Here is a 72,089-nt window from a genome sequence, read left to right as displayed (position 1 = left end):
TTGTTCTTGCCTTTGCCCCCCCCGATTGTGCCATTTTCTTGCCTCTGCTCCCCTGATTGCACTCGCTTTTCTTGCCTTCTGCTCCCTGATTGTGCCATTGTTCTTGCCTTTGCCCCCCCGATTGTGCCATTTTCTTGCCTCTGCTCTCCTGATTGTGCCATTTTTCTTGCCTCTGCCCCCCGGATGTGCCATTTTTCTTGCCACTGCCCCCCGGATGTGCCATTTTTCTTGCCTCTGCCCCCCGGATGTGCCATTTTTCTTGCCTCTGCCCCCCGGATGGGCCATTTTTCTTGCCTCTGCCCCCAGGATGTGCCATTTTTCTTGCCTCTGCCCCCCGGATTGTGCCATTGTTCTTGCCTTTTCCCCCTGATTGTGCCATTTTCTTGCCTTCTGCCCCCTGATTGCGCTCGTTTTCTTGCCTTCTGCCCCCTGATTGCACTCGCTTTTCTTGCCTTCTGCCCCCTGATTGTGCCATTTTTCTTGCCTTTGCCCCCCCGATTGTGCTCGTTTTCTTGCCTTCTGCCCCCTGATTGCGCCCGTTTTCTTGCCTACTGCCCCCTGATTGCACTCGCTTTTCTTGCCTTCTGCTCCCCTGATTGTGCCATTTTTCTGGCCTCTGCCCCCCGGATTGTGCCATTTTTCTGGCCTCTGCCCCCCTGATTGTGCCATTTTTCTGACCTCTGCCCCCCTGATTGTGCCATTTTTCTTGCCTCTGCCCCCCGGATGGGCCATTTTACTTGCCTCTGCCCCCCGGATGTGCCATTTTTCTTGCCTCTGCTCCCCTGATTGTGCCATTTTTCATGCCTCTGCCCCCCTGATTGTGCCATTTTTCTTGCCTCTGCCCCCCGGATGTGCCATTTTTCTTGCCTCTGCCCCCCTGATTGTGCCATTTTCTTGCCTCTGCTCCCCTGATTGCACTCGCTTTTCTTGCCTTCTGCCCCCGGATTGTGCCATTTTTCTTGCCTCTGCCCCCCGGATGGGCCATTTTTCTGGCCTCAGCTCCCCTGATTGTGCCATTGTTCTTGCCTTTGCCCCCCCGATTGTGCCATTTTCTTGCCTCTGCTCCCCTGATTGCACTCGCTTTTCTGGCCTCTGCTCTCCTGATTGTGCCATTTTTCTTGCCTCTGCCCCCCTGATTGTGCCATTTTCTTGCCTCTGCTCCCCTGATTGCACTCGCTTTTCTGGCCTCTGCTCCCCTGGTTATGCCATTTTTCTTGCCTTTGCCCCCCGGATTGTGCCATTTTTCTTGCCTCTGCCCCCCTGATTGTGCCATTTTCTTGCCTCTGCTCCCCTGATTGCACTCGCTTTTCTGGCCTCTGCTCTCCTGATTGTGCCATTTTTCTTGCCTCTGCCCCCCTGATTGTGCCATTTTCTTGCCTCTGCTCCCCTGATTGCACTCGCTTTTCTGGCCTCTGCTCCCCTGGTTATGCCATTTTTCTTGCCTTTGCCCCCCTGATTGTGCCATTTTTCTTGCCTCTGCTCCCCTGATTGTGCCATTTTTCTTGCCTCTGCCCCCGAATTGTGCCATTTTTCTTGCCTCTGCCCCCATTATTGTGCCATTTTTCTTGCCTCTGCCCCCCTGATTGTGCCATTTTTCTTGCCTCTGCCCCCCGGATTGTGCCATTTTTCTTGCCTCTGCCCTCTGATTGTGCCATTTTTCTTGCCTCTGCCCCCGAATTGTGCCATTTTTCTTGCCTCTGCCCCCATTATTGTGCCATTTTTCTTGCCTCTGCCCCCCTGATTGTGCCATTTTTCTTGCCTCTGCCCCCCGGATTGTGTCATTTTTCTTGCCTCTGCCCCCGAATTGTGCCATTTTTCTTGCCTCTGCCCTCTGATTGTGCCATTTTTCTTGCCTCTGCCCCCCGGATTGTGCCATTTTTCTTGCCTTCTGCTCCCCTGATTGTGCCATTTTTCTTGCCTCTGCCCCCGAATTGTGCCATTTTTCTTGCCTCTGCCCCCATTATTGTGCCATTTTTCTTGCCTCTGCCCCCCTGATTGTGCCATTTTTCTTGCCTCTGCCCCCCGGATTGTGCCATTTTTCCTGCCTCTACCCCCCTGATTGTGCCATTTTTCTTGCCTCTGCCCCCTGGATTGTGCCATTTTTCTTGCCTCTGCCCCCCTGATTGTGCCATACCTGCCCCGTGTCATGCAAGTATTGAATAGTTAAGTGTGTTGGGGGCCCTCTTGACATGTCACCCCAATGTTAGTTCAATGCTGATATTATAGTGTGGTGTATGAGGACTGCCCTGGCTGAAGTCCATTACTCTCTGCTAGGGAGGCAAACAACATGAGACTGCCTTCATGGTATAAATCACCTGTGTCATGAATCTCAGGCTCCTTCAAGTGTCTCAGTTCATGGTTCGTGATAGTCGTGGGTCCTCTGGATATACCCAGCAATGGTAGTGTAGGGGCATATGGTTTTGTATCTCGTGTAATCTGCACGCTTCTGCTATAGCATCTGTATGCTACATTAAGCAGTAATTGCGCTGGAGATCTCTGCCTGGTACATGGGTGGTATAGTGTGAGAAGAGCTTGATGAGATGAAGGTTGTGAGTATGTTGCTTTGTCCAATAGGTAGCGCTCGGAGAACCACAGAGCCACCCATTGCAGTTGTGCTGTGTGGGTGGCTTTGTGTGTGGCTCTGTGTGGGTGTAAATGCAATACGTCATGCATTTGCAAGCGATTAAGCTGTTGGCAATGTAAATGACAATGCCATTTATTTAACGATTAAGCTATTGGCAATGTAAATGACAATGTCCTTTATTTACGATTTAAAAAAAAATGTCATGAGCAATGCCAATAGCTCTACCTTTAATAATGCAGAGACCATTGCATTGTAAATGCTTGTTTAACATGTCAGCGAACCGAAGATCCTCACTAAATCATACCCCTAAGTTCTTTGCTGGGGCTCCCACAGAGTTAGGAGACGGGAAATCAGGGGGCCACAGAGATTGTCTAAAGGCCAGAGGAAACTGGCCGTACAAGAGGACCTCAGATTGGTCCTCATTGCACTTCACAGAGACATGGCCAAGCCAGCGAAATACGGACGCTAGGCACATCTGGGCGATGCTGGTGTCCAGATCCGAGCCCCTCCAGGTAAATAACAATTGGGTGTCATCTGCAAACACTATGATTTTTGCCCCAACCTCCTCTGCCAGATAAATCAAAGGGGTCAGATAAACATTGAAAAGCAGAGGGCTCAGAGTAGAGCCCTGTGGCACCCCCATAGCGAGTTTCCTGACAGAGGATAGACAGGGAGCCATTCAGACCTGCTGCGTGCGAGCATCCAAAAAAGATTTAATCCACTCCCAAGCCAGGCCCGTAATGCCAATGGAAGAGAGCCGGGCAAGAAGCATCTGGTGAGGCACCGTATCGAAGGCGGCAGAGATGTCAAGTAAAATCGGGGCCTAGCCAGACATGGATCAGTGGATGAGCCAGACTTCAGAGATCTAAGGATGGCCAAAATGTCAGACTCGGCGGCAGGCAAGAATGATGTGAACCGAGGGTTAGGGAAACAAAGTGCCTCAGGACGACACCAAACTGGTTCTGGCTGGGTTCAGTGATATGTGACTTTTTGAGAACAAAGACTTTTGGGGTATAAAGATCTGTGCAAAAACCCCTATACAGTGTGCTACTTCTGGATGTCAAGACAAACCCCTGTCCAAGTAACTAGAGGGAATAGGGGAGAGGAGTTGGCCTAACGGCTAGGGCGCTCGACCTCGGACCTGGAGGAACTGGGTTCGAGTATCGGTAACGGCGCCAAACTTCCTGTGATTCTGGGCAAATCACTTAATCTCCCCGTGCCTAATAAAAATGAATGTGTGTCCTAAATGTAACATAACTGGTGCTATGTAAAGCGCTCTGATACCCAATTCGGTTTGGGTCTAATTCGCGCTATATAAAACTCTGCCAAAAAAAATTGACTTTGACACTTTCAATCATCTTGCTGAAGCAACTACCCAAAGGCCTGATCTGAGCTTGCCTCCTGCCGAAGTCTCAAGGACATTAGACTTCACACATCAGCAGTCCGGATTCCTATTTGAGAGGGATTCTACTCGCATGTGAGGCCTCTGTTGGGAATTCCGGAGCCTCTGGTTCTACTGCGGGGAATGCGGGCTGAAAGTCATTGCATCGCTTTTGTGGGCCTCCACAGCTGAGGAGCTGTTGCCGCTGAGAACCCGCATTTGCCTGTGTTACCAAAGTCATTGTGATCGCTATTGTGGGCCGCCGCAGCTGAGGAGCTGTTGCCGCTGAGAGCCCGCATTTGCCTGTGTTACCAAAGTCATTGTGATCGCTATTTTGGGCCGCTGCAGCTGAGGAGCTGTTGCCGCTGAGAGTCCGCATTTGACTGTGTTAACAAAATCATCGCTATCGCTATTGTGGGCAGTTGCAGCTGAGGAGCTGTGCCGCTGAGTGCCCGCATTTGCCGACCTAAGAGAATCATCGAAATCGCTAATGCGGCAAGCTGCAACTGAGGAGCTGTGCTGCCGAGTGCCCGCACTAGTCCCCACTTCTTGGGTCTTGTTACCACCTGCGCGTGCCGCTGGGTGCCCGCCTTTAAGCCCCGTCCCGCGGACCGCTACAGCTGGGAGCTGTGGCCGCTGCGAGTCCGCCTGTCATCACCGCAACTTCCTTGTGAGATTGCGTGCTGTGCCCCTTTAAATCTCAGGGACAATGTGCACCACCGGGTCGCGTGGACCCCGGCCTCGCACTAAGTTCGTTCCACATGCTTTTTGAATGCCTTTATTGCATTTGAATTGAATCTGTAATTATGTGCATTGTGGCTCCTTGAGCTCTTTTACGCCTAGTGTTCAATCTATATAAAGATAACTATTTTTCTATAACTGCTTGTGGTGTCGTTTGTAGTGTGTTCCCTGCGTTATTGTGTATGGTCATCAATGCTTCACACACTGCCTCTGAGATAGGCCTGTCTGCTTGTGCTATGTTACCACAGGGTTGAGCAGGGGTTATCAAAGGGTGTAGCCCCTTACTCTGGCTTAGGAAGAGGGTTCCGATTTGGACCTCTGCGGCGGCCGCTGCCAACTAGAGATCCCCATTTTTAACCGTCACTCTCTAGATCGTAAGGAGGAGCACCCACCATGTGTCGCAGGCTATGCATAGGCTGTCGGAACTGTCAGTGATGCGATTGTGGCATCCCATAATCACGCATGAGAGTAGTAAAGGGGGCCAACGCACCGTCCTCTACTATATCGTCCACAGAGCGTATCCCTCTGGCCCTCCACTGTGTATTCAGAGTTAAGATCATACTTGGCCCCAAGCAGCTCCTTGAGAAGAGCAGGGATCAGCAATGCGTTATACGTCTGAGTCAGATGAGGCGTGAGGTCAGTCAACCAACACTGTTATGCCTCACAGCGGCACTTATAGGCAGCCAAATCATTCATCAAATTGCCTCTCAGAGGCAATCCTGCCCTCTCACAGCACCTGTGCAAAGGAGATGGAGCCAATGTTCTCCTCCAAGTACTGGCTCAGATATTGGCACCGTCTGTGCTTGTCTTCAGGGGCTTTATACCCTGCTGTATACATACGCCAACGGACCTGAGGGGTTTGCAACAATCGAACATTATGGTCGGTTTGGCAGGATCAAGGCATAAACGTTTGCAATGGGTGCAGGAGGTGAAAGTATAGTCCACGTCCCTCAGGTGCGTCAACCACCTTGGATCCATCAAGGCTTGATCATCAATAATGTCAGAGAGAATGATCTGATTTGGGGGGATGCCTGGTCGTATGGTTTCTGGACTATCAAGGTGCCATATTCCAGCACCCCCCTCATGAATACCCTGGCTGTCCAAAGGAGAGCAGGAGTTTGGTCAGCCGCCGGGGCATAGATAGAGCCCACACACAAAGACTCATTGAGTATCTGAACCTTGGCAAAAATATATCTGCTCAGGGGGTCCCGCCATGTCCAATGTGTGCAAACCTCCAGGAAGTTGTAAAATAAGATGTCCAACCCACTCTCCCTATGTTCCAAAAGAGTAGATGGGTGTGTAAGGGTAGTCTGGATCCAGCTGGCATGTAGTACCGTACTCATCCAATCCCTTCTGAGTTTATCATGTTCACTAGGTGACAGGTGTGTATCCTGGAGCAATGCTACATCAAGGTGGTGCATCCTCTGAAATGAGAGGATTTTCTGTCTCTTGATAAAATAGGTCAGGCTGTTGACATTAAGGGGCATATTTACAAGGAAGTGGTGGAGCACGGTGTTGGCCTCCTTGGCTTAACGCCACGCTCTCCACTTCTGAAATGCAGGGCTACACCGTATTTACAAGAATACGGTGCAGCCTTACATTTCATCCTATGCTGGTGCTGAATTTAGCTGTCTAGCGTAAATGCAGGCAGCCTTGTACCATAGTGCAAGGTTGCCTGAGTTGATGGGAACAGGCCTGCCAAGTACCACGCAAAACACACAAGATGATGGATGGAATGTTGCACACGGAGAAGTGTGGCTCACTGGTTAGAGGAGGCAGACCCGGACGCTGAGATCAGACCCGGGACCAGGGTTCAATTTCCGACGTGGCAGGGTCTTGAGCCCAAAATGTCCACGGACTCGGTAATTCTCGCTACGGTGCCTACTCGAATCACAGGTTCACACTCTGCAACTCTGGGCAATAGCTTGCTTAATCTCCCCTACAGCCCCCGCAGTGGGATGCCTGGCTTTCACCTTGGGGATACCCAGTAGGGGCTATCTCACAGGGAAAAACCAGGACGGGATCCCAATGCAAAGCGCTTTGAGACCTGGCGGTGATATTGCGTTATATAAAAACCTATCCATCCATCCATCCATCCACAATGGCAAAACATTCACCCCCAGTCCCAGATCTGGGTTTAATCCATCGTTATTTTGCTCACCAAGCCACCCCAGTTCAGACATGGCCAATTTTGAGGCATATGTAGTGTCAGGGGAGAGTGCCTTAAGGTGAACGACATGACAGTAGCGTCAGGAGGTGTGAAGAGATACCCGGTTGTAGAGGCTTATCACAGAGAGCGGGGGGTTAAGATAGCCAGTGCCGCTCGTAGGTCTTGGCGCGATAGTCAGATCTTTGAGGTGAGCTGGCCTAGCGTGATTGAGGTGAATCAGGGCGGTTTGTGAAAGCTAAGATATGAGTCGAGAGTGTCCCACATGTGTCTGGTAGAAGATTTCCATGGCGAGTTCTGGAGGGATATATTGTCGGCGCTTCTTAGATTGATGACCCAGTTTAACCAGCAATTAAAGGAGTGCTTTTCGTGTGTCTTTCCAATTGTTGAGGATAATCTTAATCGCCGCAGTTAGAAGTAAGTCTAGGAGTGTCCTGTCCTTTTCAGTCAGTGCTTTTGCTCTAAGGAAACCAAAAACTAGTGACGAGATATCTCTACTAGGGGAGTAAGAGAAAAGGTTAGATATGAAGTCGAAGATCTTATCCCAGAATGGTGTCACACAAACGCACTGGAGTGTGAGATGATCAAGGTCACCAACTTTGGCCTTGTCTCTCAGCATTGAGGCCCAAGTTTTGGACCAATCGAGCTCTGAGATCGGGGAGCAGGACTGCGATTCCCAAAAGGTTACCAACTTCTTATTAAGGGAAGTATGTTGAGGGTGAATTAGCTTATACATCCAGGAGACCTGATGACCTAGTCTATTTACCTTCAAGAGATAGTGCAGGAGTGAAGGAGAGGTAACTTCGCTTTATTTAATGCTGATTTTATTTTTAGGAAGTTATAGAACTCGATTGATTCCGGGTTATAAGTAGCTTGTATTTCTTTGAATGAGAGGGGGTAAGCGCTGTTGAGGAGTTGGTGTGGAAAAAAGATGGCTTTGTTAACCCAGGAGTCATTGTATAGAGGGCTTCCCTTGTAGAGTATTTAATGATTGTTCCAAAGTGATTCAAGGTTGGAGCGCTTAATACTGTAGTCCAGAAATGTATTGATCTTCAGTAGGGCCCATTTTGTGTTCTTAAACAAGGACTTTCAGAATGTAACCGCCTTGAGATTCGTGGTCAGCAGGGACGCAGGGGAGAGATTCATGAGGATTGATTTCTCAATGTCCAGACAAACTGGGGTGTAGTCCTCTGATTTAAGGAGCCAATAGGAGCCTTGTTTTGCTAAAAAAGCTGTCTGGAGAGTTTGAAACCTGCAAGATTGATCCCACCCAGTGAATGATCTAATCTAAGTTTCTTCAAGCTAATTCTTGCTTTCTTCCCTTTCCACAGGAATTTGGAGAGCAGGGTGTCTAATTTATGGTGGAAGTCCTCAGTTAAAAGGAGGGGGAGCATAGTGATTATATAGTTATCTAGGGGCGAGATCATCATTTTGATGGTCTCAATCCTATCCCACCATGTTATGAATCTTGGGGACCATGCATCAAGGAGACATTTAATTTTCTCTAGGGTGTTAGCCTTGTTGCGATGGAGTGTCTCGAGGATCATACTGCCAAATTCAAGCCCTAGATATTTTATGTAACCAAGTTGCCAAGCAAGCCCAGAGTCCCCTAACATATCTCGCGTACCAAGGATGTTCAGGGGTTTGACTTCGACTTGTCGCGGTTTAATTTGTATCCAGAGTGTCTAGAGTATCTTTCTATGGTGGACATAAGTGCTTTGATGGAATCACTCAGATTCTCTGTAACCACTAGGATATTATCCGCGTAAGCGGCCTGCTTCACTATGGTATCTCCGAATGACACACCCTTTATATCGCTATTACGTTTGATATCCGTGATCAGTGGTTCCAAGGCCAAAATAAATAATGCCGGAGAGAGGGGACAGCCCTGTATGGTTCGATGTTCTAAGCGGAAGGGTTCTGCCAGGGTGCCATTAATAGCTATTTGGGCAGTAGGGCAAGTGTACAGGGCCAGGACCATATTGATATAAGCCTCACCTAGATTGAAAGATGACATGCATTTTTTAAAAAAAGACCATGATACTCTATTGAATGCTTTTTCTTCGGCTAAACTACAGCAGGGTCCAGCCCTGTGAGTGCCACTCCAAAACAAGAAACAAAAATGCCCAATTTTAAATTGTTTGTCCTGTTGGAAAATAAAGGGCTCATTCCTTACTATTAGGCCCCTTGGTGCCGTGTTTGACCTCAAATATTGTGCCATCATTACACCCTATGTATATTGTCTGGGAAATCTTTCCCAGACAATATACATAGGGATTCAGACGGCTTTAATCAAGTCTGGGATGAACTAACTGAACTTAAGAGGAATCAAGTAAAAACTCTGATACACGGTGTAATGATGGCACAATATTTGAGGTCAAACACGATTGATTGGTCACTAATCTCCTGGCACTGCACCAGAGACTGGCTGGTCCTAATAATAAAAACCGCAGCAAGATTAGGAGAGGAGATGAAAGTGGAAGCCATAAAAATTGAAGTACAATTAAAAACCTTCCAGGATGTTACCGACCTAAAAAAACGATTGGATGAACTAAATAAACAAATGGCTGACTTTGAGATAAGTCTGAAAGATACAAAAACCATTAAATTCAAAAAAGATTTGAAGAATTTCTCACGGGAGAAAATGTATCCTTATACAAAAGATGACTATATCCCTCCGAATAGAAATCCAGGATACAACACGGATTCAGACAATTCTGATACAGGATCAGATAACTCCAACAATAGTGAAAATTATGGTCGTAACAAAACTAGACGCTCAAGAGGAGGATACTTTAGAAACAGAGGCGGATACAATCCGAACTGGCAAGGGTATTTTGGCCCGCCTCCTTATGGCCCACCACCACCTCACCAATTCTTTTATGGACCACCAAATTTCCCCCCTCAATATCCTCATCAAGCTCAGAATTTTTGGGGCAATCCACAAAGACAAGACCAACAACAACAGCAGCCTTTTTTAGCGAGAGGCAGGGGCCAACAAAGAGGAAAGACAAGAAGAACCCAACAGGTCCAATGGGCCCAACCAATAGAAACGTCCAGAAGCCATACCAGGAGCATGGGACCAGTAGACCAACCGACAACGAGCAAACCACCAGCTTAGTAGTCAATCTATCAGATATCGAGATTACAGATATTGAGAAAAAGGTTTTGGAAAAGGGGCTAGGTTTTGTCCCCACCCCTACTATGGATAAGTTCCTCTTAGCCCAAGAGATGAATGAATTCATAAGAAAGATCAAACTACAAGTTTTCTTTGACAACAAACTCTCAACCAATCTGCCCAGCACTGACACTGGTCTACATAAAAAGTCTACGTTTACCCCTCCAAGTGCCAACCTCCCAGTGGAAGTCTTAACATTCGAAAAGGCTGTGATGAAGGAAATTTCAGAAATTGACCCCAAAACCATCAAAGCTTTCCATAACTTGAGCAAAGTAGAACACGAAGCTCTGAAGAAACTGTCATCCCAAAAGGAAATTACAATAAAGCCTGCTGATAAGGGTGGAGCGATAGTGCTGCAGAATACATCCACCTATCGGCAAGTCTGTCTTGACCTACTAGCGGATCAAAGGAACTATGTAAAAATTACAGAAGACCCTACCAATCGTCTCAGAAGGGAGATAGCCTATCTAACAGAAGAAGCTACCACCAATAACTGGCTAACGAAAAAAGAGGCAGATTTTTTGGAAACCAAAAACCCAATAACCCCTTATTTTTACACGACACCTAAAATCCATAAATCCATAACACATCCACCTGGCAGACCGATAGTATCGGGCATAGGATCAATATTAGAACCCCTATCCAAGTATGCCGATGCTTTCTTAAGACCACTGATTCTGGAAAGGGGCGACCACTCGGTCCCCCCGAACGTATGGCGGAGTGCCTCGATCCCCCCGGGAAGCCATTTTGTGGCGGGAGGCGCGTCTCGGCTGGTATGCCCGAAGCGGCGTAGCCGGGGCGCGCTTTTTCCCGCCCTAGAGTGGGCTGGCCTAGACACCGACGTAGCCAGCCCCGCCTCCGGGACGGGCAGGGGCGGGTTTACGCCCGCCCTGAAGACGGATAAAAGGAGACGCAAGACCAGAAGACGTCCTCTTGTTCTTGTGCTCCGAAGCTGCACCTCCTCGCTACACGTGAGCTCGGGACAGAACGAAGAGCCAATTTTGAGCGTTTTGATCTTTTTCTTTGTCTTCTAGATACTTCGTCGGAGAGATGCCCAGGAAAGGCGAAAAAAGAATGACGACTGAGCAGATGGTTCGGGCACTCTTTAAAGATATGTCCGACATAAAGAAACGGTTGGCGGAGCGAGATGGGGAGGAGGGTTCGGGCCCTTCGCCGGCTGGAGGGAGACCTAAGAGGCCGAGAAAGGTTCCAGCCGGTGGGGACGTCCCGGTTCCCTCTGCCCCTCTCGAGGCGCCGACCCCAGTACCGATAGAGGGGAATCCAATCCCCGTGGTCGTCACCCCGACATCCAAGGAAGACATGCCCCCCGAGCTGGCAGCACAGCTAGCAGCATGGTTGGGGGATAGTGGTGATGGCGCCACGGCTGCCGAGGCACAGGCGCTGATAAAAGGGCTTCGTGAGAAGAAAGAGGCAGCTAGAGTGGCGGGGATAGACAAGCCGCAAGCGGCAGAAGCTGCGTCCGGTTCAGGTAAGCGGCCATTGCGGATTGCAAGGGACGAGTCAGCACCCTCTCGTAGAGAGAGATTGGGACAACATGTGCCGTTAGCTATAAAAGAAAAGATCTGGGCGGGAGAGTACGTGAATATTTTTTCCCTGCTTGTTGATCATTATGATGTGGAGCATGTGAAAAGTCAGAAGGACTTAATGCATCCGAGTGTTTGGCGCGCTAAAATGGCCGCCTTTAAGGTAAATGAGAACATTGGCAACTGGGGCAATGCATGGGGTATTTTCACATCGATTTTGGGGGAACGTAGGCCCGAGTTGCTCCCTGAGTTTCCCGTTTACCAATCACGAATTATGGGTTACTCGACAACGTATCAAGGTAACCATTGGTTTTGTTATGACAATCTGTTCAGGAAAGAAAAGGAACATAACAAGAGTTTGACTTGGGATTGTTACGATTCGTTAACTTGGGACAAAATGAAAGAATCGGGAATGTTAAGAATGCCATTGGTCGGGAGCAATGTTGTTGATTACTCCCGCCAAAATGTGGGGACGCCCTTTCGACCGAGTACGAGCACCGACGACCAGTCGAGGCCCGCAGGCAATACAGGGAGAAAGGGTTTCTGTTTTAATTTCAACAAGGGGAAATGTACCAGGCCTCCGGGATCGTGTAAGTTCAAACATGAGTGTAGTACGTGTGGGTCGTCCCATCCTGAGTCATCGTGCAGAGCCAGAACGGGTGAGAATGGGGGTAAGGGAGGCGCCAAACAGGTCTAAGCTAGGCCGAGGGGCGCCTTTACCAACCCCGATTGATACCTTGGCAATGATTCCCTGGCTCAGCGAATACCCGGATCGTACTTCTGCCGGGGTGCTACGGAACGGTTTTACACATGGTTTCCGCATCCCGGTAGGGGACTTTCAGGGTGTAGGGACGTGCAAAAATCAACTTTCCGTTTTACAACATACATCGGTAGTGCAAGAGAAAATTCAGAAAGAGGTTAGCCGGGGACGGGTCGCCGGCCCGTTTAGCGAACCCCCGGTACCAGGTTTCGTTTGTTCTCCGTTAGGGGTGGTCCCCAAGAAGGACCCGGGTGAGTTCCGTTTGATCCATAATCTGTCTGCTCCACAAGGTCTTTCGGTGAACGACGCAATTGATCCAGAAGTTTGTTCGGTGCGATACGCATCTTTTGATGAGGCGATAGCCATCTTGAATCGCCTGGGGCACGGGACGTTGATGGCGAAATCTGATATCGAGTCAGCGTTCCGGTTGCTCCCGGTACACCCAGACGATCAGCGTCTTTTGGGATTCGGGTTCCAGGGGTCATTTTACATGGATAGGTGTATGCCAATGGGTTGCTCTATATCATGTGCTTACTTTGAGCAATTCAGTACTTTCCTGCAATGGGTGTTCACTAAGACAACGGGTTTCCGAAATGTAATGCATTACCTTGACGACTTTCTGTTCCTTGGCCCCGCCGGTAGTCCCGAATGTGCCCAGGCCTTAGACGAATTCTGTGTGTTAATGGGTCATCTCGGCGTGCCGTTGGCACCGGGTAAAACTATGGGTCCCACGACTTGCCTCGAGTTTCTGGGGATCGAGTTGGACTCAAGGGAGGGGTGCTTCCGTTTACCAGCTAGCAAGGTGTCGAAATTCAGGGCAGCCCTCCAAGTATGTTTAAATGCATCCAAGGTTACACTGCATCAGTTGCAACAGTTAGTGGGAAAGTTGAACTTTGCCTTGAGAGTGATACCAATGGCTCGCCCCTTTTCCCGCTCAATTGCCCAAGCGATGGTTGGCCTGAAGGAGGGTCATCATCGCACAAGGTTATCGACTGAGGTCCGCCAGGACATGCGGATTTGGTTAGCATTCTTGGCGGACTTCAATGGCCGAGTCGTCTGGAACAAGCCAGCCATGTCCTCCGATGAGCTTGGGCTATGGACAGATTCAGCAGGAAGCGTAGGTTTTGGCGCCATCTTCGGCACAAAATGGTCGGCACAGAAGTGGCCCCTATGGTGGCACGAGAAGGGGCTGACAAGTAACATCGCTTTCCTCGAATTATTTCCCATTCTGGTGGCCCTGAGAACCTGGCCAGAAGGGTTCAGAGATCATTCTGTTGTGTTCTGGTCCGACAATATGACCGTGGTAGAATGCATCAATAGTCAGGCAGCCCGTTGTAAATTGATTTTGAGGCTGCTCAAAGAAATTGTCTTACTGTGTATGCAACTGAACGTGGTATTCAGAGCAAAACATGTCCCGGGGGTGATGAATCAGGCCGCTGATGCACTGTCTCGTTTTCACATGCAGGCTTTCTCGGGTTTCCTTCCTTCAGCGGACCCGGAGCCGGCACCCTTCCCCGAAGCTCTCTGGTCTCTCGGTGCCCCGAACTTCGTCACCTCGTGGGAGAGAGTCTAGCACCCAGGACAAGGAAGGCATATGAAGGGGCGTTCCAGGCCTATTTAGCCTTTTTGGGGGCGGAGAGAGGGGGACTTTGGGGGCAGGAGGAGTTGGTAGTACTTTTCCTGATGTCCTTACGTAGGGCTGGGAAATCGGTGGCTACGGCCCAAAGGCATCGTGCCGCCATTTCCTTTGTTGCCAGGGCCCATGGCATCCTGGACCCAACAGCGTCTTTTACGGTACAGAAAGCGCTGCGTGGGTGGCAACGTCTAGAGGGTCGCAGAGTAGACGTAAGACGACCGATAGGTCTAGACAGGTTGTCCCAGTTGCTGACCACGCTCCCTAACACATGCTCGTCCCCGTTCGAGACCTGTTTGTTCCGGACTGCATTTTTGCTGGCATTTCACGGGGCTATGAGAGTTAGTGAGCTAGTTGCAAGGAACAAACAGGATGTGACGGGGGGCTTGTGCAGGGAGCATGTTCAGATCAGGGGTGATGCGATGATTGTCTCCTTTCTCAGGTCCAAGACTGACCAAGATGGGAGGGGGGACTGCACGATCATTCGCAGGATCCCCGAGTCATCCATGTGTCCGGTTCAGTGCTTAGAAGATTACCTAGCACGAAGGGTGGCATCATGGGGGGGGACATTGTTGAGGCATGTAGACGCCACCCCGCTGACGAGGTTTCAGTTTCAGCGGGTGCTTGCAATGGCCATTGCCGCAGCGGGCTTGGACCCGGGTGAATTTGGGACCCATTCCTTTCGTATAGGGGCTGCCACAGAAGCTACAGCCAGGGGTCTTAATGTAGAACAAGTGAAACGTGTGGGGCGTTGGTCCTCCAATTGTTATAAGAGGTACGTGCGATTGCACATGTTGTGAAGCTGTAATCATGTACTCACGCTTCTTGTCTTTTGTTTGTTTTCAGTTGCGCAAGCCTACGCGGCAGGGCGGACTGTGCAGTTGACCCAACACCAGGCCAGCGGTCACACATCACCGGCTGAGAGAAAGGAGGTGTGGGTCGTAGGCCACTCATACGTGAGACGGGCCGCAGACGTATTCAAAGCAGGTGATATGATTCACGTACCTGGGGAATACGGGTACAGAGTGTCCTTCTACGGAAGGGGCGGTCTCTGTATTGACCAGTTTCAGGCATTCTTTGAGGGTTTGTTAGAGCGGATGAGGTCACCGCCGTCCATAGTCATAGTACATTTGGGGGACAATGACTTAGTTACCACCGGTAGACGACTTCTCCTGGAGGCTATGCTTTCCACGGTAAGTTGGTTAGCAAGGAGAGTTCCGGGGTGTATAATTGCGTGGTCTCATATGATCCCACGAAAAGTGTGGCGGGGGGCTATCTCGATCCCTGCTTTGAATCATTCCGTTAAAAAGTTGAATAACAAAGTGAGTAGGTTGTTCCGTTCCAAGACATTGCATTCGATCTCGCATAGTTGTATTAATGATGACAGTATGTATTTGGGGGATGGTGTGCATTTGTCGAGGGTGGGCAATGAGTTACTCATAGGTGACTTCCTAGCTTGGTTAAAATCGTTAAAACATGACCTTTAGGTAGGAGTTTGGTGGGGGGTCCGGTTAGCCGGTCAACTATCCGGACCTGTGGCGGTAAGGTCATGATCGGTGAGCACTAATTGGTAGATCCCTATGAGTGGGCGTCACCCAACACGGATGGGAGCGCTCGGGGGAGGTGGCCATTGGCCCCTCAATGGGGAGGCGGTCCCGTCTAAGGGCGGGTCGCCGGAAGTTAAGGAAAGGCGGTCAAGGCCCCTTCCTGTGTAGGAGGGGTTACAGCCCCCTCCTGAGGAATTTCCCGGGGCCAGGGTCATCTGCGACGGCAGATGCGGTAAGTTGTGTGGGGTGGGGGGAGGTCCACGATACCTTCTAGATACCACACACAAGTATTCGAACGACCTTTAAATGGCGTCGAGTCTTAAGTGCCCCCGACAAGTCAAGGGAAATTGTTAGTAGTTGCACTTGAGGTAAGCCTCTGTGCTGTCGCCCTTCCCAAGTGGGAGGGGTAAGTCTGGTTAGGGATCTTGACACCGGTTATGACCTTGCCGTTGGCCCTTAAACGTTAGGATGTACAATTTCAGTGTTTATAGAGAATGTTTTTTGTAGGATGCTAGTTCGGCTAGGAGAACCTCTGTATTAGAGAATATGTTAAGATTAGCCAAACATCGCAATGTGATAATGAAGTTGTACATAACATGAAACGTTTAATGTTTAATTTTTTGTTTTAATAAATACGGCCGCGGGAGGGTCACTCCCTCCCACATCCAAAAACTTAAAGAACTGTTTCCGGTTTCCCTCCTTTTGGGATTGTGTTGAGAGGGGGTGGCGGGTATCTCAGCCATATGGAAAGGGGCGACCACTCGGTCCCCCCGAACGTATGGCGGAGTGCCTCGATCCCCCCGGGAAGCCATTTTGTGGCGGGAGGCGCGTCTCGGCTGGTATGCCCGAAGCGGCGTAGCCGGGGCGCGCTTTTTCCCGCCCTAGAGTGGGCTGGCCTAGACACCGACGTAGCCAGCCCCGCCTCCGGGACGGGCAGGGGCGGGTTTACGCCCGCCCTGAAGACGGATAAAAGGAGACGCAAGACCAGAAGACGTCCTCTTGTTCTTGTGCTCCGAAGCTGCACCTCCTCGCTACACGTGAGCTCGGGACAGAACGAAGAGCCAATTTTGACCCACCCACCAGCCCCTGAGGACAGCAAGTTGTTGTGCAATAAAGTGAATTTTCTAAGTATGTTCTTTCTTTTTCGTTTACAGGTTGTGAAAGTATCAGTTTTGTTGTTTATCATAATAAAGTATGGTGAATATCGTTTAGGTTGTTACGATTAAAATGACTAACGGAGAACAAACGAAATCTGGTACCGGGGGTACACTAAACGGGCCGGCGACCCGACCCCGGCTAACCTCTTTCTGGATTTTTTCTTGCACTACAGATGTATGTTGTAAAACGGAAAGTTGATTTTTGCACATCCCTACACCCTGAAAGTCCCCTACCGGGATGCGGAAACCATGTGTAAAACCGTTCCGCAGCACCCCGGCAGAAGTCCGATCCGGGTAGTTGCTGAGCCAGGGAATCATTGCCAGGGTATCAATCGGGGTTGGTAAAGGCGCCCCTCGGCCTAGCTTAGACCTGTTTGGCGCCTCCCTTACCCCCATTCTCACTCGTTCTGGCTCTGCACGATGACTCAGGATGGGATGATCCACACGTACTACATTCGTGTTTGAATTTACACGACCCCGGTGGCCTGGTACACTTCCCCTTGTTGAAATTAAAACAGAAACCCTTTCTCCCTGTATTGCCCGCGGGCCTCGACTGGTCGTCGGTGCCCGTACTTGGTCGAAAGGGCGTCCCCCCATTTTGGCGGGAGTAATCAACAACATTGCTCCCGACCAATGGCATCCTTAACATTCCCGATTCCTTCATTTTATCCCATGTTAGAGAATCGTAACAATCCCAAGTCAAACTCTTGTTATGTTCCTTTTCTTTCCTGAACAGATTGTCGTAACAAAACCAATGGTTACCTTGATACGTTGTCGAGTAACCCATAATCCGTGATTGATAAACGGGAAACTCAGGGAGCAACTCGGGCCTACGTTCCCCCAAAATCGATGTAAAAATACCCCATGCATTGCCCCAATTGCCAATGTTCTCATTTACCTTAAAGGCGGCCATTTTTGCGCGCCAAACACTCGGATGCATTAAGTCCTTCTGACTTTTCACATGCTCCACATCATAATGATCAACAAGCAAGGAAAAAATATTCACGTATTCCCCTGCCCAGATCTTTTCCTTTATGGCTAAAGGCACATGTTGTCCCAATCTCTCTCTACGAGAGGGTGCTGACTCGTCCCTTGCAATCGGCAATGGCCGCTTACCTGAACTGGACGCAGCTTCTGCCGCTTGTGGCTTGTCTATCCCCGCCAATGGCGCAGCCACTCTAGCTGCCTCTCTCTTCTCACGAAGCCCTTTTATCAGCGCCTGTGCCTCGGCAGCCGTGGCGCCATCACTACTATCCCCCAACCAAGCTGCTAGCTGTGCTGCCAGCTCGGGGGGCATGTCTTCCTTGGACATCGGGGTGACGACAACGGGGATTGGATCCCCCTCTACTGGAACTGGGGTCGGCGCCTCGAGCGGTGCAGGGGGAACCGGGATGTCTCCACCGGCTGGGACCTTTCTCGGCCTCTTCGGTCTCCCTCCAGCCGGCGCAGGGCCCGAACCCTCCTCCCCGTCTCGCTCTGCCAACCGTTTCTTTATGTCTGCCATATCTTTGAAAAGGGCCCGCACCATCTGGTCGGTCGACATTTTCTTTGCGACTTTCTTTGGCATCTCTCCGACGAAGTATCTAGAAGACAAAGAAAAAAGATCAAAACGCTCAAAATTGGCTCTTCGTTCTGTCCCGAGCTCACGTGTAGCGAGGAGGTGCAGCTTCGGAGCACAAGAACAAGAGGACGTCTTCTGGTCTTGCGTCTCTTTTTATCCGTCTTCAGGGCGGGCGTAAACCCGCCCCTGCCCGTCCCGGGGGCGGGGCTGGTTATGTCGGTGTCTAGGCCAGCCCACTCTAGAGCGGGAAAAGCGCGCCCCGGCTACGCCGCTTCGGGCATACCAGCCGAGACGCGCCTCCCGCCAAAAAATGGCTTCCCGGGGGGATCGAGGCACTCCGCCATACGTTCGGGGGGACCGAGTGGTCGCCCCTTTCCATGATACTCTATTGAATGCTTTTTCTTCGGCTAAACTAATGGCAATGGAAGGGACGGGCGTTATCTTAGCTTTTTCCAGGATGTGGCACAGTAAACTCGTATTATCATTAGACAAGCGATGCTTGAGAAACACCACCTGTGAATTTCTAATCAGCTTTGGCAGAATCGCCTTTAGTCTATTGGCTAGGGTTTTTGCATAGAGCTTGCAATCAAGATTGATAAGCGAGATTGGCCTGTAATTTTTGTTTAAAAGGGAGTCCTTACGTCTTTGGGAACAACGATGATGTTGGCTTCACCCATTGATTTGGTTACACAGCCGTCCTTAGCAATAGAGTTGAACAGTTTTGGATTTTAGTGACTTATCAAATTCTTTGTAAAAGGAGGCCGTGATGCCATCTGGGGGTGGGGCTTTATTGCTTTTGAGGGATTTAATGGATATAGAGAGTTCCTTTTCAGAAATGGTGTTCCCTAGCGCTGAGCTCTCATTTTCACTTAATTTTGGTAGGTTCAATGTCTCTAGATATTTAATGTAGCTCTCTAGATCTATTGTTTGTTTATTTTTGTAAAGGTCCTCATAGAATTTTTGGAATGCATTTAGTATCTCGTTTTGTTTAGTTTGGACAATGTTCTTGGAATCTCTAATCGATTGGATGGTGAATTATTTCTGTTTGTGCATGAGATACGAAGCTAACAATTTGCCTGCCTTATTTCCCTCACATAATTTTAGTGCTTTAAATGTATTATTCCACACACCCGTGCGTTTACTCATTATCTTATTGTATTCATATTTCTTCTTGATCAAAAGGTAAAGGATGTCTTTATTATCTATATTCGCAGAGTGTTTTACCTCGATTGATTTGATTTCTTTCTCTAGCGACTCCAGTTCTTGATTTAGTTTTTTATTAATTTATGTCTTAATACTGATAATGACACCTCTAATAGTCGCTTTGAGAGCATCCCATAAAGTGGATGAGCTCGTTTCAGGACGGTCATTTAGTTCAACGTATTCTTTAGTTGCGGATTCGATCTTTGTTTTGTTTGCTGGGTCAGAGAGGATGTCATAGTTGAACCGCCATCTCTTTGGGGGAAGAATAGTGTGTGTACCTGTGAGTTTGGCACTAATGCAAGAGTGAACGGAGACTAGTTTGGGGGCTATATCTATTTAGTCTATGAGGTGTGTAAAAGCACTTGAGAGTAGGATGTCGTCAATCCTAGAGAAGGAGTTATGAGGGGCCGAGTATAATGTATAGTTTCTTTTGTCTGGGTGTTGGAGGCGCCACAAATCCCTTAGGTTATATTTAGAGCATATTTGTTTGAGGATTTCATGTCAGCGTGTGGGCTGGTATTTGCATTTAGATTCGCGGTCTATGTGTGGGTCTAGCTGCAAATTAAAGTCCCCTCTGACTATGATAAGGTCATCCTGCCGAAGGCTCTCAAGATTACTGGAGACCTTCTCCCAGGTGTTAGGGCCATATATGTTGACTACATGGATGGGGTCATCACCTCTCTGGAGGTGTGTGATTAAAAGTCTACCATCATCATCGTGGGAGCTCGATACAGTGGTGATGTTGGCCTTTTTAGCAATGAGGGTAATCACTCCTTTTTATGTCGAGCATTCGTTCATGCACTCGTCCACTTTAAAGGTAAACACTGGCATGGGATATTTTTCTACAGCTCGGGGAATTGAATCAATCCGATTTCGCAGGAAGAATTCTCATCCGTTTGGCCGCTTTTCCTCTACATCGATCCCCTGAGAACTGCAATGGCTGTGTGGATACACAGTTCTGGGAAAAGATCTGTTTTAACAGTGGTAAGCCAAGGGCAGAAGCTCGTGCCAATCAGAGAACAGGCTTGTGACATTCTAACACTTAGAAAAAAAGTTTTACGCCCCAGAATCTAGATCAAACTAAGATGCCCCAGACTGAGTAAATCCTTCCCTGTAGCTAATGGGACACTGGGAAAATGTAAAATAATGTATTTGAGCTTTATTGTAAATCATTTTACTCACAATTTGTAGAATGTGAACTATTTAATTTTATTTCACTGGGTTTGATTACATGCTTCTTTTGTTTACTTCCCAAGTTGCAGTAAATTGTTCACACATTTGTTGCTTGACAAGGAGGGTACTATTCTCTTTCTTACATATTTTAGATTTAGCAAGGTCAGAGAAGGAAAGTTGCAAGGCCAAGGAGGTCATGTTAGCATAAGAGTACATGAAACAAGCTTTTGCAGGTCTTAATTTGAGCCGGTGATTTCCGGTGGCGGCCACCTCTATTTATAACACATCTGATTTTTACCGAGCTGAAGAGAGGAAAACACACAGATCAGAAAGACGAAAGAACCATAACAGAGGGAGAAAGCAGGAACCTTCTAGAGTTAGAGAAAGGGCCAAGGGAGAGGGAGAGGGTGAGGGTGACTGGTAGGGTATTTAAGGCTACCAGCCTGGCACTTGGCATGTCCACGTTTTATTAAACCGGCCGCTGAGCTTCGGACACGGGCATACTTTCTTTTACAAATTAAGCACTAGCTTTCAGGTTGTTGCATTTAACCCAGGCAGTAATTATATTCCTAGTTTCCTGGTGGATGATCAGTTGCTTTTTGACAAATAATCGCTGAAGGGGTGTACAATATCACATGAATTCACTGAAGGCATCTGTGTATGTTTAAAGTGTTACGTAGCAAGGAACCAGGGATAAACTTAGACCACAAGTAGGCCCGGACATACCAAAAAAGTGTCCCACATTGGTAGATCGCAATTTTTCGCGAACTGTGGCTTTATTAGACCTGAGGGCTAATTTGTGGCAAAGTATTTGATAAATGACAAGCGTTCTTCCCTTAGCTCTGCTCGGCCCTACTAATTTCTTCACCTACCTTCATGCAACTCAGTTCTTCACCCACCCTCTTACAACTCTCATTCTTCTACCTTCTGTCCTGCACCTCTAGCTCTTCATCCCTCTTTTTGCATCGTCTCACCCCACCAGTATTCTCCATTCAGCTTGTGTGTCTTTCCTCCCACGTTGTCTGTTCTCCTTTCCTTTTCTCTACCCCCTTCCTGCCCTGTGATTCCCTTCTTGTATTTGTTCTGAGAGGGAAAAAGCTCGCCCTGTTGCTACCTGGTTTTTCATCGTCCATGTCCATGACAGTACCTTTTGTCCACACCACAGCCCCTGGTGCTCTTGCCTCCCGACTTCTAACTATTCTTTGTGGTGGGGAAGCTAATTAGACTATTGGTGAAGGTTGAAATATATATTTTCGTTCCACAAACGCCAAAATGAGTGCGATTGCCAATAATCAATGCATGATGCCAAGAACTTTGACACAATAGGTCAACAGAGTTTACTTTGATTTTGCATATGAAACTGTTTTAGAAATTGACTGGACTGCTTTGTAAAATGAGTGACTCCATTTCATATGTGACATCTTCAGTTTTTCCTGTTGTTTTAGCCAACCTCACTTTGCATGTGAGGGAATTTGAATCCATGTTTCAAAAGCCAAGACAGATTGATGATATTACATGACATGGAGCCACTTCCCAGTAGTTTAAAAAGCAAGCTAAAATGCTTTTTTGAGTTTCTATTTTTCCTCCACCCAGTCATACTTTTTATTTAGGTTTTATATTAATATGTGGTTTGAAAAGTGACATTTTGTTCATGATAAAGTTTTTTTCTTTACATAAATAAAATCTAATTTTGGGATTTTCTTTTTGAAAAAAAAATGATTACTATTTGTTATAGGGCTCCATCGAAAAAAACAGTAAAATTCATTGAAAAGAACCGCCTGCTGGGTGGTATTTATAAATTTAGCGGGTGGAGTAGTCTTGTCTTGCCTGAAGTAAAGTCCTTTATTGGGCCAATGGTGATTGCTCTGTTGGCCAATAATTAAATTGGGCCCTAACTCATCATTCTTTTTACTACAGGCACAGTTTCACCTCTGAAGATCTGGTTAAAAGGAGTTACTTTTCTCTCTCTCTGGATTTGCCTGCCCTCAGTACCATGTAATGAGTAACTGGTTGAGATGATTCTGCCCATTGAATAATTCATAATACACATGGCCAAAGATTTGAAGCCCTTTCTGCAGTGCAATATTTAAATATGGGCTGTTCCTGCTCATGCATATAATAATTGCAGGTTACTTTGGCTTTGACAAAAGTTAAAGCTCCAAATTTCCGTTCAGAGAGGGTTCTCCTTCTTGTTAACAGGACAGCATGTGCGCCATACCTCTCATGACTGATAAAGCCTGAGTATGTCTTGCCTGCATTATTGATCAATATGTGAATCAACAATAGTCCAGTATATCATGCACCAGCCCCGGACAGGTGACCTGCCTTCCGGCCTCAATTTGCTGAAAGCATTGTCAGTGTAAGTTGTCTTTTGGTAGGAACCAGAAAATGAGAAAGCACTAACCCCACTCCCGCACCATCTTATACCATACATTTTAGGCAGTCACCTTGCCTTGTGAAATTGCACACTTACTTTGTCTAGACTAACTTTACCTTATGACCTGCCTGGGTAGGACCTGGCATTGGAAATGCACATGTTCCTCCTGCAAAAAGTTGCCTCTTGGACCCCAAATCATCAAGCTAATTGCATTCTTTCAAACTCTCACCTTCCCAGTGGCGCTTGCATGCTGTCCTTTGGTAACAGCTTGGCTCCATCCTCAAGTTCTGTGTCCCATGGCACAGCTGTTCAAGTCCCCAACTATGGTGCCAGCCTTTTCACCATTGTTCCTGTACAACACCGAAGTTCCTCACATCACCAACAAGCATTGGAATAGCCAACAGGTCTCGTCTTTGGGACCTTATAAGTGTTTAGCCATGCAACAATTGATGTTGTTGCACCAAGGATATTGTGCTGGATAACAAACACTTATAAGGTCGCAAAGGTGAGACCTATTGGCTATGCCAATGCTTATTTCTTATGGTCTGCTGGGGAGCATAAGACATGAGGGATCCAGTTATGTTTTATGAAGCCTATGTCTTCTTCTGAGAGTTTGGTTTCTTGTAGGAGGATGATGTCCCCTTTGGTTTTCGCTCGGTATTTCCTGCGCTTCACTGGATGGTTGAGGCCTTTAACGTTCAGAGATACAATATTAAGGTTCTCTGCTACGGCTCTATTCTGCATCATGTAGGTGTTTGCTGTCGCTAATTACTGGGCGCAAGTATAGGGGCAAGCCTCTCCTGATGGTGACCCAACTCCATTGCCAGCTAAGTCGGTCTGCCTTACAATACCTATCATTCAGGAGAGACAAAATGTTATAAAGCCTTCACAGGTGGTATACTGTCAGAATCAAGGTTGCAGCTTCCTCTGACCCATTGGCTTGGATGTTAAGTTTGCCAATTGGACATTAGCATTATCTGCATTACTGTGTCTGTGCTGACTACTTGTCTCAATTGTTCCTACTGCTGATATCATAGGCACACTCATCATCCTACCTGCGCTCCTACCTGGGCTTTAACTGTATCTATGTGCTAATATTGACAAGCGCAGTCCCTGGGATCTTTATCGACCTTGCAGCCTTAGAGATATAGCTTATTGAGAGTAAGCCTGCCCTTAATCATCGCGTCACCTAGCCATCTCAACCACCTCTTGACTAGAAATGGCGGACAAAGAAGAGCAGATCCTCCTACAAGAAAGTGAAACCAGAACCAACCATCTAAGAATCACCGATAAAAGCCAGACCGGACCTAAATAGCACAATGGACATGATATTAAAAAAATTAGCAGAAGTCCATGACCTGGCAAAATCAACTAAACAAAACACTGATGCAATGCAACTAGAACTAACCGCAATCCGCGCCGATCTGAACACTATGAACACGAAAATTGATGAAGCGGAACAACGAATAAGCGATGCTGAAGACACGGCCTCCCAGGCCACCAAAGAGATCAAACACCTCCTCAACATCACCAGTGAGCTCAAGAAACAGAACGTAGAATTAGAAGACTGAAATAGAAGAGGGAACATACGTATTTTCGGTATTCTGGAAGGGTCAGAGTCTGATGCAGGATCATGCGTAGCCTTCTTTGAAGCTTGGATACCAATGATAACGGGGATAAACTTCCAGCAGGGCCTGGAACTGGACAGAGCCCATAGAATCCCATCCTTCAACCCTCTAAATAGATAAGGCTCTTGCCCCATGATCTGCAAACCGCTCTGCTACCAACACACAAAAGCCATCTTAAACTACGCCAGGAAAAATCATCACGTCACCTGGGAAGGCCGATGGATTACCTTTACACAGGATTACTCCAAAGACACAGTTGACACAAGGAAAGGATTCCTACAACTTTGGGACATTCTGAGGAAGAAGAACATTCAATTCTTTTTTGCAGGACCCATGAAATTCAGAATAGTAGAGAATGGAAAACCAAGCATCTTTACAAACCCCCAAGACCTCGCACGTCACCTGAAAGACAACCCTGCCCAAGAGATGGACCTTTCTGGCGGCTCCTCAAACAAGCGTAAAACTTGATATCCTTTACTTTGTATTCTTTGTCACAGAACACTTACACCATTACTTTGCTTTTGCAAAAATGTCATCCAAAGAAGCCCTGCATGATGCACTTCTATACAGTTAGACACATTCAGTGTTGTAAGGGTGGTAAGACCTGTTATTTTTCAAACCCTATGTTAAACCGCGACTCTTGCATCTAGAGTTTAGTTTTTGCTCCTGAATTAGCGGTGCCAACACACTGTTATCATTGTCACTTATCACTGGAATTCCAATTCCCAACGTTCAATGTTCGTAAGAAGTGCTACGGCACTTTCTGTTACTCAATTTATATGTACTTAAGGTTTATATGCTTGGGGTTTAAGGTGTAAGCATTGAGGACTAAGAATACTTAATGATGGTCCTGGTTAGACCTGACCAGGCCAGAATAGCCAAAACTAGTCCTCGTGGATCTCTGGGACCAAACACTCTGGTCCTGTGATCGGGGTCGATCAGCAGCCCTAGTTTTTGTTGTTTTTGCCTGAAGTGCTCACCCCCCTGTCTGCTAAAGTTGGGTTTATGAGAGAGAGTTTACTGTTCACTCGCCAGCCGCCTACAGGGGCTGCTGGAGAGGGTCTAGAATAGGTTTGGTTTGCAGGTATGATGAGGGATGGCTGACCTTTCCCATGGAGCGGCGCTGTTAGCAGATAAATGTACACACTCTCGCTAGCAGCGCTAACAGTGGCACATAGGGCTTGGCATCACCACCATCGTTCCTTTGTAAATCGTACATGTTTCGATTACTTTCATCACAAACCTTGATTTCCAAACCTGTACTGAATATACTCAGCCAGCTGCCCATCTGGACATGGGAGGAGGAGGCCTGATCCAGTCACAGGACAGGTAGCCAAGTTGATAGTCTTTATTTAGTTGAATATCATTGGTTCACAAAGCCTTCCATACCAAAAGTGCCATTGTGGATGGAACTCTGGCTCTGAAGATGTGCTATGCTCTTTCTAGCATTTTATAGTAACTAAAGGTTTCATTTCCAAGTTCTGAAAGTGACCTCGTCCTGGTCTACCGGACATTGACCTAGTATGCTAGGCAGTATCTCAAACTAGCTTTATAGGCTTATCGGCTAGCACCTGTTTTAAAGAGAACCAGGGGCAGAAAAAGGTTTACGCAATCAAAAGAACAAAATACAATCAATTTCATATCACCATTTTTTGTGTCAAATGTTTTGGTTCTCTAAAATTTCCAAATGACTCAGCCTCACTAGTAATTATATTCAATTTATGAATATTTCAATATGGTGTCCTGGCTTTAGAAATACTGGAGTGAATATGTGCACAAAATGAGGACATTTTAACACAATTCCATACACAGATTTGGGCTGAATAAACTGGGTGATGACAGCGATCCTTGTGCCAATCATCCACACTCGAGCTCATTAGGTAAAAAAGACAATCATCAGTACAGACTACTTACTTATCCCTATCTAGGCTCAGTCCAGGAGGGCTTTCAGTTCCATTATAGTCAATTATACATTTAAAGTTAGGCTTTCATAGGACTATGGAATTATTATTCCCCAGAGGAACCCTCAGAATTCCCTTTTACAAGTTACAAACGACAACAGTTCAAGCAGGTGTTGCTCAGTAACACCAGCAGAGGGTTCCATAGATTGCTTTTGCCGGAACTTTAGCACTGTATGTTCTTACAGGGGCTTTAAGGAACAGCCTTCCTTCCATACTAAGAAAAAGCTTAAAACACTCGGTTAGTCCTGGACATAGGAAGACCGACATCCTGGATATGATTGTGGCATAAAGATTTCAACAAAAAGCTAACACTCACATAAGCTTAGCTTTATTACTGTTCCCCCTTCGAAGGTGCTCACAGCTTTCTAAGAAACTCTTTGTACTCGACTCCTTTATTCCACGTCCATCACAGATACGGTAGTCTAGATATAACACAATCTAACACCCAGTATATAAAGTTGCACTAAATAAGACCCTTAAAAAAAGTCTCTTTGGAATATGACAAATCTTTGTCTACATCCCTCTTGTAGCTGAATACTTACAAGTACTGAATATTTTATGGAATTTTTATGAATTATTAACAAGGGGAGTGTTAAGCCACAGACATTTTTTTACTTTCCTAAGAAATTATAAATTGGTTGGACAAAAATGACTGAATTAAAAGAAGTGAAGCCCAGGTCTTTGTATCACAAGTAGCACTTCTCTCTGCATCAACACAAGAGAGCTAGTCCCATCTCAAAGAAACCTTGTCAGTCACGTGAACGTCGAAAGCAGAGCCATTCTGAGAGCAGTCACACTGCTGAGACAGGACCCCCTCTAATACCACCTGCGCTAGACTCCCTGCTGACAGCAGTCAAGCTGTCGAGACAGGACCCCCTTTCTAATGCCACCTGTGCCAGACACCTTCTGACAGCAATCACACTGTCGAGACAGGACCTCCTTCTAATGCCACCTCTGCCATACCACCTGCTGACAGCAGTCACACTTTCGAGACAGGACCCCCTTGTAATGCCAACCCTGCCAGACTCCCTGCTGACAGCAGTCACACTGTTGAGACAGGACCCCCTTGTAATGCCACCTGTGCCCGACTCCCTGCTGACAGCAGTCACACTGTCAAGACAGGACCCCCTTCTAATGCCTCCTGTGACAGACACCTGCTGAGGGCAGTCACACTTTCGAGATAGGAACCCCTTCTAATGCCTCCTGTGCCAGACACCTGCTGAGGGCAGTCACACTTTCGAGACAGGACCCCCTTCTAATGCCTCCTGTGCCTGACACCTGCTGAGGACAGTCACACTGTCGAGACAGGAACCCCTTCTAACGCTACCTCTGCCAGACTCCTTGCTGACAGCAGTCACACTGTCGAGACAGGACCCCCTTCTAATGCCTCCTGTGCCAGACTCTCTGCTGACAGCAGTCACACTGTTGAGACAGGACCGCCCCTCTAATGCAACCCCTGCCATACTCTCTGCTGAGGGCAGTCACACTTTCGAGACAGGACCCCCTTCTAATGCTACATCTGCCAGACTCCCTGCTGGCAGCACAAATTATTTTGAATTTAGGGGCTCAATATAATTTGTTTACAATCAGCAGTAAAATACCAAAATCCAAAGAATTGTTTTATTCCATTACATATCTTAAAAACGTGCCTTTCTTTTTAATATGTAAAACTTAGTCATTATTGTGTACATTTTATAGCATCGTGATTGGTTCTACCTTTATGTTATTTTTGTGCAATCAATCTTTTTATTTCTTTTGTGGAACAATCATGTCAAAATTCGGCTACATTAGCCATCAAAAAATCGTCGTCCAAGAATGTAAAATGGTGATTTTGCCAAACTATCACACAGTCAGTGTCAACTATCAGTGACTTTTATAAATGATTCCTCACTCTCCTGAAGAGAAGCCGCCTGCTCACCCTGCCCATCACACAGCATGCAGGCTGGAGACTTTCATTGATAATCTGTATTTGCTGAACAGACACTGTGTGCTCGGCCTGGCTATAACACAGCTGCAGATCTCAGACCTTCATTATTGATCCTGCACTCTTCTGAGGTGTGCTCGGCCTGGATATCACCCAACTGCAGCTCTGTGAGCTTCATTATTGATCCTGCACTCTTCTGAAGTGTGCTCGGCCTGGATATCACCCAACTACAGCTCTGTGAGCTTCATTATTGATCCTGCACTCTTTTTAAGTGTGCTCGCCTGGCTTTCACTCAGCTGCAGCTCTGTGACCTTCATTATTGATCCTGCACTCTTCTGAAGTGTGCTCGGCCTGGATATCATACAGCTGCAGATCTCAGACCTTCATTATTGATCCTGCTCTCTTCTGAAGTGTGCTCTGCCTGGCGATCACACAGCTGCAGCTCTGTGACCTTCATTATTGATCCTGCACTCTTCTGAAGTGTGCTCAGCCTGGCAATCACACAGCTGCGGCTCTGTGACCTTCATTATTGATCCTGCTCTCTTCTGAAGTGTGCTTGGCCTGGCGATCACACAGCAGCAGCTCTGTGAGTTTCATTATTGATCCTGCACTCTTCTGAAGTGTGCTTGGCCTGGCTATCACACAGCTGCAGCTCTGGGACCTTCATTATTGATGCTGCACTCTTCTGAAGTGAAGTACTCGGCCTGGCTGTCTCACAGCTGCAGCTCTGTGACCTTCATTATTGATCCTGCGCTCTTCTGAAGTGGGCTCGGCCTGGATATCACCCAACTGCAGCTCTGTGAGCTTCATTATTGATCCTGCTCTCTTCTGAAGTGTTCTCAGCCTGGCTATCACACAGCTGCAGCTCTGTGAGCTTCATTATTGATCCTGCACTCTTCTGAAGTGTGCTCGCCTGGCTATCACCCAGCTGCAGCTCTGTGACCTTCATTATTGATCCTGCACTCTTCTGAAGTGTTCTCAGCCTGGCTATCACCCAGCTGCAGCTCTGTGACCTTCATTATTGATCCTGCACTCTTCTGAAGTGTGCTCGCCTGGCTATCACACAGCTGCAGCTCTGTGACCTTCATTATTGATCCTGCACTCTTCTAAAGTGAAGTACTCAGCCTAGCTATCACACAACTGCAGCTCTGCGACCGTCATTATTGATCCTGCTCTCTTCTGACGTGTGCTCGGCCTGGCTATCACTCAGCTGCAGCTCTGTGACATTCATTATAGATCCTACACTCTTCTGAAGTGTGCTCGGCCTGGCTATCACACAGCTGCAGCTCTGCGACCTTCATTATCGATCCTGCTCTCTTCTGAAGTGTTCTCAGCCTGGCTATCACCCAACTGCAGCTCTGTGAGCTTCATTATTGATCCTGCACTCTTCTGAAGTGTGCTCACCCTGGCTATCACACAGCTGCAGCTCTGCCACCTTCATTATTGGTCCTGCACTCTTCTTAAGTGTGCTCGGCATGGCTATCACACAGCTGCAGCTCTGTGAGCTTCATTATTGATCCTGCACTCTTCTGAAGTGTGAGCGGCCTGGCTATCACACAGCTGTAGCTCTGTCACCTTTATTAATGATCCTGCACTTTTCTGAAGTGTGCTTGGCCCGGCTATCACCCAACTGCAGCTCTGTGACCCTCATTATTGATCCTGCTCTCTTCTGAAGTGTGCTCGGCCTGGCTATCACATGGCTGCAGCAGCTCTGAGACCTTCATTATTGATCCTGCTCTCTTCTGAAGTGTTCTCGGCCTGGCTATCACACAGCTGCAGCTCTGTGACCTTCATTATTGATCCTGCTCTCTTCTGGAGTGTGCTCGGCCTTGCTACCTCAAAGCTGCAGATCTGCGACCGTCATTATTGATCCTGCTCTCTTCTGAAGTGTGCTCGGCCTGGCTATCACTCAGCTGCAGCTCTGTGAGCTTCATTATTGATCCTGCTCTCTTCTGAAGTGTGCTCGGCCTGGCTATCACACAGCTGCAGCTCCGATACCTTCATTATTGATCCTGCATTCTTATGAAGTGTGCACGGCCTGGTGATCACACAGCTGCAGCTCTGTGACCTTTATTATTGATCCTGCACTTTTCTGAAGTGTGGTCGGCCTGCCTATCAAACAGCTGCAGCTCTGCGACCTTCATTATTGATCCTGCACTCTTCTGGAGTGAAGTACTCAGCCTAGCTATCACAAAGCTGCAGCTCTGCGACCTTCAGTGTTGATCCTGCACTCTTCTGAATCAGCCTTGAACTCAGCCTGGCTATCACAGAGCTGCAGCTCTGAGACCTTTATTATTGATCCTGCACTCTTCTGAAGTGTGCTCGGCCTGGCTATCACAGAGCTGCAGCTCTGAGACCTTCATTATTGATTCTGCACTCTTCTGGAGTGTGTTCGGCCTGACTATCACACAGCTGCAGCTCTGTGACCTTCATTATTGATCCTGCACTCTTCTGAAGTGTGCTCGGCCTGGCTGTCACACAGCTGCAGCTCTGTGACCTTCGTTACTGATCCTGCACTCTTCTGAAGTGTGCTCTGCCTGGCTGTCACACAGTTGTAGCTCTGCGACCTTCATTATTGATCCTGGACTCTTCTGAAGAGAGGCTGACGTCTTTGTAGCTCTGAAAGTTGACGAAAGATCTTCACACATTTACTGCAATGACATGGCTTTTCCCGTGTGTGTTCGCTGATCAGTACTTAATATTGAATATTCATAAAACCTACTTCAACATTCACTGCACTTGAATGATTCCTGTGCGTGATTTCTGATGCCGTTTTTGACCTGATATATATATATATATATATATATATCCATTGCCACATTCCTTGCCCTTGATCCTTGATGGTTTTCCAGTGTGTATTCGCTGATATTTTCTTAATATTGATGATTCACTAAAACTACTTCTACATTCTCTGCAATGGTATGGTTTTTCCCCTGTGTGTGTTCTCTGATGGTACTTTCGGTCTGATAATCGACTAAAGCTCTTCAGGCATTCAATGCACTTGAATGGTTTTTCCCCGGTGTGCGTTTGCTGATGAATCCTTAATGTTGAAGATTCACTAAAACTACTTCAAGATTCACTGAACTTGAATGATTTTCCCCTGTATGCGTTCTCTGATGCTGCTTTATGTCTGATAATCAAAGAAACCTCTTCATACATTCACTGCACTGGTATGGTTTTTCCCCGGTGTGTGTTTTCTGATGCTGTTTTAGGTATGATGATTGACAAAAGCTCTTCACACATTCACTGCACTTGAATGGTTTTTCCCCTCAGTGTGTTCGCTGATGAATCCTTAATGTTGAAGATTCACTAAAACTACTTTCACATTCACTGCACTGGAATGGTTTTCCCCCTGTGTGTATTCGCTGATGCCGTTTTAGGCTTGATAAATATATAAAGCTCTTCCCACATCCATTGCACTTGAATGGGTTTTCCCCAGTGTGTGTTCTCTGATGCTGTTTGAGGTGTGATAATTGAATAAACCTCTTCTCACATTCGCTGCACTAGTATGGTTTTTCCCCGGTGTGTGTTTTCTGATGCTGTTTTAGGTGTGATGATCGACAAAAACTCTTCACACATTCACTGCACTTAAATGGTTTTTCCCCTGTGTGTGTTCGCTGATGATTCCTTAATGTTGCAGAAGTCCTAAAACTACTTCCACATTCACTGCACTGGAATGGTTTTTCCCCTGTGTGTGTTCGCTGATGAATCCTTAATGTTGTAGATCGACTAAAGCTACTTTCACATTCACTGCACTTGAATGGTTTTTCCCCTGTGTGTGTTCGCTGATGAATCCTTAATGTTGAAGATGCACTAAAACTACTTTCACATTCACTGCACTGGAATGGTTTTCCCCCTGTGTGTGTTCTCTGATGCTGTTTTAGGCTTGATAAATATATAAAGCTCTTCCCACATTCTTTGCAATTGAATGGTTTTTCCCCTGTGTGTGTTCGCAGATGTTGCCTTAATGTTGATGAATCACTAAACCTTCTTCCACATTCACTGCACTGGAATAGTTTTTCTCCAGTGTGTGTTCTCTGATGACGTTTTAGGTTTGATAAATATATAAAGCTCTTCCCACATCCATTGCACTTGAATGGGTTTTCCCCAGTGTGTGTTCTCTGATGCTGTTTGAGGTGTGATAATTGAATAAACCTCTTCTCACATTCGCTGCACTGGTATGGTTTTTCCCCGGTGTGTGTTTTCTGATGCTGTTTTAGGTGTGATGATCGACAAAAACTCTTCACACATTCACTGCACTTAAATGGTTTTTCCCCTGTGTGTGTTCGCTGATGATTCCTTAATGTTGCAGAAGTCCTAAAACTACTTCCACATTCACTGCACTGGAATGGTTTTTCCCCTGTGTGTGTTCGCTGATGAATCCTTAATGTTGTAGATCGACTAAAGCTACTTTCACATTCACTGCACTTGAATGGTTTTTCCCCTGTGTGTGTTCGCTGATGAATCCTTAATGTTGAAGATTCACTAAAACTACTTTCACATTCACTGCACTGGAATGGTTTTCCCCCGTGTGTATTCGCTGATGCCGTTTTAGGCTTGATAAATATATAAAGCTCTTCCCACATCCATTGCACTTGAATGGGTTTTCCCCAGTGTGTGTTCTCTGATGCTGTTTGAGGTGTGATAATTGAATAAACCTCTTCTCACATTCGCTGCACTGGTATGGTTTTTCCCCGGTGTGTGTTTTCTGATGCTGTTTTAGGTGTGATGATCGACAAAAACTCTTCACACATTCACTGCACTTAAATGGTTTTTCCCCTGTGTGTGTTCGCTGATGATTCCTTAATGTTGCAGAAGAACTAAAACTACTTCCACATTCACTGCACTGGAATGGTTTTTCCCCTGTGTGTGTTCGCTGATGAATCCTTAATGTTGTAGATCGACTAAAGCTACTTTCACATTCACTGCACTTGAATGGTTTTTCCCCTGTGTGTGTTCGCTGATGAATCCTTAATGTTGAAGATGCACTAAAACTACTTTCACATTCACTGCACTGGAATGGTTTTCCCCCTGTGTGTGTTCTCTGATGCTGTTTTAGGCTTGATAAATATATAAAGCTCTTCCCACATTCTTTGCAATTGAATGGTTTTTCCCCTGTGTGTGTTCGCAGATGTTGCCTTAATGTTGATGAATCACTAAACCTTCTTCCACATTCACTGCACTGGAATAGTTTTTCTCCAGTGTGTGTTCTCTGATGACGTTTTAGGTTTGATAAATATATAAAGCTCTTCCCACATCCATTGCACTTGAATGGGTTTTCCCCAGTGTGTGTTCTCTGATGCTGTTTGAGGTGTGATAATTGAATAAACCTCTTCTCACATTCGCTGCACTGGTATAGTTTTTCCCCGGTGTGTGTTTTCTGATGCTGTTTTAGGTGTGATGATCGACAAAAACTCTTCACACATTCACTGCACTTAAATGGTTTTTCCCCTGTGTGTGTTCGCTGATGATTCCTTAATGTTGCAGAAGTCCTAAAACTACTTCCACATTCACTGCACTGGAATGGTTTTTCCCCTGTGTGTGTTCGCTGATGAATCCTTAATGTTGTAGATCGACTAAAGCTACTTTCACATTCACTGCACTTGAATGGTTTTTCCCCTGTGTGTGTTCGCTGATGAATCCTTAATGTTGAAGATGCACTAAAACTACTTTCACATTCACTGCACTGGAATGGTTTTCCCCCTGTGTGTGTTCTCTGATGCTGTTTTAGGCTTGATAAATATATAAAGCTCTTCCCACATTCTTTGCAATTGAATGGTTTTTCCCCTGTGTGTGTTCGCAGATGTTTCCTTACTGTTGATGAATCACTAAACCTTCTTCCACATTCACTGCACTGGAATGGTTTTTCCCCAGTGTGAGTTCTCTGGTGACATTTTAGGCTTGATAAATATATAAAACTCTTCCCACATCCATTGCACTTGAATGAGTTTTCCCCAGTGTGTGTTCTCTGATGCTTTTTTAGGTCTGATAATCCAATAAACCTCTTCTCACATTCACTGCACTGGTATGGTTTTTCCCCGGTGTGTGTTTTCTGATGCTGTTTTAGGTGTGATGATTGACAAAAGCTCTTCACACATTCACTACACTTAAATGGTTTTTCCCCTGTGTGTGTTCGCTGATGATTTCTTAATGTTGACACATCACTAAAACTACTTCCACATTCACTGCACTGGTATGGTTTTTCTCCTGTGTGTGTTCGCTGATGAATCCTTAATGTTGAAGATTGACTAAAACTACTTCCACATTCACTGCACTGGAATGGCTTTTCCCCTGTGTGTGTTCGCTGATGATTCCTTAATGTTGAAGATTGACTAAAACTACTTCCACATTCACTGCACTGGAATGGTTTGCCCCCGGTGTGTGTTCTCTGATGCAGTTTTAGTCCTGATAAATATATAAAGCTCCTCCCACATTCATTGCAATTGAATGGTTTTTCCCCTGTGTGTGTTCGCAGATGTTTCCTTAATGTTGAAGATTGACTAAAACTTTTTTCACATTCACTGCACTGGAATGGTTTTTCCCCAGTGTGTGTTCGCTGATGCTGTTTTAGGTGTGATAATCGATTAAACCTCTTCACACATTCAGTGCAATTATATGATTTTTCTCCTGTGTGTGTTCTCAGATGGTATTTTAGGTCTGATAATCGACTAAAGCTCTTCAAACATTCACTGCACTTGAATGGTTTTTCTCCTGTGTGTGTTCGCTGATGATTCCGTAATGTTGACGAATCACTAAAACTACTTCCACATTCACTGCAATGATATGGTTTTTCGCCAGTGTGTGTTCCCTAATGCCATTTTAGGTTTGCTGATTGACTAAAGCTCTTCCCACATTCATTGCACTTGAATGGTTTTTCCCCTGTGTGTGTTCGCTGATGATTCCTTAATGTTGAAGAGTATTTAAAACAACTTCCACATTCACTGCAATGGTATGGTTTTTGCCCTGTGTGTGTTTGCTGATGTGTCTGGAGACCTGATAGCTGGCTAAAGCTCTTCATAGATTCAGTGCAATGATATGGTTTTTCCCCTGTGTGTGTTCGTTGATGTCTTTGTAGGCCTGATAACTGAATAAAGCTCTTTACACATTCAGTGCATTTGAATAGTTTTTTCCCTGTGTGTGTTTGCTGATGGGGTTTTAATATTGAAGACAAACTAAAGCCCTCACTGCATGTGTCTGAGACTTCTCTCTTGGTTAGCGTCTCTGGGTCTGGTATATATTTGTTTACATCCATAGACTGTACTTCCTGAAGGGCCAACATGACTGATAAAGCACTTGTGTTATTCTTGCAGTCTTTGTATGTATCATATTTTGCACATTTGCTTTCTGATTAAAGAATAAAGTGCAATGGTCACCAATTACTTCCCAATCTCATAACGTGTGTAAGGCTTCTTCGTGGGCGATTGTGTCTTCAGACTGGATAATGGTTCTGCACGCATGCGGGTAAAGATCCATCGTCCTTCTGGTCGGGGCACACTGGGACAGTGCTCTGTATTTTAGACATCAAAACCCCTATTTCTTTTAACCCTCAGTTGTCTTACTCCACTCCGTTGCGCTTTTCAATGGTTGCTGTGGATTGGTTTGAAAGAGTTTGCAATACACCTCTATGATTGAATGGTGGCTTGGTATTATTTAAGGAAGCAGAGCACTGCTGTAACCACCTCATACCAACATCATGATCAAAGCTGTTATTGGACATGTTTACACAAGAGGAGGTTTATCAGTGTTGTCTTAATTGTCTAGAGGTTATTTCTTCGTTTTGAGGCATGGAGGTGCACAGCTGAGACTCGTGGAATCACTGAATTTTTCGTGTACCTTGTCCCTTCTTTCAGGATGTCTCAGTTTATGTTCGGGTCCGGCTGGCTCTGACGGCACTTATGTTTTCCTGAATACTGGAACTCAATATTTCGGACTTCGTCTTTGCAGATTTACAGTGTTATCTTCCTTATTTTGAAACATTTCGTACAATTATAGATTGTTTTCTGCCGGATGTAAAAAGATTTAAAATACCTTAAAGTGAAAGATAACGGAATGTGCATACACAATTTTTAACTGATTGTATAAATATTTCTTGATTACCATTTTTGAAACTTATGAAGGCATATTTAACCATACACAGAAATTTACATAAAAGTTGCTTTGAATATGTCACATCTTACTTATTTCAGCAAAGGTGTTCATGAGTAAGTTAGTAAAAAAAAAAGGGTGCTCGCATAGCACTCATACACTAGTTACAGCTTTAGGTAGTGGCATATGGTCAAGGTTTTGTAAAACAAGAACAGCTCTTTGAATAAGAGATGGGAGATGGATCAGGAAGACTTGAGACAGAAGGGTGGACATCAGAGTGTTGTGCCATGAATCAAATATTGCTGCTCGCAGAGGTGCCTGGCTTCATCCACTTCACCCACAATATGCAGTAGAGCAGCAGTTTAATGATTGTATTTACTTTGTGGTTTTACTTCTCTCACATATATTTTTAAGTTTGTCAGTATTATCCACCGGGGTGGGAGTTTCCCAGCTGGACGGGGAGATTGAGCTGGGCTGGTTTGTTGTTTAGTTGTCCCACCTCTAACTTTAGAGCTTGAGATACCACACTAGCCTGGCGGCCCACTAGTTGACAGCTGTGGTGCATCAGCGTAGCAAGAGCACAAATGGTGTGCCACAGCCAAGCCTGTTAGCACCCTTTCAACCCTGGACCATGCCAAGCACCCTAAGCAATCTCTTAAAAATATCTCTTAAATCAAACAGCTCTGTCCATATATCCTACACCTCTGCTGCCCTCCATACAAGGTAGGGCCTGTTCTCAAATGTATTCACCTGCACCTCTCATGCATAGACCTGCTTTCAACATTCCATTTCCAGCACAAAACCTGTGAACAACATTTTCCAACTACGTAATTCCCATGACTTTTCATAGGTCTCTCCTCCTACTCATGCTTTTCAACATTACCTGTACAAACCACTGTGGCCACATTTAATGGAACAATACTGAGGTGCGCTCAGTCTTTCCACAAGATGGAGAATGCACCAGAACAGTGCACGCTGCACATAAGATAAAGATAAAGTGCCTTCTGCGACTCTCACACATGCCTGGCAATGACACAGTCCCTACACAGCTTTTACAAAGGACCAGATGCTTAGCATTGCTTTTCAAATACACACAAAATGCCATAGGCACAGCTCAACAATGTAAAATAAAAATATTTCACAGTGTGAAATGCACCGCCAAATGATCCAAAGCGTGCAGGATGGTCTTTACTATCTCAACTGCGTTCTACAGCAGCAAAGTTTGTTGTCACCAAAGTGTTCTTCATTTGAAAAAGGTGCTATGCATGTGGTATTTGTACAGCACAAACCTCACCAAAAAGCAGCTGAGCTCCCTATCGGTCCAAGGCAGGCACAGAGTCAACGAGTGATAAGTGAGGCGGCTGGATAGTGGATTGTTACTGCATTGTGATCGAAGAGCCTGAAACTAACATCATGTGTGCTAATTCATCAGCAGCTTTCCCTCTATGACATGTAGAGCGGGTGCAGGCCAAGATCAGACAGAAATAAAACATTTATAGCTCAGTAATATTCAGAGATATAGAAGCGGAAAGTAGGATGCTGGCTTCCAATAACACAGCACTGAGCACTCCACCTCAGCCAATCTTTAACGATTGTTTGAAGAACAAAGCAACAGGAAGGTGTTTTAAATGCAGACCATCAACCTTTCACCAGCTGCACACGGGGTCAGCATTGGCTAGATGAACGCTGTGCTCCTGCAACTGCTCAAGTCATGCATACAGGCGCTACAACATGTTAGCCAAGTGTCCTGGAACCCTCGATTCCAATTCACTCAATTTAACTACACACATTACAGTTAACTCTCCCCCCACCGTATCAAGAGCGCGTTTCCTGATTCGACACCAGAGTGCCCGCGCTGTAAACTGGCTGATGCTGGTTTCTAACATATGGTGTGGGAGTGCCCACCACTACAGGTGTCATGGCTTGAGGTTACAGCCACCATTGCAGAACTTGCAGATTACACACTGTCAACTACCCCTGAATCCTGCCTGCTAGGCCTTCACCCTAAAGCAAAGAGGGGGCAAACACTTACACCGGTTCATAGACCTTGCATACATACTTTTCAAGTGATGAATAGGAATGTCTTGGAAAGCGGCCTGTGTGCCGGACACTAAGAGGTGGCTGCTTACTCCCCTGCACTGTGCACGAGCAGAGGACAGCACACTACACATGCTAATCTCCAGAGGAGTGGGGAGAAGGGGTAGGGGGGTGGGAAAGTAGGATCTGCTTTCATGGTTACCCCCACTTTTTTCTGGTGTCATACAGTTTTTTCTGACTAGTCTGACTGAGATCCTGCTAATCAGGACCCCAGTCAACGTGCTTCCTTCCTAAATTGGCTATGGTGAGTGCCTTGGCACATTCCTAATTGGCTGCTGGTGTACCCTAGTAAGTCCCTAGTATATGGTACTAGATACCTAGGGCCTAGGTACTCCAGGGGACCCCTATGGGCTGCACCATGTGTTATGCCACCCATGAGGGACCCTCCAAACTCTGACTACAGGCCTGCCACTGCAGCCTGTGTGAGTTGGTGCATGTACAATTGTACCCAAGTATGATGTACATCCTCCTGTTCATGCGGCCTCTGTTCCCCTGTTGACAGTGGGGCCGGGAGCCACGCTGGCAGATTGCATGGATTAGACATGATGTTGATCTACACTTAAGTGTCCCCTGCAGCCTCCTCCTTACATACTACTTCCTTATAATGTATTGCTTTATTGATGCACTGTCTGCTATTAGGATCGGCCGGTTTCATAGTCCTCACCATCCTCCTTGCCCTGTGATCACCCTTTATCTTAGCCCCCTCGCTGCCAGGCCTTTTGTCCCCCTGTACCACTCCCTTTTTTGTTAAAATCACCATCTTCCCAGCTTTCAGGAACAGGCAGACATTTGTCAGAAAACCAACATTTTCTACAAGGTTTTGGCATTTTACTAGGAAATAGCCTAAGTTCCTATTTTTTGTGCTTTCAATCGCCTTCCTGGTAGTGGTACAAATGGATCCCGGAAAGCAATAGATTTATGAAAAAAGACATAATTCTGAATTTAGCAAGGGGTCAAATTGTGTAGATCCTTCAAGGTTTTCCTATAGAAAGTAACAGTTGAAATAAACATCGTTTGTGCCTACATTTAACTTCTTCCAACTATGCTAGATTTTTTAAAGCAGTATACCATTATATTCGCAGGACCCTTCTGGTAGCGGGGATATATCGGGCTTGTAGGTTCACCAAGAACCCGAGATACCCAGAGCCAATAACTGAGCTGCACCTTGCAATGGTTATTCATTGTGTCCCGGGTATACTGCAATTCATTTGGTAAAATATAAAGATTGAAAAATAGGTATCAAGGAAACCTACGTATTTCTCATATTGGGAACAAGATTTGGAGTTTAGAAGCAGCGGTTATTTGAATTCTCTGAATTTGTGGATAGCCATACCAGCATGTGTTTTCAAAATATCTTACATTTGGAAGACAGAAATGCTTAGAAAAACAACTGGTAATAACACGTGTTCTACTATTCTGGGTTCCCCTAAGTCTAGTACTGATAAAAAGGGTACCTCACTTGTGTAGGTACGTTTAGTGCCCGTGACAGGTAATGGGTTAAAACGCAACATGGACTTTTTTGAAAACTAGACACCCAGGGGAATCCAGGATGGGGTGACTTGTGTGGCTCTCACCAGGTTCTGTTACCCAGGAACCCTTGCAAACCTCAAACTTTGTAAAACAAAAAACATTTTCTCCACATTTCTGCGATGGAAAGTTCTGGAATCTGTGGGGAGTCACAACATTCCAACCACCCAGCATTCCGCCAAGTCTCTCGATAAAATTGGTACCCACTTCTGTGGGTAGGTTTAGTGCCCGCAACAGGAAACGGTCAAAAATAAAAGAAATGTGGGCACATCATTTTTTGCAAGGAAAACGGACCCTTCTTTCGCAACATGCCTACCTGTGGATTTTGGTCCCTAGTTCAGCCGGCACGTAGGGAAACATAGAAAAAGGAAATTGCCCAAAACGTACTGTGGAGACTTACAAATTATTGATCACAAAAAGACATGGATTTGCGAGGAAGTCACCTGTGCTTTTGGTCACAGGCTTGGCAGCCATCTAGGGAAACCTACCAAACCCAGACATTTCTAAAAAATAGACACCTGGGAGAGTCCAGGGAGGTGTGGCTGGTGTAGATCTCCCAATGTTTTCTTTCCAAGAATCCCCTACAAACCTCAAATTAATCAAAATTATATTATCTTCACATTTCTGTTTGAGATCACCATGCCGGTACAGATTTCCTACCACCCAGAGTGCCCCTTAAAAAATAAAAATGATACCTCACTTGTTTGGGTGTCCAATGCAGAATCGCCTAAAAAAAAAATAGGGTGCTTAGAGCTTGCTGTGCTATTTCCTCAGTCTCTATGTTTTTGGCCTTTCCCAGTCACAGACCCTTGGCCACCCAAACAAGTGAGGCATCATTTTTATTGGGAGACCGAGAGGAATGCCGGGTGGTTGGAAATTTGTGCCAGCATGGTGTACCCACACAGAACTGTGAGAAAAATGTAATTGTTTAGCTAAATTTGAGATTTGCAGGGAATTCTGGGTGAGACAACTTTGTGGAACCCATGCAAACCACACATCCTTGGACTCCCTAGGTGTCTAGTTTTCAGAAATGTCTGCGTTTGGTCGGTTTCCCTAGATAGCCACAGAGCCAGGGACCAAAAATGCAGATGCCCACATTGCAAAACAAGGTCATTTTGTGATAAATAATTTTGATGTCTTCACAATGTGTTTTGGGACCCTCCCTGTCGCAGGCCCTTAGCCTTCCCGCACAAGTGAGGTAGCATTTTTATCAGGAGAGCTGGGAGAACTTTGGGTGGTAGGAAATGTGTGAGTGCTTGGTAAAAAACTCCATTCTCAAAAATAGGTTGTTTTGTGATAGATTGGGAGCACCTGCGTTTTTGGGTCCTGGTTTGCATGCCATCAATGGAAACCTACTAAACATAGACCTTTTTGAAAACTAGACACCTGGTGGAGTCCAGGAATGTGTGGCTTGCATGGATCTCCCAAAGTTTTCTTATCCAGAATCCCCTGCAAAGCTCACATTTAGCTAAAAGGTCACATTTTCCTCCCATTTCTGAGTGCCATGTTTGTGAGATCACTGCCCGGCACACATTTCCCACCACCCAGCGTTCTCCTCAGTCTCCTGATAAAAATGATACCTCACTTGTGTGGGTGCCCAAAGCAGAGTCAGCCTAATAACTTATATAAAAAAATTGCCCTTTTTATACATTCTTTGGTCCCCCTCAGTGTTTCATTTTATAAGTTTTTAGGTTCTATGTTTTGGGCAGCCACACAATTGAGGTATCATTTTTATCAGGAAACTGAGGAGTACGCTGGGTGGTGGGAAATTTGTGCCGGCATGGTGATCCCACAACTTTTCCACACAGAAATGTGAGGAAAGTGTGACTTTTTATCTAAATTGGTGTTTTGCAGGAGCTTCTGGGTAGTAAAATGCTGGAGGTTTCATGCAACCCACACCACCAGCCAAACACCATCCATGCACACCACCAGCCAAGCACAATCCAGGCACACCACCAGCCAAGGACCATCCATGCACACCACCAGCCAAGCGCCATCCATGCACACCACCAGCCAAGCACCATCCATGCACACCACCAGCCAAGCACCATCCATGCACACCACCAACCAAGTGCCATCCATGCACACCAACAGCCAAGCACCATCCATGCACACCACCAGCCAAGGACTATCCATGCACACCACCAACCAAGCGCCATCCATGCACACAACCAGCCAAGCACCATCCATGCACACCCCCAGCCAAGGACCATCCATGCACACCACCAACCATGCGCCATCCATGCACACCAGCAGCCAAGCACCATCCATGTACAGCGCCAGCAACACAACATCCACGCACATCGCCAGCCAAGTGACAGCCCACACATACCACAAGCAAAGCTGAAGTCCACACACACACCTCAAGACATGGTCCATCCATGCAGACCGATAGCCAAGCAACAATCCACGCACACTGCCAACCAAGCACTAGTCCACATACACTGCCAGCTACGCGCAAGCCCACACACACCACCAGCAAAATGCAGGTCCACACACAGTCAGCCAAACACCAGTAAACACCGACCATCAGCCGCACTCCAGTTCACACACAGAAGCTAGAGTCCAGAGGTTTTCAGCAGATTAGCCTAAAAATATTGCTGATCTGCCCCCAGGAGTGTGGAGGGGGACAGGAGCAGCAAAGATTTGTTCACAAAAAAATGGGACCGGCCCAGCCTAAGCCTATAAACATTTCTCTGGTTCCTGGTGGTCTTTCTGCACCCCAGGGAGCAGATCAGGGGCTATTGCCCCTTTGGGGCAGGGTGCATTAGCATCGCACCCATCTTTTATTAAAACCAATCCTGGAGTCTAATAGGCTTTCTGTCCCCGGGGGCAAATCAAGGGCAATTACCCCCATCTGCCCCCTGAAGGCGGGCAGAAAGACTATCCCATTTTTTGTTTGGAGGTGGGGGCATTGGCATACATATTAAAAACAAGAAATCCCTTGGGCCTAGTGGGACTTTAAAGTATTCATAGCGATCTATTCACTCTGCTGCTGCTTGTGCTTTGAAGACTTTTCATAGCGCTCTATTGCTCGCATTGGAATAAGTGCCTGATTGTGTCGGTGCCACTGCCCATTGCGACGCTACACGTCGTGACCCAATCTCACCCAGCTTGGCTTTGTTGTTATTGCAGCCATTTTGTTGTTGTGCCGTCCCAGCCCGTCTCTCCACCCTGCTCCCGCCTCCCAGCTGCTCCTGCCTCACCCCTCCCACTCCACTATCCACATATGACAGTTGACTTTGCGCGCAGCGTTCATGCACAGCGGTCGCGCCCTATGCGCGCCGAAGGTGCGCCAAAGGTAAGCCAGTCTTCGCCCGTCCGCGCCTGGACCGCGCCCAGCGCCAGACCCCCTGCCCCCTGCAATACCCATTCCACCCGCATAACATACAACGCCGCAACCCTCTCAGCCCTTAACCCCGGCCGCACCCCACAATGCTACCAAGCTGCCCCAGGACACACCCATGGACCCTTCACCTGCCACTCCTGCAAGTTCGACTGCATCCGGACCCACTCCAAATCCACAAACTCCAAACAAAGCTCCAACACTAACCACCTAAAGTGCATCCTGCTCAACACCCGCTCAGTCCACAGACACTCCATTGAACTCTGGAACCTACTCGACACTACATCGCCGGACGTCGCCTTCCTTACAGAAACATGGATGAACGCCTCATCAGCGCCCGACATCGCCATAGCCATCCCGGACGCCTACAAGATCATCCGAAAAGATTGCACTAACCAAACAGGAGGAGGCATCGCCATCATCCATAAAAACACCATCCGCATCACGACCAGTTCAGACGATAACCTCGCTACCGCCGAACACCTTCACTTCCAGATCCACACCGACCCCAAAACCACACTCAGAGGCACCCTCATCTACAGACCACCAGGACCCCGCACACAATTCAGCGAAGACATCACTGACTTCATCAGCCCACACGCCCTCCCCTCCGAGAACTACATTCTACTGGGAGACCTCAACTTCCACCTGGAAAAGAAAAACGACAGCAACACCACCACCCTTCTGGACAACCTCGCCAATCTCGGACTCAAACAACTTGTCGACAACCCGACCCACTTTGCCGGTCACACGCTCGACCCTATCTTCACCTCCAGCAAGCACATCTCCTTCGATCACACCACAACTCTCCATTGGACGGACCACAGATGCGTTCACTTCAACTACAAAAAGACCACGACCCACAACCCCCCACAACCTATTCCTCGAAGAAATTGGAACAAAATAACCACCAACCAGCTCCTCACATCGCTTCACCAAAACCCCCCTGCCAAATCAACGGACCCAAATCAAGCAGCCACCAACCTCACACAATGGATCACCCACAGCGCCAACGAACTAGCACCCTTGAAAAACCCTCTAATCAAGCAAGGTAGCAAAAAAGCCCCCTGGTTCAACGATGACCTTAAGAAATCCAAGAAGTTCTGTCGTACTCTCGAGAAAACCTGGAGAAAAAACCCTACCACTGACAACCTAGCCACCTTCAAGAACACCACCCGCAAACACCACCAACTGATCCGATCCACCAAGAAATCAGCATTCAAGGATCGACTTGACAACAATGCCCAAAACAGCAAGGAACTATTCAACATCGTCAAAGAATTTACCAACCCCACCGCCGGCTCCAACGATAACACCCCCTCCCAAGACCTCTGCGACTCTCTATCCTCATTCTTCCACAACAAAACTGCCGAAATACATAACAGCTTTGAAAACCAGTCCGAAGAACAGTCCACTCCACCCACCTCCGAACCAAAACTGCACTCTAAAAACCTTTACGCCTGGAACCCAATCACCACCGAAGACACCATCCGACTGATGAACTCCATCCACTCAGGATCGCCAACAGACCCATGTCCCCACCACATTTTCAACAAAGCAGACTCCATTATCGCACCTGATCTCCGCGATGTCATCAACTGTTCCTTCAACTCCGCTACCTTCCCGGAAAACTGGAAACATGCCGAACTCAGCGCCCTTCTGAAGAAACCCACAGCAGACCCCACCGAACTTAAGAACTACCGCCCCATCTCGCTCCTCCCATTCCCTGCCAGACTCATTGAGAAAGCCGTCAATAGTCAGCTCGCCGCCTTCCTTGAATCCAACAAATCCCTCGACCCTTCTCAGTCCGGCTTCCGAGCCAAACACAGCACCGAAACCGCCCTCATCGCAGCAACAGACGACATTTGAACACTACTGGACAACGGAGAAACAGTTGCCCTCATCCTACTTGACCTCTCCGCAGCCTTCGACACAGTATGTCATAACACCCTCATACAACGCCTCAGCAACGTCCGAATACAAGGAAAAGCATTGGACTGGATCATCTCGTTCCTCGCCGGAAGAACACAGAGAGTCCGCCTTCCCCCTTTTATATCAGAGGCCACCGAAGTCATCTGCGGTGTACCACAAGGATCTTCACTCAGTCCCACCCTCTTCAACGTATACATGAGTCCCCTCGCATCCATCGCGCGCCAACACAACCTCAACATCATCTCCTACGCAGACGACACCCAGCTGATCCTCTCCCTCACCAAAGACCCAAACACCGCCAAAACCAACTTACACGAAGGAATGAAAGAGGTAGCCGAGTGGATGAAGAACAGCCGTTTAAAACTAAACTCGGACAAAACGGAAGTCCTCATCTTAGGGTCATCCCTTCTGCCTGGGACAACTCATGGTGGACACCGGCCCTGGGAACCGCACCCATACCTACGGATCACGCACGTAACCTGGGCTTCATCCTGGACTCCTCCCTCTCGATGACCAGACAAGCCAATGCCGTCTCATCATCATGCTTCAACATCCTACGCATGCTCAAAAAAATCTTCAGTTGGATCCCCACCGAAACAAGAAAGACGATCACTCACACATTGGTCACCAGCCGACTGGATTACGGAAACACCCTTTACGCCGGAACCACATCCAAACTACAGAAAAAACTCCAACGCATCCAAAACGCTTCAGCCAGACTCATACTGGACATCCCTCGGCAAGCTCACATTTCCGGCCACCTGAAAGACCTCCATTGGCTCCGTGTCAAAAAGAAAATAACGTTCCGTCTCCTCACCCACGCACACAAAGCCCTCTACAACTTAGGACCCGAATGCCTCAACACGCGACTATCCTTCTACACCCCTTCCCGCCAACTACGATCGTCCAATCAAGCCCTTGCCGCAATTCCGCGTATACAAAGATCCACCATGGGGGGAAGATCCTTCTCCTACTTAGCGGCCAAAACCTGGAATTCTCTCCCCACCCATCTCCGCCTTACACAGAACCACCTCTCCTTCAGAAAGCAACTAAAAACTTGGATATTCGATAAGTAAAGCACCCCCTCCCTCAAGCGCCTTGAGACCCTCTGGGTGAATAGTGCGCTAAACAAATTTTGGAACTTGAACTTGAACTTTTGGCTTTCTGCCCCCATGGGGGCATAGCGGGGGCTAGTACCCTCAATTAAACCTGAGGAGGGGCAGAAAGACTTCTATTTTTATGATTGTTAATGGGGGCATGGCTTTGCCCATTGTGGGTAGCCTCCCATCCCTCTTTTCTAATAAAAATGAAATCCCTGGTGTCTAGTGGGCTCCCCCCCGGAGGGCAGAGATCAGGGGTAATAACCCCCATCTGCCCCAGGGAGGGACAGAAAGACTGTCTCTTTAGTTTTAGGGTGTAGAGACATTAGCATGCCCATTCTGGGAAGCCCCCACTCCTCTTTCAGAGAGGGAAAAAACCTTGGCGTCTAGTGGGCTTTCTGCCCCCCTGGGGGGGCTGATCGGGGGTAATAATCCCTGTTAGATTTGGCTGTCTCTGGCTGGCAGAGGTAGTTACTTCTGACCAAGCAGGGACCCACCTCCTCTAGTTAGGGTAGAAGGTTACCTCCTTAGTAGTGTTACCGAGCGGTTAGACTTATCTTCGAGGAAAGGCATGACGCATTTATGACCATGTACAGTAATATCTTGACACTCTACAAATGGACACCACACCAGTTGTATATGAAAATATAGCGTTCTTTATATAATCTTTATCATCAGGCCAATAACGGTAAAAAAGAATCCACAATAAGTTAGAAGAAAAAGATGATTGTAAGTGCGTTGCAACAAGACTCAGTTCAGTTCAGTTTCGAGTGGCTGGGGCAACTCAGATACTCACAGTCAACAGGGGTGTGATGGGGAATCATCTGGTAAGATGTGTTCGATAGTACAAGTCAGTTCTGGGGAACCGCGATGAGAAGCTGCTGGACTGTAGACGTTGGTACGAGGCGTACTTGATGTTCGGCTCGAGGCGTACGAGCCACGCTGAAATACTGCTGGGCTGTAGATGTCGGTACGAAGTGTACGAGCCGCGCTGAAATACTGCTGGGCTGTAGATGTGCAATGTGATGCGTACAGGAGGTACGGTTCATAGGGTGTGAGCCGCGACGAAGTCAGCAGGGCTCGTCAGTTGCGTTGCAATGCATACAGGAGGTACGGTTCGTAGAGGGTGAACCTTAACGCAGTCAGCAGGGCTCGTCAGATGCGATGCAATGCGTACAGGGGGTACGGTTCGTAGGGTGTGAGCCGCGACAAAGTCAGCAGGGCTCGTCAGATGCGTTGCAATGCGTGCAGGAGGTACGGTTCGTAGGGTGTGAGCCGCGATGAAGTCAGCAGGGCTTGTCAGATGCGATACAATGCGTACAGGAGTTACGGTTCATAGGGTGTGAGCCACGACGAAGTCAGCAGAGCTCGCAGATGCGTTGCAATGCGTACAGGAGGTACAGTTTGTAGGGTGTGAGCCGCGACGAAGTCAGCAGGGCTCATCAGTTGCGTTGCAATGCATACAGGAGGTACGGTTTGTAGAGTGCGAGTTGCAACGCAGTCACCAGGGCTCGTCAGATGTGATGCAATACGTACATGGGGTACGGTTCGTAGGGTGTGAGCCGCGACAAAGTCAGCAGGGCTCGTCAGATGCGTTGCAATGCGTGCAGGAGGTACGGTTCGTAGGGTGTGAGCCGCGATGAAGTCAGCAGGGCTTGTCAGATGCGATGCAATGCATACAGGAGGTACGGTTCGTAGGGTGTGAGCCACGACAATATCAGCAGGGCTCAACAGATAAGATGCGATGCGTACAGGAGGTACGGTTCGTAGGGTGTGAGCCGTGACAAATTCAGCAGGGCTCTTCTTAGTCCAAAGCAATCTAAACTACAGCCAAAAAGGCCCCTAGATGTAGGGCAAAAGGGGTCTTTTGAAGTTGTTTGATCCGGCAGGGGGTTCCCCGGTACCCAGGTCCTTGTTGTGGGTGTTTCCTGCCAGATGACACCTCTTTCCTTTGAAGGAGGGAGGCAGGGTTGCCAAACGTTCAGCGGGAAGTGGGGCCGGCACTGGGGAAGGCAGGATGTTCAACAGAAACTACGCCACCCCTCCCATCTACATGCAGCCGGCTAACACCAGGCTCTGGAGACGGCCCAGACCCTGTCACTTTTCCCAGACATCTGAATACACATCTTCGGCAGCACACAGCAAGGTTTGGGTAAGAAAATAGTCACTTTCTAAAAGTGCTATTTCCAAGCTCCGAGTCTAAAAATCATTCCCCTAAAAGAATGCATTACGAACTCCTGAGGTCAGGGCCACTCGTCTGGGATCTCTACAATTTTCACTGGGTCAGATACGAATATAAGATGTCATATTTATCAGAAGGAGCACTTGCACTGTGGCACTGATCAGCAGTGGCACAGTGCTCAGAGCATCTTGTCCAGCACAACAATAGGTCATACATGTAGGAGGCATAATGAAAATGGAAAGGGAGACCCACGCCAAGGATGCCAGGTCTAACAATCCCTATCTGCCTCCCAGAGGGGCAAGCAGACTGTCGCTGTTTTGTTTGGGGTATGCCCATTGTGGGCAGCCTCCACCTCTCTATTATTAAAAAAAGACAATAATCCCTGGTGCCTAGTGGGCTTTCTGTGACAGTTGGGGGCATTATAATGCCCATTTTGGGCAGCCCGCACCCCTAAGTAAAAACAAAAAAAAAAAATCCTTGGTGTATAGTGTGCCTTCCGCCCCACCTCCCGGGGGGGAGGGGGGCAGACAGACTGAATATGGCCAAAATATTATGGGGGAGCAAAGGCTCTAGCCGAAGGGGCCAATCCCCCCTCTCTGGTGTCTAGTGGTGGATCCCTGCTAAGGGATCGCCCTCTTGCGGTGCCAAGAGCATATAGGCAGTGAAAATGAAATGAACCGATCAGCTAATTTCACTTTCACTATAAGGAAGTCAGCACGCCATGCACGCCGATTGTCAGTATACTGGAAAAAAGTGCCTTGGGCGGCTAGATTTTAAAATAGTGGGCCTTGGACGTAATGGTTCAATCCATGGCACCAGAGTACCACAAACCTGTACGTAACCGTTATGTTCAAGGCTTGGAAGGGGTTAGTAGATCTAGCTCTGACACTGATGTTACTGGCAATGCTTCCTAACCATGATGGGCTCTACATATGCCACATATATTATGTAATTGATGTTCCCTGCAACCAATTTTGCTCAAAGAGTTTTCTCTTGTTGATGTTTGACAAGAATAAAACATGCAATCAAATATTTATGAGATAATGAGATGCAAACGTACCTCCATCCTGCACATCCTGGGACAAGACTGCTGGAAAGAGATCGATGGGAAATGAGAAAGGTTTGGAGGTGAGCAAAATACCGACACATTACCTGAAAGAACAAATTAAAAAATTCTTGTAAGGAGGAGATAGATGGATATTAGAAATGACAATAGGGACAAGCAAGAGAAGGAAATACAATCACTTGCCCAGTGATTTTTTATAGAGCAAAAAAAGTTAAAGTTAGCAAAGTACTGAAAAAAACACACTTTAGAACCTATAGAAACTGAAAACAGAAAAGCCTATGCATCTTGTTTTCAATGCCTATGATCAGAGAAGAGGACTTGCTGTATGCATGGGAGGATTAACTAAGAGATCTAGTGTGCCAGGATGGTGCACCAGGTGCAGTTTTCTGTAGTCATGAATTCCAAGGGTCTCTGGGAAGTGTAGTCTTTTTATAACTGTGTTTAACATGGATGCTGATAAAGCAAGGGATGAAATGCATAATACTCGAGACTGTCTGAATCTTTACACTTAGGAAAATCTCTATTCTGAGCACGCATACAACACATATTGTGAAGTGTGCACTTGGATTAAAACAAACAGATGGTAGACAAGAAAAGAAGTGGAGAAGAGCAAAAGGCAAAGGGAGAGAAAGAAGCACATTGGTCGTGGCACTCTTCCTGATAGCCATAGAGCCCCTCACATTCACCATATGGGAAACTGAAATCATAGCCGGCGACCTGAAAATTTAACTGTATGCGGACATCATACTCCTCACTTTACCCTCTCCAGAACGTTCGCTGTCAGCACCGACGTTCACCATATCAGACTTTACAGTATTTTCCACGTACAAAATGAACTAGACCAAAAGTGAAGTCTTACCCTTGATGGTCTATACCACGAGGGAAGCCCTCCGTGCACATCCATTTCGGTAAATCGACACAAAGATGAAATATTATAAGTATTGATTTCCAATGATGATCAAAGACAATATGACTGCACTGACTGATCAAATGCACAGGGATTTTACTAAATTGATCAAATGGCAATTGTCGCTGTGGGGACGAGTCTAAACTGGGAACATGGTGGTAGTCCAAGGTTTAACTACATTTGCAGCATGCTGACTATACTGGTCCTGGGATCAGAACTATGCCTAATAGACGCAGCCCTTATGACATACTTCCGGCAAGATGAGACACGCGGACTGGCCATGTAGAAACTCCAAGCCGCTACTTCAGGCGAACTGAGACTTCCAAAGATGGAAATATATCATATGGCGCATCAGCTCTCACAGGAAGCATATCATTTTGCCACAGTTCTGGAACGCATCAATTGGGTACTCCTGAAACAACAACTGTGGGTGGGGCAATGGGACCGCAGGCGATATATCTGAATCATCCCTCACAGAAACCTCAAACAGAACTGCTTTGTGGGCCTAGCGCTGCATAAGCGATGAAGGGGGGAAATCTTTGCCACCATGTACTCCGCCTTTGCTAGGAGGTGCTGGTTTGTTTCCTTCCTTCCCTGTTTCTCTCACAGATCGAGATCATAGACCCAGAAGGTCACTACGTAATATTAACAGGTAAACTGGATGGCAAAGATATGGCCTGTGTGAATATTTATGCCCCCAATGTGGGCCAAACTATCATTCCTATTCTCCCTAATTTTCTCGTCACCCAAATACATCATTACCCTATGTTACTTGGAGGAGATTTTAACTGCATGGCTGGTGTAACTTTAGATAGATCACACACCCACTGCTCACATCCCCACTACATAAAGTTGCCCACGCATTTCGATGTTGGATTAACGATTGAGGATTTGTTGATACCTGGAGAACCTATACTTCGGAGGGCGGCTTCGATTCTTATTACTTGGGTACACACAAGCTATCAGTACACTTAAATGCTTTCTTATGCTCGGCTAGCGAACATGCAAGAGGTAGAAGGGTTGAATATCTGGTGAAAAATACTGCAACCACCACCCGTTATTACTGATTCTGGCCTGGGCGCTGTCCAGACCCCGCACTGCAACATGGAAGCTCAATACTGCGAAGCTGATGACCTAGTCTTCAGATCTACCCTAGGGAACGTGATCAGTTATTACTTCAATGACAAATACGTGTACGACTTCCTCCCCACTAGCGCAGTGGGAGGCATTCAAAATAGTGGTACATGGTCACAGCATCTCAGCAGTAGTAGGGACTCAGCTCCAGCTTCATACTGAGATCAAACACTTGGAGCACCTCTTAATAAAACCGGATCTACCGTCAGAGGGAGCACAGGTGCTGCATGACACACTGAGAGCAGAAAGCGAAAAACTCCTAAAACTAGTGGAGAGACTCACTACTGTGGCAGCTCAATCTTGATAGACAGGGCCCCCAAATACTGCAGATACACAACAAGGAGAGGGTGACCAGCGTTATAGGTAAGCCGAGATTAATACAGCCTTTGCTGTCTATTATTCTAACATCTATGGGTGCTCTGATGTGGACCCAACCCAGCCAGTGCAGGATTATGTTCTATCGGCAAGTACAAAGCAATGTCACCGGTAGCGGCTGCATCCCTAGGAGGTGACATCACAATCCAGGAGGTGAGGGGGCGAGTAAAGCCCTGGGCAAGGTACCAGGCTCAGATGGCTTGACCCTGGAATTTTATGCATCTTGTGCAGACTCGCTTGCCCCAGTCTTGACTACACTGTATAATGCAGTAATAACAGTGGGGGAACTCCCACCAATGAAGGGAGAGTCCCTGTTTGTTCCACTCCACAAAAAAGGGTAGAGTGATAAGATACCATCCTATAGACTGCTCTCCATATTAAATGTAGATTATAAACTACTTAGTAAATTGTTGGTGACTGGGCAACCATACAGGTGATCTTATTCACACGGATCAAATGGGTTTTATACTTAAACGCAGTTTGATCCCTAACATTCGCCTAATGCTCCATACCCCATCAGTGGACTATCCTAAAGCACTAGTGATCAACACTGACACAGAGACAGCATGTGACTATCGGAACTGAGACTTTCTTGATGCTACACTGGCCAGCATGGGACTGGGGAATGGCTTCCTCACCTGGACACGTCTGCTATATTTGCCCCTGATGTCTCGGGTTCGAAATGGAGTGCAATATCAGCACCCTGTAGGATAGAGATCGATGTCACACAGGGTTGCCCGCTGTCGCCAGTGCCAATTGCCTTGACCGTTGAACCTTTGGCCCTGATACTCTACACCATCCATCATTATTGAGGAATAGTAATTGACGAACACCCCGTCTATATATCCCTATACGGGAATGATCTATAAGTGTACCAGCGTGAGGAACATGCAAATGTGGATCACGCATTTAGAGCTTTGGATGATTTTAGCCAGACGTCGAGAGTTCAGGTGAATTGGGATAAGTCAAATGCATTCCCGATACATGCTCTGACACCAGCCACTATTCTGCCTGAAATGGGGGAGGATCTCTGCTCGGAACCAGTCACATTATGCTTTCTGGGCATTCATATTTACTACAACTTGGCCGATCTTGAGCAATCTTCAACTGGCACTGATTTTTACAGACATCCATACATTTCTGGCTAATACTTCCTCTATCAGTCGCAGGCAGGGTGATACTGCGAAGATGGTTTTCCTTCCCAGTCTCTTGCATTACTTTGCAGCTCGCCCAATTTGGCTCACAAAATCCATCTTTTGGAAGGTTAACAGCCTATTGATATACCTCATATAAGGCACAGGTCGTCGTGGACTGGCATTAACCAAACTACGGCTCCCCACTGATGGAGGTGGGTTAGCGGTCCCTGACTTGGAGCTTTATTGCCTGAAGGCACACCTGAAATGGGCAGCTTACTGAAGACATTGTCGATAGGGGAGAGGGCTGTGATAGAGACTGGCCTACACTTTCTCTGCGCCAGTACCATGCTATGGGCCAGATTGATTAGCCCTAATGCTCAAACAAGCGTTAAATATCTGGTCTTTTGCTGGACATCCTGCAATTTCAATGGGCCTGAGTCTTGCAGCGAACACAAATGAGGGTTCCGTGTGCGAAGTACCTTACACTGTCGGCATTACTACAGCTCTCGCATGAGGGATATTGGTCTAGGTTGTTGGAGAGAAAGGGTATGAAAGTGCTATGGAGTGGGTAACAGGTGGAAAACTAAGGAACTTTGTGGAACTCGTAAACAAATATACTCTACCTTCCCACCACTGTTTACTGTATGGGTCAGTGGCGGCAAACATGTGGAGGCCATGGGGAGGACAGGCAAGAACCCCCGAAACAGAGGGGTAAAAACCATGTGGAAATAACGCCAATCCATAAGGTGGAGGGGCGGGGTGGGGGTAGAGATCTGAGAAGTTCTAGAAGATCCAGTTGTTACACAGCTGTAGAAGGCCCAGCGGATCCTTGCATCTGTAACACTATTCAAAGCATCACATAACAAAATTACATAACAGAACACCAACATGACCAATGTCTGTACACTGCCGTATTACATCATATAGCAATAAACAGTAAAGGCATCCTATCTGCAGAGGCGACACATCTTTGCCCCTTTTTAACACCACACACAGACATACACACACATACACACACACACACAGAACCACAAAGACACTACCACACACAAAACAGGACAATAAATCAACCCAGTAACCAGAAAAAAGCACTACCCAAGGTAAATATGAAAAACTAACCAGATGCCACTCAACATGTAAGAGGAGCTTATCTTTTAGGCACTTTGCTAACACGAGAACTCCTTCTTAACCAAGAACTCTGCACCATTTCCCTGCAACAGACACTTGTTTGTCACTTACATGTTTTTCACTTTCATTCTCACATTTTCCATTTCTAGCCACTCTTGTCATATTTCACCATTGCCCATTCGAACCACGAACAGTATTGCCTCTAACCTCGATGACTCTAACAGGATCTCTAGATTTCGAAGATGCATTTCTTAGCAAAATGGTGTCTTTCTGATACTTGCCAAATCAATCATTGCGATTTTGACCTCCTGGACATATTTTTCCTTACACCTCACGTCCCTCTGGCACCGAGCAACACTGTTTGTCACTCAATTTCCCGGCATCATCACTTGCTGTAGTCATTCATCACATCCTTGATCCATCACCTACAACTTCAAAAAGGACACAACGAGGACACCTCTTTTCTCCACGTCATGTGTTTAAAAGGTGCTTTACCAGAGATCAAATGAGGGACACAACAAGGACACCTCTTTTCTCCCTCTCATGAGTGTAAAAGGTGCTTTACCAGAGATCGAGTGAGGTGTAGATCTATAAACCCACCCTAAATATCTGGTAGTTACTTCACAGTCAACTCTGGATGTCACCGCGCTCTGGATACACTCCACTAGAAACCTGTTGAAGCTCTCCACTTCTAGTGGCCTGAGGGTGGTACAATGGCGTGCATACATTTTTCACTCCACATTTGCCTAAAATCTCTGTCATGGTGGAAGAAGTAAATTGAACTCCGTTGTCACTGAGCAGCTCCTCGGGAGTCCCTTCTCTAGCAAACACTTCACAAACAAAAGGAATCACAGAGTTCGTGTTGGGTTCGGCTATACCACATACTTCCACCCGCCTGGAAAGATGATCCATCATTACAATAGTGCATCATATTGGAAGGTAATTCATGAAAAGGTTCGGGAAAAAAAATCAACCACAATTCTCTGCCTCACCTTACCAGGACATGAAACAAGCCCAGCAGAAGGCACAGAGGTCACCAAATGTTTATCACTCAAACAGCATGGTGCACAATTTCTCACTAATCTTTCTACCTCCACATCCACTCCAGGCTACCAGAAATAATGTCTTACCCTACGCTTAGTGGTACCCATACCCAGATGGCCTACATGAGGTGTCTCCAAAATCTTTTGGTGGAAACATTCTGGCGGAATCAACTTATCACTTCTTACCAACAATCCTCCTTCCAAAGATAATTCATCCGCCACCTTGCAATAAGATTGCAAAGACGTCTCCAAAGTTTGTACCCTTGGCTTTCCAAAATTTCCTAAACTTCATGAGCTTTTTCAATGCAGTATCCTCCCTCAACCGATCACACAATACCATTATATCGGAACAAATGACCAAATCTTCCTGTACATCCACTTAACCGCTTCGCTGCGGCGGCTTTTCCCGCTGTGTGCGGCAATTTACAAAAAGCCGCATAACATGACGAGCTGAGCTCGTCATCCGCACAGGAGCGCCGTAGCTGATGATGAGCTGAGCTCGTCATCAGCATCGAAGGGGTTAACAAAAATCTAATGGTAACCAAGACAGAAAGTCCTTTTTAATGTTCTTGCCTCCTGCAATATGAATCACAATAAAATTGAACTCCAATTTGATAGATAATCTTGCTAAGGATCTTAATTTGGATTCTAGACAAAATATCAAAGAGTGTCTGTGATCGCCTCTCAAACTAAATTTTCTTCACCAGAGATATGGCTTAAACTTGCAGACACCCCAAAAGCATTCCAACATTTCTTTTTTCTTTTACAGAATATTGTGTTTCCGTCCCATCCATCACTTGTAGCAAAAGAGACTCAATGCCATATGCAGTAGCATCCACAGACACAAAAATGTTGCATCCTTCCAAATAAGACTGTAGCGCGGGAGCAGAGATAATACTTTGTTTGATGCGGTCAAAACTTTGTTGACATATTGCAGACCATTCAAATTCAACTTTTCCATTTTTTTTTTAAACAATTGCCTAAAGCATTCAGTCAGGTACTAAAAAACACCAGAGTTGCTTATTATCAGTCGGATGTGGTGCATTTATAATACGATCAACAAAGCTCTGTTTGGATTTACTCCAATCCGATGTCAACACAGGGCCTGGGAGCTCAACTTAATTATCTCCAAATATACATGTGTCTTCTCTGATAGTAACCCCACTGGATTACAAGGTGAACAACACTCTTTCAACACATTTATAATGCTCTTCTTTTGCATCACGAAATCTCAAGATTACTCCTGAAATATTACTACCTTTGAGATGTTCTCAAACATTTTCCTCATGACCTTTTGCAAAACAGAAGCAGCTGAGGCCATCTCAAACTGGAGTGACGAAGGCAGCTGATGGCACGCTGCTCTAAGGCCCGTTTGGACTGACCTGCAGCACATACTTCCTCTTTGGCTGAAATGCCAGAAACCGGTCCCCGGTAGCTTGTTTCCTTCCCAGTATAAGAATTGGCTTGGTAGTTTGGTCTGCCCTGTTCCCATGATGCACTGGGCCAGGGTCAGACTAATTTGCATATAGCCAAGTTCTGAGCTGGGATGGTGCAGTGAGCTAAAAAACGGTGATGGATCAAGCCCTGATCTTTGGACTGGGTAAGAGTGGTCTGCTTAATTCAGACACTCTGTTCATCACCACCCCCTTTTTTGAATCATTTTTGTCCACCATAAGCGTGGAAGGGTATACTCAGATGTGAGTCCCTTGCTCATTGCACCATCAGGATTCAAGCAAGCCGCGCCGAAGACGGCTGAAATGCCAGAAACCGGTCCCCGGTAGCTTGACTCCTTTCTGGTGAAGAATTGGCTTGGTAGTTTGGTCTGCCCTGTTCCCATGATGCACTGGGCCAGGGTCAGACTAATTTGCATATAGCCAAGTTCTGAGCTGGGATGGTGCAGTGAGCTAAAAAACGGTGATGGATCAAGCTCTGATCTTTGGACTGGGTAAGAGTGGTCTGCTTAATTCAGACACTCTGTTCATCACCACCCCCTTTTCTGAATCATTTTTGTCCACCATAAGCGTGGAAGGGTATACTCAGATGTGAGTCCCTTTCTCACTGCACCATCAGGATTCAAGCAAGCCGGGCCGAAGACGGCTGAAATGCCAGAAACCGGTCCCCGGTAGCTTGTCTCCTTCTGGTGAAGAATTGGCTTGGTAGTTTAGTCTGCCCTGTTCCCATGATGCACTGGGCCAGGGACAGACTGATTTGCATATAGCCAGGTTCTGAGCTGGGATGGTGCAGTGAGATAAATAACGGTGATGGATCAAGCCCTGATCTTTGGACTGGGTAAGAGTGGTCTGCTTAATTCAGACACTCTGTTCATCACCACCCCCTGTTCTGAAAATGATTTTAAGAGCAGCCAGTGGCCCCACTGACCACGCCTACACTCAAAAAATGAAAAGTAACTTTTCAATTTGTTTTTTAAATGCATTTCGCTTTTCTTTTCGGAAAACGGGCTCCATCTCAGGAAAAAATAATGCTTTATTTAAAAAGCCACAGACATAGTGACCATCCCTGTGTTGACTATCCATTCCCAATGGGATGCAAAGTACGGCCTAACTCATGAATTTTGATGAGGAAGGTCATTTGCGAACCGATTGGGCATTGCTAAATGTGTCACTTTAGTACACTGCATTGCATTAGTCTCCAATTGCGAATCGCACAAAATCGCAATTAGAGACTCGTAAAATGAAACGCCCGTACATCCGCCTCAAAGTGCAATAAAAATCTATGCAGTGCACATATTTCTCAAGTCATAGTGAAAATAAGTATAGCAGAAAAGCAGTGAGGTATGCACACATTTCTTATTGTGCAGAACAAATCTCAGTACTGTTAAAAGATTTTTCAAAGTGTATTAAACAACAGTTCAGATGGTGCACATATTTTCTTACAGATTCCACAGACAACAGAAAACAGAACTGAAGTGTACACTGATTTCTCCCCGATTAGTAAAAAGCCGTGCAGCGTCCCATTATTTCTCAAGGTGTAGCAAACAGTAGTGAAGTGTGCACATATATCTCATTGTGTGGTAAACTGCTGCATGCAATGCTTTATCATAGTCAATTAAAAGTAATGAAGTGTGTACACAGTGTGCAGTAAACAGCAGTGCGGTGTGCACAGATTCGTCAGTGCAGCAAAAAGCAATGCAGCCCATATATTGCCGTCACACAGAAAAAAACGTGTGGTGTGAACAGATCACTCAGTGTAGTAAGATGCAATGCAGTGTGCCACAGATCCCTCATATTGCAGTATGATGCAGTGCGCACATATTTCTTAAAGTGTAGTAAGATGCAGTACAGCATGCACAGATCTTAAAGAGTAGTAATATGCAGAACAGTGTGCACAGATCCCTCATATTGCAGTATAATACAATGCAGCATGCACAGATTTCTTAAAGTGTAGTAAGATGCAGTGCAGCATGCACATATTTCTTAAAGTGTAGTAGGCTGCAGTGCAGTGGGCACAGACCCTCATATTGTAGAATGATGCAGCGCAGTGTGCACAGATTTTTTAAAGTGCAGTAAGATGCAGTGCAGTATGCACAGATTTCTTAAAGTGTAGCAAGATGCAGTGCAGCGTGGACAGATCCCTCATATTGTAGTAAGATGCAGTGCAGTATGCACAGATTTCTTAAAGTGTAGCAAGATGCAGAACAGTGTGCACAGATTCCTCATATTGCAGTAAGATGCAGTGTAGCGTGCACAGATTTCTTAAAGTGTAGCAAGATGCAGTGCAGCGTGGGCAGATCCCTCATATTGTAGTAAGATGCAGTGCAGCGTGGACAGATCCCTCATATTGCAGTATGATGCAGTGCAGTATGCACAGATTTCTTAAAGTGCAGTAAGATGCAGTGCAGTATGCACAGATTTCTTAAAGTGTAGCAAGATGCAGTGCAGCGTGGACAGATCCCTCATATTGCAGTATGATGCAGTGCAGTATGCACAGATTTCTTAAAGTGCAGTAAGATGCAGTGCAGTATGCACAGATTTCTTAAAGTGTAGCAAGATGCAGTGCAGCGTGGACAGATCCCTCATATTGTAGTAAGATGCAGTGCAGTATGCACAGATTTCTTAAAGTGTAGCAAGATGCAGTGCAACGTGGACAGATCCCTCATATTGCAGTATGATGCAGTGCGCACACATTTCTTAAAGTGTAGTAAGATGCAGTACAGTGTGTACAGATCCCTCATATTGCAGTATGATGGAGTGCAGCGTGCACAGATTTCTTAAAGTGTAGTAAGATGCAGTGCAGTGTGTACAGATCCCTCATATTGCAGTATGATGGAGTGCAGTATGCACAGATTTCTTAAAGTGTAGCAAGATGCAGTGCAACGTGGACAGATCCCTCATATTGCAGTATGATGCAGTGCGCACACATTTCTTAAAGTGTAGTAAGATGCAGAACAGTGTGTACAGATCCCTCATATTGCAGTATGATGCAGTGCGCACACATTTCTTAAAGTGTAGTAAGATGCAGTACAGTGTGTACAGATCCCTCATATTGCAGTATGATGGAGTGCAGCGTGCACAGATTTCTTAAAGTGTAGTAAGATGCAGTGCAGTGTGTACAGATCCCTCATATTGCAGTATGATGGAGTGCAGTATGCACAGATTTCTTAAAGTGTAGCAAGATGCAGTGCAACGTGGACAGATCCCTCATATTGCAGTATGATGCAGTGCGCACACATTTCTTAAAGTGCAGTAAGATGCAGTGCAGTATGCACAGATTTCTTAAAGTGCAGCAGGATGCAGTGCAGCGTGGACAGATCCCTCATATTGCAGTATGATGCAGTGCAGTATGCACAGATTTCTTAAAGTGCAGTAAGATGCAGTGCAGTATGCACAGATTTCTTAAAGTGTAGCAAGATGCAGTGCAGCGTGGACAGATCCCTCATATTGTAGTAAGATGCAGTGCAGTATGCACAGATTTCTTAAAGTGTAGCAAGATGCAGTGCAACGTGGACAGATCCCTCATATTGCAGTATGATGCAGTGCGCACACATTTCTTAAAGTGTAGTAAGATGCAGTACAGTGTGTACAGATCCCTCATATTGCAGTATGATGGAGTGAAGCGTGCACAGATTTCTTAAAGTGTAGTAAGATGCAGTGCAGTGTGTACAGATCCCTCATATTGCAGTATGATGGAGTGCAGTATGCACAGATTTCTTAAAGTGTAGCAAGATGCAGTGCAACGTGGACAGATCCCTCATATTGCAGTATGATGCAGCGCGCACAGATTTCTTAAAGTGTAGCAAGATGCAGTGCAGCGTGGGCAGATCCCTCATATTGTAGTAAGATGCAGTGCAGTATGCACAAATTCCTCATATTGTAGTAAGATGCAGTGCAGTATGCACAGATTTCTTAAAGTGTAGCAAGATGCAGTGCAGAGTGGACAGATCCCTCATATTGCAGTATGATGCAGTGCGCACACATTTCTTAAAGTGTAGTAAGATGCAGTGCAGTGTGTACAGATCCCTCATATTGCAGTATGATGCAGCGCAGTGTGCAGATTTCTTAAAGTGCAGTAAGATGCAGTGTAGTATGCACAGATTTCTTAAAGTGTAGCAAGATGCAGTGCAGCGTGGACAGATTCCTCATATTGTAGTATGATGCAGTGCGCACACATTTCTTAAAGTGTAGTAAGATGCAGTACAGTGTGCACAGATCCCTCATATTGCAGTATGATGCACCGCAGCGCGCACAGATTTCTTAAAGTGTAGTAAGATGCAGTACTGTGTGCACAGATCCCTCATATTGTAGTATGATGCAGTGTAGGGTGCTCATATTTCGTAAAGTGTAGTAAAAGCAGGGTGGACAGATTCCTCAATGCAGTAAAAAGCAGAAACTATGTGGAAACTTGGCAGAGATCACTGTTAGCATGAGCTGAAGCCATTTTATTTGTGGCATCCATTTTAGTTATCCATGTGTTTGCCATGTGCTTCCCCGTCTTCGCTGTTGCCTGCTTCTCTATTACGTCTGAGGCATCATCCATAGTTAACTCCTGCAGCAATGAGCCTGAGCACTACGCATGTTCAGAAGGGCCTGCAGCTGCTAGGATGCACCTGTTACACACTTGACTATCAGGCTATTTTCACTAATGTCAGCAATATTGAAACTCCTCCCACTCTGTTAACTAGGCAATACTTATGTATCCTTACATGTAACTGGCTATTTGTGTGCACACTTGTACTGCCTCTTTTTGAGTCTCCATGTTTACTCAACAGTAAATAGGGTATTAAAGGCCCTTGGGTTCTGTACTCCATGTGCTGCCTCATACATTGCCTGAGGGTTATGTATCGATGCAGTTCCACTCATGAGCAAAGAAGGGCGAACCCCTGCACCGGTGAACCTCTGTAAAGGCTCACCCACGACACACAGAACCCTCATATTGAAGTATGATGCACCGCAGTGTGCACAGATTCCTCAAAGTGTAGTAAGATGCAGTACAGTGTGCACAGATTCCTCATATTGTAGTATGATGCAGTGCAGCGTGCACATATTTCTTAACGTTAGTAAGATGCGGTACAGTGTGCACAGATTCCTCATATTGTAGTATGATGCAGTGCAGCGTGCACATATTTCTTAACGTTAGTAAGATGCGGTACAGTGTGCACAGATCCCTCATATTGTAGTATGATGCAGTGCAGCGTGCACATATTTCTTAACGTTAGTAAGATGCGGTACAGTGTGCACAGATTCCTCATATTGTAGTATGATGCAGTGCAGCGTGCACATATTTCTTAACGTTAGTAAGATGCGGTACAGTGTGCACAGATCCCTCATATTGCGGTATGATGCACCGCAGCGTGCACAGATTTCTTAAAGTGTAGTAAGATGCAGTACAGTGTGCACAGATTTCTTAAAGTGTAGTAAGATGCAGTACAGTGTGCACAGATCCCTCATATTGTAGTATGATGCAGTGCAGCGTGCACATATTTCTTAACGTGTAGTAAGATGCGGTACAGTGTGCACAGATCCCTCATATTGCGGTATGATGCACCGCAGCGTGCTCAGATTTCGTAAAGTGAAGTAAAAGCAGTGTGCACAGATTCCTCAATGCTGTAAAAAGCAGTGCAGCATGCACAGGTGTCTCCTAGTGCAGTAGGATACGGGTAGAATGCATGTGCAGTACAGATCAGTGCAGTGGTACTGATTCCTCACAGTGCAATAGTATGTAGAGCAGCATGCACGGATCCCTCACAGTACAGGAAGATGCAGTGGAACATATTTGCCATAGTTCAGTAATATACAGTCCAGTATGCTGAGATTCCTCAGAGTGCACTAAGAGGCAGTGCACACAGATTTCATAAAGTGCAGTGAAATACAGTGCAGCATGCACAGACGCCTCACAGTGCAGTAAGGTGAAGTGCAGTGTGCACAGATTCCTCATAGTGCAGTAAGATGCAGTGCAGCAGTGCACAGATCCCCTCTTTAACACAAATGATGCCCATAAACACCCCAAGGGCCGGAAGGAAAGCCCCCCAGGGCCCCCGGATAGAAGAGCCCAGATCAGCCCCAGGGGTCCTGGATAGAAGAGCCCAGCTCAGTCCCAGGGCCCCCGGATAGAAGAGCCCAGCTCAGCCCCAGGGGTCCAGATAGAAGAGCCTAGCTCAGCCCCAGTGGCCCCCGGATAGAAGAGCCCAGCTCAGCCCCAGGGATCCTGGATAGAAGAGCCCAGCTCAGTCCCAGGGCCCCTGGATAGAAGAGCCCAGCTCAGCCCCAGGGGTCCGGATAGAAGAGCCTAGCTCAGCCCCAGGGGTCCGGATAGAAGAGCCCAGCTCAGCCCCAGGGGCCCCCGGATAGAAGAGCCCAGCTCAGCCCCAGGGGCCCCCGGATAGAAGAGCCCAGCTCAGCCCCAGGGGCCCGGATAGAAGAGCCCAGCTCAGCCCCAGGGCCCGCCGGATAGAAGAGCCCAGCTCAGCCCCAGGAGCCCCCGGATAGAAGAGCCCAGCTCAGCCCCAGGGGCCCCCAGATAGAAGAGCCCAGCTCAGCCCCAGAGGCCCCAGGATAGAAGAGCCTAGCTCAGCCCCAGGGGCCCCCGGATAGAAGAGTCCAGCTCAGCCCGGCTCCTGCAGAGATTCCCTCTAGGATTATTCAGTCTATTTCTACAAACACAGCAGAAGGTGCTGACAATCTCCTACCTGAGCAGAGACCTGTGCAGACGTGTCCAGGCTCTCACCTCCCCCTGGGCCTGGGGGTTAGATCTGGGATCTGAGGGGGGCAGATCTGAGGTCTGGGGGGGCAGATCTGGGGGGGGTCTGAACATGGCGGTAACTGCCCACCAGACAGGGCTACTTCCTCCTCTGCAGCACGCTGGACACACCAGGAGACGCCGGAAATGATGTCAGCATCCGCTGCTGGTGCTATCTCTGCCGCCTCTGACCCGGAAGAGGAAACCCTTCTCCCTTTCATACAATGTGCAGCTCAGTGGGTTTCATCAGCAGGCGAGGAGCGCCCTCTGGTGGCCGCTGACGGAACCGCCGCCTCCAGGCTCCAGCAGTGAATACATTTCACACAAACAAGCATTTATACCTGAAAAGACCTGGGTGCCTTAGATTTTTAAGATGTTACAGACAGGGTTGACACCTAAAAGCAGCTGAGATGGCAACACTAGTCACAGACATGGATGATCTTAAGTCACACAATACAAATACTGCATTTACAATCCAGCACGCCACACAGATGCAGCATTACTAGGCTGTCAGATCGATGGATATGCAGTTTGTTTTAATTTCAGGATTGAACATGGCGGTAACTGCCCACCAGACAGGGCTACTTCCTCCTCTGCAGCACGCTGGACACACGAGGAGACGCCGGAAATGATGTCAGCATCCGCTGCTGGTGCTATCTCTGCCGCCGCTGACCCGGAAGAAGAAACCCTTCTCCCTTTCATACAATGTGCAGCTCAGTGGGTTTCATCAGCAGGCGAGGAGCGCCCTCTGGTGGCCGCTGACGGAACCGCCGCCTCCAGGCTCCAGCAGTGAATACATTTCACACAAACAAGCATTTATACCTGAAAAGACCTGGGTGCCTTAGATTTTTAAGATGTTACAGACAGGGTTGACACCTAAAAGCAGCTGAGATGGCAACACTAGTCACAGACATGGATGATCTTAAGTCACACAATACAAATACTGCATTTACAATCCAGCACGCCACACAGATGCAGCATTACTAGGCTGTCAGATCGATGGATATGCAGTTTGTTTTAATTTCAGGAATTATTCATTTTAGGGAATCTCGGTTGTGTTAATGTTTTTTTATTATTGCATTGGCTGGTCTGTTTTAAAGCGGATTTGAGTGGGAGCCTGACTCGTGCACAGAGTTACATAATATTTGTTTTGGGTGAGTGACCAAGATACAATTTATGTATTATGTATACAATCAATCAATCAATCAATCAATCATAGGCATTTATAGAGCGCTCTACTTACCCGGAGGGTCTCAAGGCGCTAGGGGGGGGGGTGCTGCTGCTACAGCGTGATTGCGAGAGTGCTTGCATTAATTCAGGAGTGGAGTTTTAAGTGTGATGGTATTTATGTATTATGTATACACAGCGTGATTGCGAGAGTGCTTGCATTAATTCAAAGTGCAGTAAGATGCAGTGCAGTGGCACAGATACCTCAGTGCAGAAGATGCAGTGCAGATTTCTCACAGTGCAGTACGATGCACTGCAGTATACAAAGATTTCTCAAAGTGCAGTAAAATGTGATGCAGTGTGCACAGATTATTCATAGTGTAGTAAGAGGAAGTGCAGCAGTGCACAGATCCCCTCTTTATCACAAATGATGATTATATACACACCCTGGCCCAGAAGGAAAGCCCCCCAGGGGCCCTGGATAGAAGAGCCCAGCTCAGCCCCAGATAGAAGAGCCCAGCTCAGCCCCAGGGGCCCAGGATAGAAGAGCCCAGCTCAGCCCCCCCCAGGGGCCCCGGATAGAAGAGCCAGCTCAGCCCCAGGGGCCCCGGATAGAAGAGCCCAGCTCAGCCCCAGGGGCCCTGGATTGAAAAGCCCAGTTCAGCCCCAGGGGGTCCATGGATAGAAGCGCCCAGCTCAGCCCCAAGGCCCCCACATAGAAGAGCCCAGCTCGGCCCCAGGGGCCCCGGATAGAAGAGGCCAGCTCAGCCCCAGGGGCCCAGGATAGAAGAGCCCAGCTCAGCCCCAGGGCCCCCAGATAGAAGAGCCCAGCTCAGCCCTAGGGGCCCCGGATAGAAGAGCCCAGCTCAGCCCCAGGGGCCCCCGGATGGAAGGGCCCAGCTCAGCCCCAGGGGCCCCCGGATAGAAGAGCCCAGCTCAGCCCCAGGGCCCCCAGATAGAAGAGCCCAGCTCAGCCCCAGGGGCCCCGGATAGAAGAACCTAGCTCAGCCCCAGGGCCCCCGGATAGAAGAGCCCAGCTCAGCCCCAGGGCCCCCGGATAGAAGAACCCAGCTACGCCCCAGGGGCCCCCGGATAGAAGAGCCCTGCTCAGCCCCAGGGCCCCAGGATAGAAGACCCCAGCTCAGCCCCAGGGCACCCGGGTAGAAGAGCCCAGCTCAGCCCCAGGGCCCCCGGATAGAAGAGCCCAGCTCAGCCCCAGGGGCCCCCGGATAGAAGAGCCCAGCTCAGCCCCAGAGGCCCTAGATAGAAGGGCCCAGCTCAGCCCCAGGGGCCCCGGATAGAAGAGCCCAGCAAGCCCCCAGGGGCCCCCGGAGAGAAGAGCCCAATTCAGCCCCAGGGCCCCCAGATAGAAGAGCCCAGCTCAGCCCCAGGGGCCCCGGATAGAAGAGCCCAGCTCAGCCCGGCTCCTAAAGAGATTCCCTCCAGGATTATTCAGTCTATTTCTACAAACACAGCAGAAGGTGCTGACAATCACCTACCTCATGAGTGACCTGTGCAGACATGTCCAGGCTCCCCCCCCCTCCTGGGGCTGAGGGGGGGGCAGATCTGGGGTCTGAGGGGGGCAGATCTGAGGTCTGAGGGGAGTCTGTGAGGGTCTGCAGAGGAAGGTAACTGCGCAGACAGGGGGTCCTCCCTCCTCTTCCGAGGCCGGAAGTGATGTCACCACTACTGCTGGTGCTGTCTCTGCCACCGCTGCCCCAGAAGAGGAAATTCAATGCAGTGCACTCCTTAGTGGGTTCCATCAGCAGGCGAGGAGCGCCCTCTGGTGGCCGCTGACAGAACCGCCGCCTCCAGGCTCCAGCAGTGAATACATTTCACACAAACAAGCATTTATACCGTTAAAGACCTGGGATTTCAGATGTCATAGACGTGAATTTTTGTAAGGTACAGACAGTTCAAGTACAGGGCCTCACAAATGATTACTGCTGTAAAAAAGTATTAATAGCTTCACATGCACGTATAGAGGACTAAAGAGTCTTTACAAAAAGTTGAAAACTGTATTTTATGAAACATATGAGAATATTGGTTAGTGGTGCAAATTTAGCACGCCTGCCCTCGTACGACACAAAGATAAATTAACTCTCACCCCAGGTACCCAGCAGACAGGAAGCTGCTCAGATATGCAGGCGGTGATGGGAGCCGGGGCCTCTTGACCAGAGCCTCTAGTGCTTCTCTCGCAAAGCGCTGGTCACTGTTGATGTAAATTCCGCAGTTTCGGCCTCTCAGGGAAGTCCTCGCCCTCAAGGTCACACTGGCTTGGAGAGCCGATTGTTCCTTGCTGCACCTGATTTTCACATTTTGCTCCAATACAAGTTTAACAGGTTGCAAGTTACCATGACTTGCGTTGGAGGGGGTGCGGACTTAGAAATTTTTTAATTTACTATTCCAACACCAGCCTACATACAGTAGGGAAGGTGTTGGAAAGTAAATTAAAAAATTTGTTGTCCTGCAGCGTCCTCCAGCGCAAGTCGTGGTAACGACTTGCGTTGAAAAAACTGCGTTGCAACAGCACGCGGTGTAACAGCCGCGTCGTAAAGGCTGTTCCCCAATAACACAGGCCAGGCCATAGAAGAATCTGATGCAAACAATGCAATAACACAGGCCAGGCACTAGTAGAATCTGATGAAAACAATGTAATATCACAGGCCAGGCACCAATGGGGTTTCACCAAGTGGAGTTTCTAACAGAAAGTGTGCAGTGTTCACCAGCAGGATACTTCTATTCTGTCTGTAAGTTCTCTTGAGAGGTGAGCATATAATAGCTGGCGAGATAAAGGGTACTGTGTGGACAAGAGGGTGGGAGGGCAAAGACTAGTTTCACAAGGACTGAAGCATGGGCAAAATGAGCAATATTTCAAGGAAGTATTACCATATAGTAAATCATGCAGAGTTAGTTTTTTGGGGCCAGGTTTGGGATATTATATACCAAGTGGTGTCAGAGAGATTATAATCTTCCCTACAAGGGTCATCTGCTTTACAAAGAATTTCAATACGAGGAGAGACTCTAAAAAGCAGCGGCGGGGCATGCAGTGAGAGAAGAGACTGCAGATTGTCACTAACGGAATGAAACAGCACACGACTTAAGAGGCTACGTAGATACAAAGGAGACACCTGAAATGGGCTCTGCGCCAGTACACGAAAGCGCCTTTATACACAGACCAAACATCCTTGGTGGGTCCGAGGGAGAAGGAGGGGCTCAGAACACAAACATAGAAGGAAGAGCTAGTAGGTGTTCAGGGACACATTACTGGAAAGTGACTACTCTAGTTAGTAGTGTCACGGACTAGTTATGGGGACTGTAGACCCCTACAACTAGCAGATATTACTCCACTGCTAAAAGAAAAGGTCTCAACCTTCTTACATGAAAATATTGGTGGGAATGCACTTATAAATATGCTCAAAACATCTAGCAAATGATGTAAAAACAACCTTTGCAAAACCCTCAACGAGGTGGGCAATTCACTGTTGGCGATCAACGTTGATTTTTCAAGCCCAGCTGCTGTATGAAGGAGATATTTAGATATGCCTTCGTATAAAGAGATGCAGAAATCCATTCTTGATAGAATCAGGACTAGACTCAGGTCTTTCCTAGATGAAGCTGGGATTGATAACTTTCAGCATTTGGGAGCTTGTAGAACAGGTGATTTTCACATCCTTTAAAACCCCACCCGAAAAGGACAGGCCTTACCTCCTCTGCACCCCTCCACCCCTGAACAGGCCTCACCTCTGCACCTCTGGACAGGCCTCGCCTCCTCTGTGCCCCTGGACAGGCCTTAACTCCTCTGCACCCCTGGATAGGCCTCTCCTTCTCTGCACCCCTGGACAGGCCTCACCTCCTCTTCCCCCCTGGACAGGCCTCACCTTCTCTGCACCCCTGGAGAGGCCTCACCTTCTCTGCACCCCTGGACAGGCCTCACCTCCTCTGCTCCCCTGGAAAGGCCTCTCCTCCTCTGCCCCTCCTCTGCCCCTCCTCTGGACAGGCCTCACATCCTCTGACCCTTCCCTGGACAAGCCTCTACTCCTCTGCACCCCTGGACAGGCCTCACCTCCTCTGCCCCCCTGGACTGGCCTCTCCTCCTCTGCACCCTTGGACAGGCCTCACCTCCTCTGCACCCCTGGACAGGCCTCATCTCCTCTGCACTCCTGGACAGGCCTCCCCTCCTCTGCACCCCTGGACAGGCCTCACCTCCTCTGCACCGCTGGATAGGCCTCACCTCCTTTGCACCCTCTGATAGAAGAGCCCAGCTCAGCCCCAGGGGCCCCTGATAGAAGAGCCCAGCTCTGCCCCAGGGGCCTCGGATAGAAGAGTCCAGCTCAGCCCCAGGGGCCCCCGGATAGAAGAGCCAGCTCAGCCCAGAGGCCCTGTCGTAAATATTTAATTTACTATCTTAATTTCTATGCGGTAAAGTCAATAAGAATAACTCATAATAAATAAGAGGCAAAATCCGTGATATTTGAGGTTTCTCAAAAAGGGTTTTATTCCTATAAAAGGAATTGGGTGATTAGCATATTGGCTCGAGCCAAGGTGGCATACCGTTCCGTCACCACGCAGGTTCGGGAAGGGACAGACTGACAGAGTCAATGGTAATATGCGGGAATGCAAGTATGCGACAATACATTATTGACAGGCATTCATATATATAGTCAATGCATTACAGTAAAGGCATATGCAGGAGGCGTAACAGCTGAGAAGAGAGATAAGAGTGCATGTACGTAATACAAAAAGGCGTTACAATAGGCGTGCATGAAGGCGTGAACAAGAACGTCATTTAACATGATGTCACAAGTAGGCGGATCCATGAGTGAATCCGGCAGTGTCAGCAAAAATACATGGCAGAGATGCGCGCTCAGCAGTATGACGTGTAATGTACGTGTAACTTGAGGGGTGAAGGGGGACTTGACATTTAGCCCTCAAGTGGAGACGGATGTCTGGATGTCAGATCAACCTAATCCCAAATCGTATCTAATATCTCATGTTTAAGGAACTGTATTATCTGGAAGGAAAAGGTCTCTCGGACAAGAGGCTATTCTATACTGGCTGTGAGTGCGTGTATGAGCGTCTACGTGTCTGCATGAGATGCGAGGGGTGCGAGGGAGGGCATGGGCCTACCATGGAAACAGAGCCATGAATTACTTGCATAGAGACAGTGAGGCCAAACCCTTTGCTCTGCAGCTGGAAGGATGTTGACATGAATCTACTAGACAGGAATGTATTTTCGAGGAGTGGAGCAGATAATTCGAAGGTTGAATACAGTCTTGGCAGGCAACAGGCTGAGCCAAGCACCGTTAGCCGCACAGGGAGTGAGGCAGAGGTCACGGGTAAAGATGCGAAGCCCAGGTTTGAGATTCAGAGTCAGGAGGCAGGAAAAGGCTCGATGGCAGATTTTCAGGGCCTACTTCGCCAGAGCTGGAAAACGTGTGAAGTACATTACATAAAGACGTTGGCATGGCATATTTAGGAACGGACTATTTGACCCATTCATGGTGGATCTGAAAGAGGACAAGTTAACGTTGGACGCAAATGTATTTGCGTCTTCATAGCTTGAAGGGGAGGGAACATACATGTACTTGTAGCGTGTACACGGAGTCGGTGGGGTCTAAGATAGGGGACACAATCGATCATAAAATTTATATTACCTCATTCCCTCCTTGTCCCCTACGGACCCTTCATGATATATCGATCTGCATGAATCGATCAATCTGTTCATGTAACATCATTTGCTCTTCTTTCTTCTTTTGACGGTTTGAATTCGGATGCGGAATACATGATGTGGCGCACAAGCCGCAAATCGCCGGCCCACATTGTAAACATAGGCAGCAACTGAAAACTATGAGAAGGCCAATGCCTAGGAAGGATAGGATCTTCCATCCCCAAGCGGTCAACGTTGTCCAGAACCAACCGGACCAAGTCCAGGTGCCTGGATTCTGATGTATCAGACTTGCAATTTTATGGAGACGTGTTATAGCTTTATATACCGTTGGCGCGTTTTCTGGAATGAAAACACAGCAACTTGACCCGATGACCTTACAAGCTCCACCCCTATCAGCTAGGATGACGTCAATAACGAGACGATTTTGAAGAACAACAACCCGCATGGCGGACTGCTCCTCTGTTAAGTTGCCTAAAGCGGAGGTAGTTTTGTTCACTACTGCTTCAAGGGTTCTAGTTAATTTGCGTATCAGTTTACTATTAAAAACAGCACCTAAGTAGGGGAAGAAACCTTTATTGAAGTCTGTGTATTGCTCCCATGCCGTTTCAGTGTAGTCGACAATCGGGAGGTCTCTTCGGAGTCTATTGTTTACTAGATTGGTATTTCGGTGATAATCAGGAGGAGCTAGGAAAACAGGGGGTAAAAGGAATGCAATGTAACAGGTACCATCCCAATCTGGAGGCAAACGTATGTATGCGATATGGCCACAAACAAAGTAGGAATGACGTGTAGCTCTAAACTTGGATTTGCCTTGATCACTGAAGTCGATCACAGTAGTACATTTACTATGACCTAAGTGTATGGAACCATTCTTTCTGATACATAATTCACCTTTGACTGGTAACACTGACATAGCAGGCAATACTGGTGCAGCTTCGGATTCAACAGTAAGAATCATGAGGTTAATTGTGTAATTACCTAATCCATATACTTCATTTTCTAGATCAGTTCCTGTTCTAGTGGGAAGTCCCTTCTTGTCAGGGTAACAGACTTTAAGTAGAACTGAGTTCAGGTTTCCCCAAATCCAATTCCCATTGTAAACCGCAATGTCAGAATCTAAGGAATTAATCAATCTAAACCATGCCCCACAGGAGCCATTGTGAGTGAACGGGTACGGAAAAAGGGGCAGAACTCCCTTGTATTTCTGGTAGGGAGGGAGTCGGCCACATATCCAACAGTTTGTAGCATTGTTAGTCTGATGGGAGTGATGTAACATACTAATGAATGTGTTGTTGCGCAGCGCAAGTCTGTAGGAAAGTTCATGTGGAGGTAACTCGCTAAAAGAATGTTCGGCAGTGACATTGTAAGCAGATTGTACATGCTTGAAAATAGGGTAGTAGATGTGTAATAATATACTTGCAGCAATAACAAGAAGGCTTAGGAAAAACATAATTAATAATGTCACTATACAGTGACTACGG

At 47.1% G+C, this 72,089-nt stretch overlaps 2 pseudogenes; both read right to left on the bottom strand.

The window, feature by feature from the left end:
- Positions 1-26,191: 26,191 nt before the first annotated feature.
- Positions 26,192-33,273, bottom strand: LOC147672934 (uncharacterized; annotated as a pseudogene).
- A 252-nt stretch (positions 33,274-33,525) lies between these two features.
- On the bottom strand, positions 33,526-35,798 carry LOC147672933 (uncharacterized; annotated as a pseudogene).
- Positions 35,799-72,089: the final 36,291 nt, after the last annotated feature.

This window comes from Lissotriton vulgaris, unplaced genomic scaffold, assembly GCF_964263255.1.
Source record: "Lissotriton vulgaris unplaced genomic scaffold, aLisVul1.2 SCAFFOLD_1389, whole genome shotgun sequence".
NCBI lineage: Eukaryota > Metazoa > Chordata > Amphibia > Caudata > Salamandridae > Lissotriton > Lissotriton vulgaris.
Note: the sequence above shows the minus strand (reverse complement) of the source record. Positions and strands in the feature narration are given on the sequence as shown.